The sequence below is a fragment of the Sorghum bicolor genome, chromosome 2, assembly GCF_000003195.3.
Source record: "Sorghum bicolor cultivar BTx623 chromosome 2, Sorghum_bicolor_NCBIv3, whole genome shotgun sequence".
Lineage (NCBI taxonomy): Eukaryota > Viridiplantae > Streptophyta > Magnoliopsida > Poales > Poaceae > Sorghum > Sorghum bicolor.
This window is the reverse complement of record NC_012871.2, coordinates 5,779,599-5,849,225: the sequence shown is the minus strand read 5'-3', so window position 1 is coordinate 5,849,225 and position 69,627 is coordinate 5,779,599. Positions and strand designations below refer to the sequence as shown.

General features: G+C 43.5%; 10 protein-coding genes and 1 pseudogene across 11 annotated transcripts in view; 8 read left to right on the top strand and 3 right to left on the bottom strand.

Annotated features, from left to right (window-relative positions):
• The window catches only part of LOC8075043 (SEC12-like protein 1), a 5,038-nt gene extending 947 nt beyond the window's left edge, over window positions 1–4,091 (bottom strand). Inside the window, exons 1-8 of the mRNA XM_002459417.2 lie at window positions 3,715–4,091; window positions 3,502–3,605; window positions 1,949–2,081; window positions 1,521–1,612; window positions 1,154–1,253; window positions 988–1,060; window positions 778–898; window positions 237–356 (exon numbers count right to left, since the gene is read on the bottom strand). Of these exons, the coding sequence (XP_002459462.1) occupies window positions 237–356; window positions 778–898; window positions 988–1,060; window positions 1,154–1,253; window positions 1,521–1,612; window positions 1,949–2,081; window positions 3,502–3,605; window positions 3,715–3,930 (959 nt within the window). The 5' untranslated portion in view covers window positions 3,931–4,091. The remainder of the gene's footprint in view (window positions 1–236; window positions 357–777; window positions 899–987; window positions 1,061–1,153; window positions 1,254–1,520; window positions 1,613–1,948; window positions 2,082–3,501; window positions 3,606–3,714) is intronic.
• Window positions 10,240–14,565, top strand: LOC8075042 (uncharacterized protein ycf45). The gene is made up of 9 exons (XM_002461546.2): window positions 10,240–10,856; window positions 11,170–11,384; window positions 11,549–11,699; window positions 11,818–12,009; window positions 12,413–12,575; window positions 12,719–13,020; window positions 13,270–13,446; window positions 13,544–13,702; window positions 14,031–14,565. The coding sequence occupies exons 1-9, from the start codon at window positions 10,437–10,439 to the stop codon at window positions 14,331–14,333; spliced, it is 2,082 nt and encodes a 693-aa protein (XP_002461591.2). The 5' UTR covers window positions 10,240–10,436; the 3' UTR covers window positions 14,334–14,565.
• LOC110432242 lies at window positions 20,504–26,011 on the top strand. The gene is made up of 2 exons (XM_021452249.1): window positions 20,504–24,228; window positions 24,324–26,011. Exon 2 carries the CDS (start codon window positions 24,339–24,341, stop codon window positions 25,767–25,769), a length of 1,431 nt encoding a protein of 476 aa, XP_021307924.1. The 5' UTR covers window positions 20,504–24,228; window positions 24,324–24,338; the 3' UTR covers window positions 25,770–26,011.
• On the top strand, window positions 31,318–32,985 carry LOC8075039. The gene is made up of 5 exons (XM_021453333.1): window positions 31,318–31,345; window positions 31,452–31,684; window positions 31,783–31,929; window positions 32,226–32,289; window positions 32,398–32,985. Exons 2-5 carry the CDS (start codon window positions 31,467–31,469, stop codon window positions 32,707–32,709), a joined length of 741 nt encoding a protein of 246 aa, XP_021309008.1. The 5' UTR covers window positions 31,318–31,345; window positions 31,452–31,466; the 3' UTR covers window positions 32,710–32,985.
• LOC110432294 (uncharacterized protein DDB_G0290685-like) lies at window positions 34,019–36,400 on the top strand. Of its 2 annotated transcripts, XM_021452401.1 has the most exons (3): window positions 34,019–34,184; window positions 34,286–34,405; window positions 34,529–36,400. In XM_021452401.1, the coding sequence occupies exons 2-3, from the start codon at window positions 34,332–34,334 to the stop codon at window positions 35,064–35,066; spliced, it is 612 nt and encodes a 203-aa protein (XP_021308076.1). In that variant the 5' UTR covers window positions 34,019–34,184; window positions 34,286–34,331; the 3' UTR covers window positions 35,067–36,400. The 2 variants fall into 2 exon arrangements, with proteins under 2 accessions (XP_021308076.1, XP_021308075.1); XM_021452400.1 differs by having other exon boundaries at window positions 34,286–36,400.
• On the top strand, window positions 38,964–40,474 carry LOC8075037. Its single transcript, XM_002461541.2, has 2 exons — window positions 38,964–39,077; window positions 39,164–40,474. Exon 2 carries the CDS (start codon window positions 39,179–39,181, stop codon window positions 40,430–40,432), a length of 1,254 nt encoding a protein of 417 aa, XP_002461586.1. The 5' UTR covers window positions 38,964–39,077; window positions 39,164–39,178; the 3' UTR covers window positions 40,433–40,474.
• On the bottom strand, window positions 45,006–46,829 carry LOC110433061. Its single transcript, XM_021454667.1, has 4 exons — window positions 46,545–46,829; window positions 46,368–46,461; window positions 45,885–45,952; window positions 45,006–45,805 (listed from the first exon to the last, which is right to left on the bottom strand). Exons 1-4 carry the CDS (start codon window positions 46,557–46,559, stop codon window positions 45,668–45,670), a joined length of 315 nt encoding a protein of 104 aa, XP_021310342.1. The 5' UTR covers window positions 46,560–46,829; the 3' UTR covers window positions 45,006–45,667.
• On the top strand, window positions 48,098–49,601 carry LOC110432585 (F-box protein At5g49610-like). Its single transcript, XM_021453331.1, has 2 exons — window positions 48,098–49,198; window positions 49,470–49,601. The coding sequence occupies exons 1-2, from the start codon at window positions 48,098–48,100 to the stop codon at window positions 49,599–49,601; spliced, it is 1,233 nt and encodes a 410-aa protein (XP_021309006.1).
• Window positions 53,698–55,015, top strand: LOC110432282 (F-box protein At2g23160-like). The gene is given in 5 exon segments (XM_021452375.1): window positions 53,698–53,754; window positions 53,756–53,908; window positions 53,910–54,058; window positions 54,060–54,414; window positions 54,416–55,015. Coding segments are annotated over 5 exon segments (1,200 nt in total). The 5' UTR covers window positions 53,698–53,700; the 3' UTR covers window positions 54,905–55,015.
• Window positions 61,245–62,291, top strand: LOC110432584 (annotated as a pseudogene).
• LOC110433129 lies at window positions 66,478–68,808 on the bottom strand. The gene is made up of 2 exons (XM_021454808.1): window positions 67,135–68,808; window positions 66,478–66,808 (listed from the first exon to the last, which is right to left on the bottom strand). The coding sequence occupies exons 1-2, from the start codon at window positions 68,246–68,248 to the stop codon at window positions 66,765–66,767; spliced, it is 1,158 nt and encodes a 385-aa protein (XP_021310483.1). The 5' UTR covers window positions 68,249–68,808; the 3' UTR covers window positions 66,478–66,764.

The following is a 69,627-nucleotide window of genomic DNA, read 5'->3' as shown; positions in this document are numbered from 1 at the left end:
GAGACAGGACTTTCAGATTCAAGCATCCATGGGCGTTTCCATCAGATGAATAATTACAGTAAGCATAACTAAGAGAGGATTAAAATCGTGACACTATAATATGCCATCTACCTAGTGATAAATAACTATATGATATATTAAACAAGCACGCCTCACTTAACCTCTGCAATAAGCAGTCAGGCAGAACTAAAAAGAAAAGTGTCCATTAAACTAATGCAGTGCCAAGCTATAGTTACCTTTCAGTAGGACAAAATCCAATGGAGGTGACTGGGGAACCAAGATGAACTTTCTTGCTCCAGTGAGAAACTTCCATTTTCTTTACATCAACAGCACAGAAGTCACCATCATGGCTTCCTCTGAAAGAAATACAGATCCATGTGAGCATGCTAAAAGCGAGGAAGTCCAAAGATTGTACAGCGCATAGTCAGAGTGATAATCATAACTAGTACGACTTCCTCTCCATTGTTAATTGCAACATAATGCCCTTACCAACAAGATTAAAGTGTTATCAGTTGTACAACTAATAATTGTTTAATAGACAACGACTGTCAAGTCAATATGTAATATTTGAGTTGAACACATAATCAGATATACAAGCAAGCAGAATCATACCGAAAAATAGGCTAAACTCTTGAATTAAAAAATATTAACTAGGAGATGCTGAAGTATGAAGCATGTTAATTCCAAAATTAGCAGATGTAGATGTTCCTAGAAATGCTAAATGGGCTCATACAACAGCAGTACTATGACACTAGCAGAAGTATTTTATCCACTCACAATGCCAGATACTTCCCATCCAAGCTAACTGAAAGTGTGGAGATAGGCTTTCCCAGAAGTCTTTTGTACCCAATTCTCTTCCAATCGCTTATGTTCCATACAGCAGTAACAACTTTGGAACCTGCTCCAGTGATGAACACAGATCTAGTCAAAATCAGCCTACCTTCAGTTCCGCATATGTATAATTCTCAAGATCAATTAAAAGCACACCTTTTGCAACAGTGCAAAACAGGAATGGTTTCATTCCATCCCTAGAAAAGCGGCAACACTCAATCTTCTCATCCTGTAGGCATACAAAGAAATGAGTTGAGAAAAGAAGTCAATTTCAACCACTTCAATAAGTAAATATAAATTAAAGAAATTTATCATAGCATACCGAGGATCGAGTCAAATTGACCAGTGGTGCACCCTCATCTATCTTCCATATTCTTGCAGATCCATCAGTGGATGTTGAAACTAAGAACTCTGAGTCTAAGCTACAAAATGAAATGACCAATGCTGTATCACTTGGTGATGATTGAAGTGACCACTCTGACCAGTAAAAAGAAACCACTAGAGAAGTTGAGATGTAGATTTGGAATTAACTATATGCTATACTATCAATGTTTTCTTTTCCAGTTCAAAAGACAACCTTAGTAAGTGTGTCCATTTTACATAAGCATTAAGCTAATCTAATTATGATATTTCTGGCATTCCTCTGTGAACAATAAGAAAAGAAAAGAAAGCTTTAAGCTTGTCCTGACCTGATATCCATGTCTCGGAAGGATTTATGAGCTTTGGGTTCGTCCAAAAGCACATTCATGCTTGGCCAATGGAATATTCTGAGATGCCCATCCTGCAGTGGTACAAAAGAACAAGTCAACTGGTATCAGGTTCAGCTAAAAATAGCATTGATATCAGACAAGTCACTGCATTGAACAATAGGACTAGACAACAAATGAAACATTTAGAATAAATAGTTTTCATAGCATGTAAGCAAGGGTTTTTGAATGCAAAAGAGTGGTTCAAAATATAGGATGTACAAAGGAAGGGTTTTAAATGTATAAACAGTTAAATATACTGCTGACAACTTTCTTCTTATAGCATGTACATTAGGAATGCAAAAAAAAAATGAAAAGAAAAAAACTTTGATCCCTCGGAATTCAGAAATTAATATAATACAAACCCATACCTCTCCACCAATGGCAAATTTGGCACCATCTGTGCTGAAAGCAAGACACTTTTGAGGTCCAGCAGATTCTAGTGGAGGAGCATCTCTTGGAATGATGCGTACTGTGAACTCTTCAAATATCAGTTTGAATAACCTATAGTTTGGAAAGATGATATGCTAATTAAGTCATGGACTTGATAAAGTATAATCAAAAGGACAAACAGATAAAATGGAACAAGGAAGGGAGAAGCTTTCAGGATTAATATAATACAATCAAAACTAAAAGGATTAAAATTAATGTGGAAATTTAAAAATGTAAATCGGTTAGATTAACAAGGAAACTTAGGAAGATTATTTCTATTGCATTTATGATATCCATGAGCAAAACTAAGTCTGCTTTAAATTGGCCAGATGATCATTTGTTGTGAAATTGATGAAAATGCAATTATATGCCACAAATATACAAACTGTGTATAGCTGTAAGTATAAATTGCAATGGTAACTTTTCATTTGTCTATAATTTTGTATCTCATAATCTCATAAATCTATAGGTGTTACTAATAAGAGTAGTCTTACTAAAACTTGAGAAATCCAGAGTGCAAGCATTACAAATATGTTGCAAATTACATGTCATCCATTTCTTACATAACTAAACTACCAGGAGGAGAAATCATTGTCATTACAAAATTGCTGCACATTTCAAAGGTCACGAAGATCTACTAACTTATATTCCCAAAAGAACTAGTACAAGTAATTCCACAAAATCCATTACTCAATTGTATAGCTCAGTCTATTTAAGACCTGTGACCATTTGGTACTATGGTGCCAAAGAAGAACGATAAGTAGAAGGAAATGTTAATTTTGTCAAAGCGCTTTCAAGGAGTGCTTGAATCAGTGTTTCCACTAGTATCCATATCATCTCGCCTTTGTCCAACATGTGGATCAAAATTTCCCGACTTATACCAGCAAAACTGTGCAATATCTATTTTTTTTTACTGAACTGGAGGGGCCAGAGCCCCTGCAGGAATTTATTAAAAAAAATAAGGACAAACAAGCAGGGGAGGAGTTACAGAGGGATTACAAAGGCAATAGCTAGTAATCAGCACAATCTGACCCAGTGCCCATAATAATGGTAAAGTACAAGTACATTTCAGCAATGTTAGTAGTTGGGCAGCATGGCAGCACCACTGGTTCATCCCAAGAGGAAAAACAGAAAGCATGATTTGTGATGAGTAATGAGAGGAGGCTCCAGGTTTCCAAAACGCCCTGATTGAGCCTCCCTAAAATAGCAAGTCAGCTGTCACTTGAGAAATTCAGCTGTTCATCGCCCTGCTGAATCCCACACTCAACAACTAATTAGTGCCACTGATGGGCGGGACAGACCAACGGTCCAACACTGCCCTCTAAACCACCCAAACGGACAAAAACCGGAAACTGCTGCGCGGGCAGGGGGGCAGACCCACCCAATCCACCGCCGAGAGAACGTCCTCGCCCCCACGCACCACTCTAAAATTTCACCACAGACACCAACACGAACAAGCAGGCAGTTTCCAGGGACGAGCAGAATGGCGCACCTGCAGCCCGTGGCGGTGGCGCAGACAAGCTCGTCGCCGGCGGGGTGCACCGCGATGCTGCGCGGCGCGTCGCCCGCGCCGCCCTCCCCGAGCACGGCCCTCGCCTGCAAGCGCAAAACCGATTCCGAGGTCAAACTCAGCCGACACGGAGCCAGGCAAACAAACCGAGGGCGAGGAGGAGGAGGTGGAGCCGGATGGGCCCCGCTTCCGCACCAGGGGCTCGGGGGAGAGGGAGCACTCCTTGGCGTCGAAGCCGAGCACCTCGAGCGCGGGCGGGGAGCCGGCCGCCCCCGCCCGGCCGTACGCCGCGAACACCCGCGCCACCGCCGCCGCCGCCTTCTCCTCCCGGCGCCGGATCCACGCCGCGCACGCCACCTTCCCGCCTCCCGCCGCCGAAGCCTCGCCGCTGCCGCTGCCGCCGCCGGCCATGGGTGGCGGCTGTGGTGGCTGCCTAGAGCGGCGGGGTTTAGAGAATTTTCAGAGGGCTTTGCAAGGGGGGGGAGCCCGCGAGTGGAGTTCGAGGCGAGCCGAATCGAGCGCTGGTGTTTGAGGAGAGGGAAGAGGGGAGGTGGGGATCAGACGGCGTCGGAAAACGACGACCAAATCATTTGGGGAGTGTTCAGTTGGGGATTGCGCGTGGGCCCCACCGCATATTCGTTCGTTATTCGCTGACTTGCTTCCGGTCAACGCCAGCTGAGGGGATTCCTTTTTTTTTGGGGGGGGGGGGGGGTTGGGGGGTCTGTCTCAACTTGATTTGCAGGCAAAAGGTGGGTGGTCCAGGGGTAATTCACATCCATGTTCGTGGTGGCATCGCGGTGGCAACATGTAATGATAGGTTATTAATTGGTTGACTTTGCTATCGAGATAAACAAGGCCTCGTTTAGTTCCCATCAAAATCAAAAAGTTTTTAAGATTCTCCATCACATCAAATCTTTTGGCACATGCATAAAACACTAAATATAGACGAAAACAAAAACTAATTACACAGTTTGTTATAAATCGCGAGACGAATCTTTTGATCCTAGTTAGTCTACGATTGGACAATATTTGTCACAAACAAACGAAAGTACTACGGTAGCGAAATCTAAAAAGTTTTCACATCTAAACAAGGCCCAAGTTCCATTCGCACGAAATGGATGAAGTTCGGGACGAAATATATTCGAGAGTTCTTTTTTCCTTTATTATCATCTCCTAGGCACTAGACAATCATACAATCATGAAATAGAGATAGATTTCAAGTGGCATTCTCTACATGTTGACGATAGATTTTTGTTGTTCTAGATTTGTGTTCAGATTTAAATTCAGGTGCAATCGTATGGGTTGCTAAAAAAGAGTTAGGATGAAAGAGGATAACAAAATGGATGAAGTGCACGAACCCATCGTCATTGTTGACCGTGTGGATGAAGGATAGGCGGTGGACAATATCGAAGACAGAGTAGGCACAAGCGAACCCCAACAAAGTATGGTTCATACCGTGGGGATGTGGGGTTAAACATAGTGGATAGGAGACCATCAAGATAAAGTACAAACAGCACATAAGAGTTATAGTTAATTGTATGTCGAAAGGAAGATACCTATAGAGTTGAAGACAAGCAAGACAATATCTTATCCGATGCCTAGTTGCTTAAAAATAAAGACATGAATGTAGACATATATAATATAGCATGTCCCTTTTCATTTTGTTAGTTTGGGTTACTGAATAGAAGATTATATGATTTGTATGTACGTAGATTATTGAACAACTTGGCTACTATGTGAACAGTACTTTAGCTACAAATAGTGGTTTGATCATGAACCACTCGATCTGACTTGTTCAACAAAAACCTATAACATACTTTAGTATCTTCTATTCTTTATGAAAATATATTTATATTATAATTTATGCACAAATTTTAATGTTTTAATATATATGATCTACTTGATAAAGTTATCCTTTAAACTTCATTATGACAAAAATTTGCTAGTAAAAAAAATAACCGAAGAATCTTCATAGATGAGAGCAAATAAATTGCTTTTGGTGTGGCCACGAGTATAGACCGCTGCCCCAGCATAGCGTGCTACCATGTTCCCCTTTCGGTCCTACTTCTCTTCCATCGTTGCTTTCTTCTCCTTCACCATCGGCTACTATTTGTATTAGATAATTAGGCATTTTTAATAGCAATTTAATCTAGAAAATAATAATCAAAATGTATATCATATATGTATATGTGTAAACTACACATAAACATCATATTGACACATGACCTTACTGGATGATGATGAAGAAACGAGACATAACCAGCGGCAGAGCCGGATACACTAGTCGACATAGTGAAGAACAGAGACATATCCAGCGGCAGAGCCGGATACACTAGTTGACATAGTAAAGAACAGAGACATACCTAGCGGTAGAGCCGGTTGTAGTGCAGAGAAGGAAGTAGTGGCGATCAGCACCGTGTTATCACACCAAGAAGAAGAGGATGAAGCGAGTGGTCGTGCCGCAATGACACTTCCCAAAAAATATGATTGTTGCCCTTCACCCGAGCAAGTGAACTCAAAGATGGCAGGAGGGAACCGGGACGGGGAGAACCAGCGAGCAGCAGAATATGAATATGTGGTTGTTCGGGAGTGAAGGAAGGAGAAAACTAATGGAGGATCATGGATCACGAGATATATTGATGTGGTGAAGGAAGCGGAGAGACTCATGAGAAGATCAAGAGACGATAATTGGTGAAACTCCCGTAATGAAGCCGCCTCCAACATATAAAAGAGAGAGTAACTCCCGTGATTATGTGGAATGAGTAGCAAAACCACTGCCATTCGTCCATCCGCTCGCCCACAGCCTCAACCGGCGGCAGCGGCAGTAGCTCATGCGCGCATGTGGCACACCTATGTTCTTTTCTCAGCTTCTCAATATAGACGGACAATTTCCAACCCAATTTCCAACCATATAAATGTAGTCAACAATCAATCAAAATCCCATATGGTATTAAACCATATATTATGCATTTGTTACATGCCATAGAGTTTTATTTGATTTATTAAATATTATATGGGCCAAGCCCATTATATATCCAACAATTTGTTCTCTACTTCAACACTAGCTATCTTCCCCTACTTTTCCTTCTCCACCAAAGCGGGAGGCGGCGACCTGACGACACAAAGGCATGGTCTCATCCAGCTTATGTGGCGGTGGTGTGACCTCGGTCGAGTGGTAGGGGCGTGACGAGCTCAGCGAGCCATTGAGCCCACCGCTTGGCATGGCTAAGTTAGTGTAGGGCCGTGTTAGAATGAATCCATCAATCCATGGCCAAACACGACACAAAACAACTATTAAGAGGGTTTTGCTGACCTAACCTCCAATCGGGCTATGCTTTAATAGACTTGATGACTAATGCAAGTCAGGTCGTGTTGCCAGTTTAGCCATCTATAGCCACGAGAGCAAAACTACCTTTTTCTAGACTCGATGGTCCATTGGTTTGTATATGTCTCTATTCGGTCTCCACAACACACTCTCTTTGTCAACTTTGTTGTTTTCTTCTCAATATTAATGGAACCGTGGCTCATCATGCCTTTGCTTATTAAAAGGGGGAAATTCAAACTCGTTGCACTCCGATCTCCCATTGTCCCATATGTAGTCCCCGTCCATTTCTCGCAGTGGATTTCAGCCCACAAGAATTCCCACTGTATATATCTATCTATACCAATAATATGTCAAGTCCCATATATACCATTGTCAAGTGGAGTTCCACATCATGGAGCGACGTCATGAATTTCGCATTCAGTCGCAGCCTCGCCGAGTGGAAGTGTGACCGTGCATGTGAAAGGCACCGCGAGCAACCAATAGAAGGAAAACAGGTCAGCAACCCTGATCGCATCGGACTCAGCTCTCCATGCATGCGTGGACAAAAAAATCCTGATCGATTTCATGCATAAATATGGAGAGTTTTCGTAAAATAGCTATAGTGATCTATGGCCCCGCGAGATTAACATCAATACATCATGCAAGTACTCTCCATATGCAATGTTTGAATCTATATATAGCTGATAGTTATATGCGTGGGATTGGTTCCGAGGCTCGAGTCGTGGATGAGCAGGGCTTTTTCTGGTTGGTTTTTACTTCACCGTGGCAACTAAACGTTGTTGCATGCATGCATGCATGAATTCAACTTAAAATGGTCACTGCTTAGTGTCATTAGTTTTATTGGTACTATCTGTAAAGCTGCCCCCTTACGCCTAAAAAAAGAGAATGGAGGAAGTAATGTCTTTTTACTAAAAATCAATCCACTTATTAATAAGTGACATGTTCGTATCACTTAGAATCTTGAGCTGTTTTTTAGATGAAAAGTTCCAGAGGTATCCAAACAAATTCTTAAAAAAAAAGAGAAAATGTTATGTTTTAACTAAACAGTGCACACGTGTCTAGTAAAAAATGGCCCACGTACGTGCTACACCGACCGTGTTTTACCACACAAACTCTTGCTTTTTATTCAAGACACGAGAAGAAAACCGTTTGTACAAACAGCACCACGCTGGCGCCCATGCAATTTCCACGCAAGAACGTGTACAGAGAGTGTAGGACGATGACTTGTCAAAACAAGGAGGGCCTCTAGTCTGTTGTGGACTCTGGAGATCGAGGAGATGAAGGTGTCGCGTTGGAACAGTAAACAAGCAAGAGAGGAGGAACCTTTGATTTTTCATTAACGAAGCGTGCCAAATGAGAAGCAGTGAGAAGACGACGACACAAGAGGCCAAAGGGAAGTCACAAAAAAAAAAAAAGAGGCCAAAGGGAGAGGTTGGCAGAGAGACTAATCCCCCCAAAAGCAACTCCTCCCCAGCTCTCCTCTCAGCCACAGAACGTTGATGCCTGGAGCCCTCCACATCTACCCCTCTTCATGACTTATATCTTCCCTGGACGTGGTCTATGGACCACGAGTTCTTGTTTTTCTTTTAAATAAAAAATAACTGACGGAACTCCTTAGTTAGTAGAAATAGTGTGATTTCACGCCAATTGCTCCATCAAGAGCTATTCAACGTGGATGTCATGACTAATATGAGTGCAAAAAATACGCATGATACCATGGAAACATTTTTATAGCTCGATCGGACTCAAGACAAACCGGCCAGTAAAAGAATAAAGAGCATGAGGCGCATTTGATCGTTGAACTACAAAAGGCCAAAACCAAACAAAAGGGACCATTTGCAATACTAATGCCCTACATTTTCCATCCTTGAGCTCATTTTTTAAGAAATACAATAAACACTCTTTCCTAAAAAATAAACTTTCTAAAAACAGCTTTGGTAGTCTACTCAACATAATTTGAAAAATAAAAGGAAAAGAGAAAGGTTGTGACTACACTCAACAATCTACACTAGACACTTCTTTCCCCATCTTCTGTCATTTATTTTTAGGGCAAAGTAAAACTTTAGCTGGGTGTTTGGATGTTCCTGCTAATAGACTCAGCTATATTTTAGCTGGTTTTAGGGGGTGTTTAGCTTGAGTTGCTAAAGCTTAATTGGCTAATTTTAGTCTCATTTAGTTACTTTTTCTCAAACACTATGATTAAATGGAACTAAATGACCTTTAGACCTCTCTAGTCACTTTGGAGTGACTAAATAGGACTAAACCATTTACTCGGGCCTTGTTTAGTTCCCACTCTAAATTTTTTTGTCCCATCACATCAAATGTTTGGATACATACATAGAGCATTTAATATATATTAAAAAACAAATAATTGCAGTTTGCATATATTTTACGAGATAAATCTTTTAAGCCTAATTAGTTCATGATCAGACACTAATTGTTATAGTTATGTGCTACAGTATCCAAAAACTTTTTTGTGAACTAAACAAGGCTTGACTAAACTTTAACGGGTTTAAACCAGACAGGAGTTGGGTTAAAATAGTTAAACCTAGTTAAACTTGGACCATTTGGATGCCTAGCAACTAAATTTAGCTAGCTAAAATTTACCTGGTGCATTTAGGCCTTGTTTAGTTCCAATAATTTTTGGAAAATCGACACTGTAGCACTTTCATTTGTATTTGACAAATATTGTCCAAACATAGACTAACTAGGCTTAAAAGATTCGTCTTGTAAATTCCGACCAAACTGTGTAATTAATTTTTATTTTCGTCTATATTTAATACTTCATGCATGCGGCTAAAGATTCGATGTGATGGAGAATCTGAAAAATTTTGCAAAGTTTTTTGGGAACTAAACAAGGCCTTAAACAGGCTCAATTAACTTCTACTCTTTCTTTGTTGAGAAGGTTGACATATCATATGATGTGGCCACATGGCCAAAACCACCATCAAACAAACCAAGGGGTGAAAAAATGGATAACATTAACGAATTAGATAACTTTTGTCTTAGTCTTGAAGTTGAAGGACCAAAATACAGTAGTTGGAGGGACTAAAATTATTTTTTCCTGTTTATCTTCTCATTAGATGCATAATAACCATGATCCTGTAAAACCAGGTTCCAAACCTCAATCCTTTGGCATACAACTGGTAGTGGCGGCATTTGCAGAACTGGCCAAATCCCATACAAAAGAGAAACAAAAATCATGTGAGCAAAATAGAGGCCTCCAATCTCCAAGAGACTAGGAACAGAAGTAGTGTGGTGGTGGTCCATCATAGGCCGCGCCTACGGCGGAGTGCGCGGTCGTTAACGGCCGAGAAGAGTCCCTCACGTCCCCGCCATTGGAACCTCTCTCTCTCTCTCAGCTCCGCTCGCGGCCGCAGCACTCCCCACCGAATCTTCCTTCCTCCGATTCCCTCTCGTCTTCCACACCTCCTCCCCCCGCGGCCCGTGCGCGCCACCTGTTCGACGAAATATCCCACCCCGGTACATACATATAACCCGCACGCGCCATTTCCCGCCTCCCCAAGCTACCCAGCTCCCTCCCTCCCCCCCTTCCCCTGCGCCGTCACTAGCCAGCCGGCGGTCCGGCGCCATGCTCCGGGCGCTCAACCCGTCCCCGTCCCCGACCCCGCTGCGCGCGCGCCCGGCGTGCCGCGCGTCGCCACGGCGGCGCCCGCGTGGGGCCTGGGCGCGCCCCCGCGCCTCGGCGCAGCCGCCCGTGCGCCGGCCTTCCGGGGACCGGCTGTGCGCGCCGTCACGGGGCGCCGCAGCCCAGCTGGCCGCGCCTGATGTCAGCGCGGCGGCGCCCGGGGCGCGGGGCGAGCTGGAGGCGTTCCTGGAGGTGGTGCCCGCTAGGATGCGGCGCGGGCTGGCGCTGCACCAGGAGGTGCGGCACCTCGTCGAGGTCGTCATGGACCTCGGCCGCCGCCCCATCGCACGGTTCCCGTCCGGGGACTGGGTCATCTCCGACCAGGTCGTCACCGCCGACGACCTCCTCCAGGCCGTCGCCAAGGTAGCTGCACGAGGCACGAGCTGATTTACTTGCAAACGGCGTTACACCATGGTACTCCTGCTTTTGCCGCCACCCCGGATCCCCCAAATAAACTACTAGATTTTCTCTGCTTGGCGGCGTTCTGTGCCTCTGGAGCATGGATCACAGGCATCTTCGAATGGACTAGTTGATTTCTTATTGGCTGAATGCTAGATCAGGATGCATGCTACTGCTATGACTAGCACGTATCTGCTCCAAGTAGCTTTAGGCCAACTTTTGTGGCCCTTGTTGAGGCTCTGTTTTGCTTATTCGGAAGATTGGTGTTGCTTTGCAGGTAGGTGACTTCTCCGAGGACAACCGATCTGGAATCAATCACTCATTGCACCGGATCAGCGCTATCCGGAACCGGAAAGCGCAAATCATAGGGCTCACTTGCCGTGTTGGTCGAGCTATATCTGGCAGTGCTGAGATGATCCGTGACCTAGTGGTGGGCGGTGGTTCAATACTGGTGATTGGACCTCCTGGAGTTGGGAAAACCACTCTGATCAGGTACAGCACCTAATATCCATGTTGCTTCTCCAGATCAGAAGATGGTTCCATGTAATGGCAGTCATATTCAATAATTTGGTATGATAATGTATAGATCAAAGATTGTTTGATGAGTACTGTAATGTGATGCTAATGGATAATGATGCTTTTTAAAAAAAATACAGGGAAATAGCTAGAATTTTGGCAGATGAAGGTAAGAAACGCGTGATCATAGTGGACACATCTAATGAAATAGGAGGTGATGGGGACGTACCTCACTCTGGCATTGGACGTGCTAGGAGAATGCAAGTTCCCAAAGTTACTATGCAGCACAACGTAGGTCCCCAGAGTTGTTCATTGATGTAATTCAATTATTTGCTGAGGAATTCTCATGCCTTTTGTTAAAACTTCACTCTCAAGTGTGGTGACACAAAGGAAACTTTGTTTTCTGCAGGTAATGATTGAAGCAGTTGAAAATCACATGCCGGAAGTAATTGTTATCGATGAGATTGGTACAGAACTCGAGGCAATGGCAGCTAGCACTATTGCTCAGAGAGGTGTTCAACTAGTTGGAACTGCTCATGGGGTGACAATCGAGAGCATAATTAAAAACCCTTGTTTGCAAATGCTCGTTGGTGGGATTGAGGTGCATTTACTTCCTCTATTACTCTTTACCCAATGCATTTGCATGCTGCTGCAAATTACTCCCTCCGTTCCAAATTATAAGACGTTTTGGCTTTCTAGATTCATAGCTTTTGCTACACACCTAGATATAAGTTAATGTCTTATAATTTGGAACAGAGGGAGTAGTGACCTTCTTAAGGGACATTAAAGTGCCACGGTCGATTACTTTGTTTTGAAGCTTTGCATGGCAGATTTTAGTTTGGTTTATATTCTAAGCAATGGTGATCCCAGTTTACCTACTTCATCATATTCTCTTTTTAAAATTGGATTTCAATTGTGGAGCCCTATTAGCATTTTACCTTATGTCAACACGATCTCTTCAATATTTTGTTTGTGGAAATATCAATCTTAAGTTTCTTATGTAGAGTGTGACTCTTGGTGATGAGGAAGCAAAAAAACGGAAAGTCCAGAAAACCATTCTTGAGAGAAAAGGACCCCCTACATTTTCATGCGCTGTTGAGATGATATCCAAAACTGAATGTCGAGTCCATCACAAGTTAGATGCCACAGTGGATGCTATTCTTGCAGGTAACTTCCCAACTATTTAGCAATTATAAATCTCATGGGTCAGCACCTCAATTATTAGGAGTCATTGACATCTTCAGGCTTCTGAAGATCTGAACTCTATTTCTGTTTCCTTCAACTCACTTTATTGATACTCTCTATTACAGGGAAGCCTCCTAAGTTTGAAGCTCGCAAGATGCATAATAAGTCTACAGAGTCAGAAATGCCGTTGGTGATACCTGATAGAGAGTATGAAATAGAATCACTGCCACTATATCAGGAAGATATGGTCACCAAGTCAATATCATTAGAAGGCAACTTAAGCGAGGATTTTGCTGCCTCCAGGCAAACAAAAATCAAGAGTATGCCATCGGATGATAATTTTGGTGATGATTTTGTTTATACAAGGAAAGCAAAAGGGAAGAAATCTGTGCCTGGAAAGGCTCTAGTCCGTGTATACACATACCAGGTAAATGAAGAGATGGAAAACTTGGAGTCTTGGTTTTACTTTTGGTTTAGTCCTCAGTTTAGTAACCTAACACATAAGCTGCCTTGTATTTTATCTATGATATATTTCTCAATAACAGAGAACACTGTTTTTTCAGTACTGATTTAACGATTCTATTCTCAAACAAGTCATGCAGTATTTTATTTCTGCCATTAATATAATGTAACGAAGAAATAAAATGCTCATGGCATTTCTATTTCCTGCTGCCAGATTTCAGAAGCTGATATATTGCAAGTAGCAACAGTGATGGGATTTGATGATGAACTAGATGTAACAGATGACATCGGAGCAGCCGACGTGATTCTTGCATCAAGTTCTGAAATGAAGCAGAATCCTTGGATTCACAATGTTGCCAAATACCACAAGCTTCCCATATTTGTTGTTAAGGTCATCACACGATACATTGATTTTGTGCTATTTACTGCTGAAGTGCTGATTGTGCTTGCATTAACATACTTCTTTTTTTATTGTAAATAAATGACAGACTAATACGATGGCTCAAATAGTTAAGGCTATCAGAATGATTGTTGGAAGAGACAACAGATCATCAAGTAAGCAACCTAAGGTTATGGAGGGCGAGATAGAGATTGAGGATGATGCCCCGATACGTAAGCCATCTTTGGAGGAAATTGATGCTTTGGAGGTAATCATTTTACCACATACTTGCCTCTGAAAGATAACTCAAATGATTTTATGTTTTAATTGCAAAATTGATAGTCTTTTGTTAGTAATATAATCTCTCTTCCTGATTGAACATTATTTTCTCATTTCATTTCCTTCAATCACTATAAAATGTTGACTACATGGGATCGATTCGATGTCCACGATGAGAATGGGTTTTTACGCTATCATCATACTATGACTTCTGATATTCTGCCAATACAGTAATATTGATGTCTGTGTATATCTGTTTCTAAACACCAAACTAGCGTTGTTACATAACAATTACATTGTACTCTGTACACATGCAGGAGGCTCGCCTTGCAATCGAGTACATTGTTATTCCAGGCGGGGAGCCAGTTGAGCTCCTCCCAAGATGTTCAGAAATAGTTGCTCGCCAGCTGGAGCTTGTAGAGAGCTATCAGCTACTTGCTGAAACCTTTGGAAGTGACTCCAATCCGAGGTTACAGATTCTCCCCGTGAAAATAACCAAGAAGGGCTCTAGTAAAGACAATGGAGTATCAAAGCCCACTAAGCAAACCGGATCAGATTTGATCGTCAGTGAGAATGGCGGCGGCTCAAGTTTTTCTCGGCTGCCCTTTCTGCCAAAGTGACCCGTCTAGATTCAGATTGACCTTCCGATCACCACTCTCGGAAATGTGCATCGTTCCTGCCCCTCATTGTTGCTCTTATTGTACAGCATTGTGCAGTGTTGTAAATAGTGTTGAATGTTGAAGAAGCGAAAGAGCAAAGCTAACTGGCATTGCCTTCCATTCTTTTGCTGGAATAAAACCCGTTCATTTCTGGCGTCTTAGCCAGGTCAGCTCACATGCTCATGTTGTGGCATTTGCTTCTTGTCTGAATCTATATGTTATTGGGTTTGTTTTGGTTTGGCATCCACTCTACTGCTTCCCAGCCAAGGGCAACTAAATACTCTTTGGGTCACAAATATAAGCAAATCTAGGTTTGTCTTAAGTCAAATCTTTTAAACTTTGAGTAGCAATATTTATAAAGTTATATATTATCTCAATTTCTAAAAAGTATATGGTTTTTCAAAGGAATATATTATTATTATTATAAGCTCAAATGAGCAGCAATAGTGTGACGATTCTGTGAAGATCATCTAATAACACCTTATTACCATTATTACAATAAGGTAGCGTTCATTGGCAGATCTTGGTTCTCCGGCGCCGGTGGACACTGAGGGTTGCACGCGGGGCATGCCGCCTTGCACTCCTCCCGCGTGTAGTAACAACGAGGATGCGGTAAATCCGTCAGGCAGCAGTAGCATGCCTTGTAATTACAATAATTGTCGGTGCAAAATTTCAGGTAGACCTTATTACTACTGTCATCTCTAGATGCGTCGTCTGAAGTTATTGTGCCGTTTGCGAAAAGACGACCTGCTCCGTTCCAACATTTTATATAAAATAATTTATCAGGCTTTGTCTGGGCGATAGTTGGATTCATATCAATCCATATGTATTAGGTGGACTCGGAACTAATCCACATCAACGCACATGAATTGTTACCAATCCGACTTCATCTAAACAAAGTCTCAAAAATTCCCACGTATATATAATGACAAGAAGGTTGGAAACACAAGAAAGATATGATGACATACGTACAGGCACACTTGGTAGGCATTGTTGTCCACCAGATGATGACGATGAATAGGATGGGCATCATCAGGTACGGCCGGACGCCGCCGCTGCCCTTCATCATGTTGAACGAGAAATGTTGGGAGAGAGAGAGATTGGAAGAAAGCGAATGCAGGGAGCTGCTTCTTCCGGGACTCATATTTATATATAGGGGTCTTTTATTTTTGCGATTATATTTATTATAGGGGTCAAAAAAAATTCCCCTGAATATGTCGAGTGCGCTTTTGGGGTATATTATTATATGAAAAAAGAGGTATAAAGATAGATTTTATATCCGATCCATGAATGCACTGTGAGAATACTACGATCTTTTTTGGGTAATATACATATGGAAAACAGTGTCAATCAAATAAATAAAAGATATGAAATTCATTTCAAGATATGTGCCTCATATCGTAGCAGAATATTTCTTCAGCCGAGAAAGCCCGTTGATTCAGATTTAAGCTTGGATATATATCGTACCGCAGCTGAATATATTTCCATTTATCTATGCATATATCAGCCTTTAATAAGTACTATATGATGCAACTATGATTACAGACAGACATATAAAAGAATATAACCTCTCTGAGCATTTCAATAGGATCAGAATGGAATAATATACTCTTTTTTCATGTACATATAAGCCCAAAAGGATAGAGTGTATTGCAATGAATTCTGAACATTGAAGCCCTTTGCTCACTGATTAGTTTTACTTTTCTATTATTTTTTTAGATAATGATTACTTTGCTCACTGATTAGGTAAACAAATACACATAGTTGCACCTGGGCCTGGGCCACATACTCTGCTTTGCACACAGGCCTTGTTAGTTCATCCAAAAATAAAAAAAATTAAGATTTTTCGTCACATCGAATCTTACAGCACATGCATGAAACATCAAATATAGATAAAAATAAAAACTAATTACACAGTGAGACGAATCTTTTAAGCCTAGTTACTCTTTGATTGGACAATGTTTGTCAAATAAAAACGAAAATGCTACAGTGTCAAAATTTAAAACCTTTTTGGATTTAATAAGGCAACAATTGCACTCCTGTGACCGCTATTCTCTCTCTCCACTAAAAAAGACTGTTATTCTCTCTCCAAAGCTGAATCTTGAGAATAATTCTATGACAGGTCCAAAAAGATCCGTTCCTTTGAAACACGGAATTGCCAAATCATTTGAAACTAGTTAAAGAGCAATTCTCTGATATATATATATATAATAATAATATAGTCAAATATCCATATGTCACAGTGACAGCTTCATGAATTAGTTAATTACGCGCCACCTCACGTTTAAATGCAACTGGATTCTGATGGGATGTGACGAGAATCGCTTCTCTATTTTACGCTCCGAGCTGATAAAGAACCCCACTCTCCGTCGCTTCCCACTACTCTCCATTTATTTGACACATGAATCACTTTAAAAATGTTTTTTATTTGCACCTTACATTCGGAGAATCAAAAGGTAAAGCTCAAGAACGAGGAATGAGTGTTCTACCAAATTGGCCCTCTTCTCGGGGATAAGGCCTTGTTCAGTTGGCAAAATTTTTAGATTTTGGATACTATATCAATTTCGTTTGTATTTGATAATATGTCCAATTATGGACTAATATGCTCAAAAGATTCATCTAATTATTACAAATAAACTGTGTAATTAATTTTATTATCTATATTTAATTCTCCATGCATGTGCTGCAAGATTCGATGTGATGAGGAATCTTGAAATTTTTTAGAACTAACTCTTTGAAACAACCTAGGCCTTGTTTAGTTTCGAAAACTTTTTGGTTTTCGGTATTATAGCACTTTTGTTTTTATTTGACAATTATGGACTAATTAGGCTCAAAAGATTTATCTTATGATTTACAGGTAAACTGTATAATTAATTTTTATTTTTATCTATATTTAATGCTCTATTTATATGTGCCGTAAGATTCGATGTGACGAGAAATATTAAAAAGTTTTTGGTTTTTAGTATGAACTAAACAAGGCCCTACTGGCTGTTGTTAGGCTGCACCAGGGGTAGCCCTAGGGACGGACTGGGCTAGGCTAGATCTAGACAAGTTGAGGAGGTGCAAGCCCTATCCTATCAACAGCCGTGACACAAGAGAACCCGTGATTTATTATTGGTCGAGTTCTCAATTGTGGACACTAACAATGTGAATGTGTGCTGACATCCAGAGCTGAATATTGAGTCCACTACATGTTAGAGAATAAGGGCACTCCAATGCTAGAAACTACATATAGTTTTTATACATATTAATTTTTATAGACACTATATATATAGAAACTATGGTTCCAATGGATAGTTTCTATAGAATATTTTTTAATCCAATCACATTCATTCTCTTTCTATTCTCAGCCAATCATATCACTTCATGTCTTGGATTTTGTGTAGACATGGTTTCTAATTTAGATCCAGTTTTTATGATTTTTATTCTCTGCTTCAATAACTATCTTGTCACATCAGCAAAATGCTTAGGTAGCATTACAATTAATGTCTATATTAACCATGATGGTTTCTGTATTGGGAGTACCCTAATAAACTGGATGATATTCTTGCAGGTAAACTAAAAAACTCACCCAGTCACCTCCCTTGTTTTTTAAGCACTGATTTTCAAAGCAGATATTTGAGCTATACAATATGTTAGCACTGAATTTATAGAATATAGTTTCATCTCTGACTTCCAAGACTGATACTACTACGAAAAATGATTTTACAAGACATTGCACAAACATTAACTAAGATGGTCACAAAATCCAACCATCTCGTAAAATACCTAAGGATTTTCGGAGGCGGACGTGTTCATTTATGGGTTGCCTCGTAAAATCGATTTATGGAGGCGAATATTTTATTTACAAACACGGTAAAAAATGGGTGCCTCATCACGGAGGCAGTAAAAAATGTTTGTCTCGTAAAATCGATTTACTGAGGTAGTAAAAAAAAGACCGTCTCCTTAAATCGATTTACGGAGATAGGTTACTTAGAGGTCATTTCTGAATGCGGACCCTTGACGAGGCTTGCCTGTGTTAATATGACCGAGGCCAAGAGATGCCCGTTAAACATGCGGCCCATTTTCTCTCTTATATATATATATATATATATATATATATATATATATATTGCCTTAGGGTTTCGAGTCACTCTTATCCTCTCCCAAATCACTCTTGTCCTCTCCCACCCTTCAAACAGCGGGGCCTGAGCTCCTCCTCCGTCCAAATAGACTGCAGCGGCGGCGCCTCTCCCCTACCCGACTAGGATCCATGCGGTGCCACTCCTCCACCCGAGCACGACGTGCCGCTCCTCCCCCACTCGAGCAGGCAACGATGGATCCGACAAACCCCACCCTCAAGTAGGCAGCGGTAGATCCGACGAGCCCTACTCTGGAGGGTGAATCCAGGGTGATGGAACCCCTTCCCCACACCCAAGCGTAGCATTTGGCGCGGTGGCACCCCTTCCCCAGCCCCAAGTGGTAGATTTGGTGTGGTGGCACGACTTCTCTATCCCTCGAGCAGCACACGGCCTCAAGTCAAGGCAGATCGGGCTTGGGATGGGACTGACCTCACCAATGGGCATAGAAATGGGCTTACCGGTAGGCTCATGGACTTCAAAAAAATCATTAACCCAAGCGGTCACTATATGTTGACAACTTTTTGTTAATGGATTAACCAAGGTGGGAAAATTTAAAAGATATTTATAGAAGTGACTTGAGCTATACAACTTTTTAGTACTGATACATGTAGAAATATAGCAGAGGAAAAGAGTATCTTTCTCTGTGGAATTTTTTAGTGTTTCTTTGCTCATTATCTTATTCTTAAAACACTTATTATATTGTTCTCGAGCCAATCTTCCTGTCACTTATTGGTAAGTTACTTGCAAATTGATTTTATTATAGAATTGCTACCCAACAACGGGGTGTTTTGAGAGCCTTCAAGAATCTGCTCCTTAGAGCAACTCCAAGACTACCCTATATGCACTTGGCAAATCCTAATTTTTGACAAAACATGGAAAAAGCTCCTCCAACACTACCCTATATGCACTTGGCAAAGTAGGATGCTTGGCAAAAAGAGAGCCAACTGGCTCAAATTTGGGAGCGTTGGGAGCGTTTGGCATCCTGCCTACGTGGTGGGGTCCACACATTCAGCATGCACGCTCCAGCACCACGCTCGCTCACGCATGCCTTAAATAGATTGTAACTTTTGCATAAAAGTCCCTCTGATTTTTTCACGAATCAAAAGATAGTCCAAATTTGCCAAAAAAATAGCTAACTGTTGGAGAAGCCTCTTTTTTTTACTTGGCATTTGAGTTTTACACTTGGCAAAATCTAAATCTAAGATCTGCCAAGTGAAGTTTAGGATAGTGTTGGAGTTGCTCTAACTCTCCACTCCCTCTCCCGCCACCCTCAGGCCACCACCGCCGCCCTGGAATGGGTGGACATGGACATCCCCGGTGGGCCATGGTCGCTGCCCCAATCCAGGCGCAAACGTCATCGGCCAGCATCCTCGGCGCGGGCAAGGTATAAGGTTGGGAGGGTGGATGCCATAGTGATTGGAATAATTTGTATTTTTTTCTAAAATTTGTGAATAATTATATATATATATATATATTGGCATGCATTTGTGTTATTCTCAAATTACATCACTCTAAAGAAATCATTGTAAATATAATAATAATAATAAGTCGGTTTAAATATAGTTATAATAAGACAGTGTAAGTGCATAGGAAATTCTTTCTGAATCCTAACAAAACATTGTCAAGATTTTACCTATTTTTCACAATCCTGCCAACCCGTTATTTACTAGTATAATATAAGATAGATATTGCGAGAGGCTAAAATAAAACAGTTATTACGAGAGGCTAAAACAACCTGTTATTAGCTAGACGGTTCCTTTTATTAATAATATATTTTACTGATTTTTCCTAATCTTAACAAAACATTGTCAAGATTCATTTGAAGAGAGAAGTGAACAAGATACACACTAGCCATCATGAAGAGAGACCATAAGCTAGGCACTGTTGGCCGAGCCCAGAAGTTCATTTTACAAAACGCAGCCCTTGAAGCCCAGACCGTTTTAGAAAGGCCCAGCCTCGAGCATACTCAAGTCCTCACCAGTGACCCCCCACGGCCCACGGCCCACCAACTGGATCGCTTGGTCTCTGCTCCGCTTCCTCGAGCTCGGCACCGTCCAGCGTCGCCGCCGTCGTCGGCCCCCGACCATCTCCGGTGCCGGTACGCCTCCCCGCTGCTGCGTCTCTCTCTCGTGCGCATACGGCATACCCCTGATTTCCCGTCACATCTCTCTGTCCATCCCCCGCTTTGCATCTTGGTCTTGGTGGAATGTACTGCACCAAGAGGATGTGCGACACGGAGGCGGCGGTCGCCGTGCTCCCTGACGACCCCCTCGTGGAGATCCTCTCCCGCGTCCCGGTCAAGTCCGTCTGCCGGTTCAAGTGCGTCTCCAAGGCATAGGCGCGACCTCATCGCCGATCCTCTCCACCGCAAGAAGCGACCCCAGACCCTAGAAGGGTTCTTCTTACGAAGAGCATCGTGATAGCGATAGCTGTGGCGATGACTGCGACAACGGCAACGGAGATGGCGAACATGGTGGCACGGATGACAGTGACGACAGGGAACCGCCTCGTCAATTCTATGGTTTCATCGATGTGCTGCAGAGATCCGTGCGTCCTGTGGACTTCTCCTATCTGACTGAGCTGCCTGGGCCTGGCATTCTTGAGGAAACCAGGCTCTTGCATTGCTGCAATGGCCTCCTCCTCTTTCCGGTTCACTACAATGGTTGTGACATTTCAGGGAGCTATATCATTTGCAACCCTGCCACTAAGCAATGTGTGGCTGTGGCCAGCTCTGGCTTGACATGGCATCAGATGATCTCTGAATCTATGGTCACCTCTTTGCTTTTGAACCCAGGCGTCCGTTGCCATTTCAACTTGGTCCAAGTTTTTGTGGAGGGAATTGAAACATCAGTGTGTGTCTACTCATCAGAAACTCAGGCATGGAGTCACAACACAATTGACAGGGGTTCCAATTGCATAGCACCTTATTCTCCTGGTGTCTATGTTAATGGCATGCTACATCTGCTCTCATATTGGGGAAAGAAGCTAACTTCAGTAGATTTGGAAGGGAACACACAGAAGATCTTCCCTGCACCATGTCAGGTAGGCAGGGACATGTAGCCAATGTCTGGTTATATTGGACAGTTCCAAGGGTGCTTGTACTACATCTGCAGTGAAAAGGAAATTATTTGTGATGGTTTTGGTCATACAGGATGGATCTGGGACAGATTATTAATCTGGGTTCTCCAGTACTATGACAGAAAACAATGGGTCCTGAAGGACAGTGTAAACTTAAAAGTTGTTTGCGAAAGAGAATTGCCATATCTACTACAATGTTGTTGGAATCTATCCAGATCACAGTTTGGTTTTTCTTGTTCAGCACTGGGACCAAAAGCTGATATCGTATAACATGGATAGTAAGGAAGCGTGTCATCTCTGCACTCTTGGACATGGCTATAAGCTCATCACTGCATATGTTCCACACTTCTTGGAATTTGGCACTTGAAAAATAAACAGTGAAATTGTTGCTTGTGGGCTACTTATTGGGATGTTAAACAGAAATGAGATCTTCTCCAAGTATGGAGTAGTTAACAACTGGGTACATCTAGTAGAATTAGGTGATACATTTTTCTGGGCCTTGGATGTGTCTTGTGTGTGGTCCAATTAACACTGCAAGCCTGGTGAGACGTGCTATGTAAGCTTGGTTTCGATCTAGTTATCTTGATGAATGCAGTTGCCCAACCATATGATGCTTTGCATTAAAGTCAAATGTGTCAAATGCTACCTTTGTATTTCCAGAATTATAAGTCTCTTTATGAATGGGATCCCCCCTGGCTTCTCTAGTGAGTTATTACTACCTGAGATTTTTCTTGTTTGCTCAGCCCATTACATGTTTACTTATACCGTAACTTTAATTCTTCCAAGGTGTTGCTAGCAACCCATGGTGATAAAATTAAACCTCTTCCACATTAACTTGTATATATAGATGCTGCTTGATTGTTTCCATGATACCAGGGCTATGGAAAATGATTGCCATGTTTAGCTATAGGCCTACTGATAGTTGAATAGTTGATATGTTACTTCTACAGCTACTTATCTTAACTTTAAAGTCAACTCTGCGTGAAGTATGATACTTGAGGTGTTCGAAGGCACTTCAACTGAAACTCAATGCAAATGCCAAAAGAACTCAATTTACTGCTATAAGTTTTGAACTGTGGATCCTCTCCATGTTAGTTTCTGATGACATGATGAAGGCTGAATATTGAGTCCATTACATGTTAGAATATAATAAAATAGATTTTGCATGTAAACTAGCAAACTCTCCCACTCATGTGCCTTTGTTTTTAAATGCTTACTTTCTAAGGCTGACATTTGAGCTACACAAATTTTTAATATTTTGAGTTTAGTAGGAATATGGCTGATGGAGAAAATGTAAAAGCCATTCTATTTCATGCATCCAGATTTTGTATAGCACAAATACTGTCATATCTCTCTTCTTGTTCCTGTTGCACAGACTTGTGTAGTGTTGTAGATAGTGCATAATGTTCACGTACGAATGGAAACAGCGAAGCTTAACTGCAATTGCCATCCATTCTTTTCCTTGCTAAATCTATCATTCCATTTCCGGTGTATTAAGCCAGGTCAGCTTACATGTTCAAGCTGCACTTCTCACTTCTGTTTCGATATGGTATTGTTGTATCAAGAAGAAAACGTCACATGGAACTATGGAAGAATTGTCTAAGTTACATATTTGGTTTCTTCATGCAAAATATTTAAAATAAAGAATATGTCCTCTGTTTTTTTGAGGGGAAAATATGTGCCCTATTAATATACAACAATTTTAATAAAAAGAATAGGGTCAGAGTGATGAGAGGATTGGAAGATCTGTGGGCCATCAGCTAAGGCGTTAGGCCCAGCTCAGAAATTCATTTTGCAAAGGAAAACTGTCTCCACTGTCCAGCGTCCATTCCCCTCACAACGGGGCAGCACAAGTGCGGGAGGTGATAGGGTTCTTAGAAGAGAGAATTCCTTATTTGGCCATGTATAGATACAAAATTCCTTATTTGGCCCTGTAAACATGGAAATTCCATATCTGACACTACTTGTATCTTTCGTACCTAAAATGTCACCGCCGTTAGTTTGGAGGTCTAACGGTGTTAAGCTAAAGGTAAAAAGACCAAAATGCCCCTCAATGGACTAAATGTATATGTACTATATATGATTGGATGTATATGGACAATACATATATATGTAATGTACAATATGACCTTGGCAATATTTTTTGACACACAACAACACAATGGACAGCCATAATGAATACAAATTCAAGCATTAGGATAGTGATTAAGAAGTATAAAAAAGATCGCATTAAGATATCATTAAGATTGCTATCTTAATGCTTGAATTTATATTTATTATGGCTGTCCACAATGTTGTTGTGTGTCAAAAGTATTGCCAAGGTCATATTATACATTACATATATATTGTCCATATACATCCAGTCCTATACAGTACACATACATTCAGTATATTGAGGGGCATTTTAGTCTTTTTTACCTTTAGTTTAACACCGTTAGACCTCCAAACTAACAGTGATCTCATTTTAGCACCAAAGATACAAGTAGTGTCAGATAGGAAATTTCCAAATTTAGAGGGCCAACTAAGGAATTATTTATGTTTACAGGGCCAAATAAGGAATTCTCTCTTCTTAGAAATTCTCCAAATCCTCGGTTGCTTTTGCTTCCTCGGCACCGGCCAGCTGCGCCGTCGTCAATTCCGACCATCTCCGGCGGCTGGTACGTTCCGCTTGCCTCCCCGATGCTGCATTTTTTCTCTCTTGCAAGCGCATACTCTTCATTCAAATTTCTTGTCTTGATCTGCCGGTTTGCAGATTGCTCGCGGCGGCATGGACTGCTCCAATAGGAGCGTGGCCGCGGCGGCCAGCGCCAGCCTTCCTGACGACCCCCTCGTGGAGATCCTCTCCCGTGTCCCTATCAAGTCCCTCTGCCGCTGCAAGTGCGTCTCCAAGGCTTGGCGCGACCTCATCACTGACCCCCTCAACCACAAGAAGCTACCCCAAACCCTAGAAGGGTTCTTCCTCATTGTCAACAGCTGCGTTGATGACTCCAATAGTGACGGTGGAGACATCGGCAGTGATGGAAGCAGCGATGACAGTGATGATGGAGACGGCGAAGACAGCGGTAGTGGTGGCAGCGGAAAAAATTCCGACAGTGATAACGGAGATGGTGAAGACAGCAACAGTGATGGAGGCTGCGACGATAGCCACAGTGCCAATGGAGATGGTGAAGACAGGAGTGGTGATGGAGGTAGCGACGACAGTGACAGTGATGATGGAGATAGTGAAGATAGCAGCCGTGATGGAGGTGACAGCAACAACTTCCGACGCCAAGTCTGTGTGCATTTCATCGACATGTTAGGGAGACCCCCGCGTCCTGTGGATCATTGCTTCCCGTTCCTGACTGAGCTGCCGGGCATTGTGAACATCTGTGTCTTGGATGACTGCAATGGCCTCCTCCTCTTTGACTTTTTCCAGGTATCAGGCGAATCACTTAGCAAGAGCTATATTGTGTCTAACCCTGCGACTGAGCAATGGGTCGTTGTGCCCGACCCTGACATGAAATGGCTGTCGTTAGCCTATTTGGTTTTCGATCCGGTTGCCTCTTCCCACTTCCATTTGGTCCAGATCAGGGCAGACAAAATTCCAGTGCACATCTACTCATCTAAATCTGGGGTGTGGAGTCCTGTCAGAAGTGACTGGGGTGAGCTTCGCATAGCACCTGGCTTAGGCATCGCATATGCTAATGGCATGCTGTATGCGGTCTTGTATGAGGGGAATCAGATAGCTGTGATGGACGTGGAAGGCAACACAAGGAAGGTCATCCCTATGCCCTTTCAGGAGGGCAATGAGTTCCGGACGTGTTCTGATTATGTTGGCCAGTCCCAAGGTCGTTTGCATTTGATTTACCATGCTGACCTGGGTCATGATGACATCTCCCCAGAACAGCAGAATAATGAATTGTTCATATGGGTTCTTGAGGACTATGATACAGAAGAATGGGTCCTGAAGGACACTGTAAGCTTTTTGAAGCTGTTTGGAAAGATAACTGGCCAAACGATTAATGGCTTCGAAGTGGTTGCAATTCATCCGGATCACAATTTGGTATTTCTTATTCATCACTTTAACCTAGAGCTGATATCATATAACATGGACAGCAAGGAAGTGTGTCAACTTTGTACTCTTGGAACTGGTTATCGGTCCATCACTCCATATGTTCCTTACTTCAAAGAGTTGTCAACACTTGAAAATAAGCACTGAAATTGTTGCTTGTGGGCTACTTACTGGGACGTTCCAGCCGAAATCAGAGTTTCCAGTTATGTCTTTTACTGATGCTGGTTATGTAGTAGGATTGGGCGCGATGCCTTTTACTAGTGCTGGTTATGTATGTGGTCCAATTAATACATCAACCTGTTCAGACGTATATGTAAGCTAACTGTACACCTAGTTGTCTCTATGTTTTGTGCTCCCAGAAACTCCTTACATATGACGCGTTATCTTTTTTTTTCTGTGGCTTTACTAGTGGGTGATTACTGTCTGCTGTTTTTCTTTTATTTTTTTCCTTAGCCCAGTACATGTTCGTTTATACTGAATTTTTCAAGGCAACGAAAGCAACAAAAAATGAAAGCTATGTGCCTCAAAATTTTGTTGTATTGCTTTGAGTGGATGACTGGTTTAAAGATTAATTATCACAAATCAGAAGTTCTAGTACTAGAGGCTGAAAGAAATGAACAGGAGAAAGTTACAAACATGCTTAATTGTTCAATTGGGAATCTACTATGATGTACCTTGGTATTCCCATATCTGACGCTCATCTGGGGATTAAGGCTCTAAGTGGGATAGTGGCCAAAATCAGGAAAGACTTTAACCCTGGAAAGGAAAGCACATGTCTTCAGGGGGTAGACTGATCCTAACCAATTCATCTTTGAGCAGCCTTCCTCTTTACATTATGGGGATGTACAACCTGAAAGCAGGAATACATCAACAATTAGACTCTATTAGGTCCTTAATTCTTCTGGCGGGTCGCCAATGATAAATTTAAGTACCACATGGTTAGATGGGAGAATATCTGCGTTCCAAAGGATTATGGGGGCTTAGGGGTGATAAGACACCAGGACTATGAATGAGGCTCTATTGGACAAGTGGTGAAGTGGGTACTTGGGCAGTTGATTACAAATAATGTATTGATTGCTTATGAGCTGACACATTACTTGCAAAATAAACGGAGTGGTGGGGATTAATTATTATGCAGCTCTGAAGCTAGATATGAGCAAAGCTTATGATCGTGTTGAATGGCACTTTCTTCAAAGGTTGATGAAAAAAATTGGGTTTCAATAATAGGTGGACTGTTCTAATAATGAAGTGTGTAACCACAGTTTCCTATAAGATTAAGGTGAATGGTGAACTGACAAATGAAATCATCCTTTCGCAAGGGTTACACCAAGGCGATCCTTTGTCTCCATATTTATTCCTCATTTGTGATGAAGGTTTTTCGGCGCTTCTTAATGCAGCAGAAAATGATGGAAAATTACAAGGAGTGACCATATGTGAATCTGCTCCAAGTATCACTCATTTGTTGTTTGCGGATGACTCTGTGCTTCTTCTAAAAGCAAATGAAGAGAATGCAAGTCACCTGCAACATGTACTGCAAGTGTATCAGGGCAGATAATCAATAAAGATAAATCATCAGTGCTTTTTAGCAAGAACTTTGGACAGTCTACAAAATCAGCTTTCCTATCTATTCTGGATTTATCCCATGAGGCGAGAAGTGAGAAGTACCTAGGGTTACCTGGTAGAACGTCGGGCTTTGGAGCGTAGAAAGTAGGGCGGAGAGATTGGAGCGTGAGCGCGAGAGACCTGGCGGCGAGTTGGTGCCATGATCGAAGGTCGATCACGAGCAGCAGCAGGGCAGACGGACAGGAAAGCACAGCCAGGCGCCCTTAGGGAGATATAAATCTCAATCCTGGGCTTAACCCTTCTCGTTAACCAATGGGGACTCTTATAGTCCTTACATGACTCCATAACGAGGACTTCCTAACAAACTAGATCTCCTAATAAATATAACTAACCAAATCTGATAAATATCCCTAACTATCCACTTGTCATAAACGACATGGACACCCCGTCGTGGTGACCGTGCACACACACGCCAACCCTGGTCAGCCACGATCCCGACGCTTATATGTTTTCCCGAACATAACATTACCAGTCCACATGGGGAGATCATGCTCAAAGATGTTTGCTTATTTGAAAGATAGGGTTTGGATACACATTCAGGGGTGGAAGGAGAAGTTGTTGTCCAAAGCTGGAAAGGAGGTTCTAATTAACAGCATAGGCTACACCGAGCTATGCGATGTCATGTTTTGATCTCACCAACTCTGTGATGAGATAAGCTCGATGATATGCAGGTATTGGTGGGCACAACAAGATAATGATAAGAAGCTACATTGGGTGTCATGGCAGAAATTAACTAGTCGAAAGGAGAAAGGGGGACTCGGGTATAGGGACCTCCACCTTTTTAACCTGGCCATGCTTTCATGACAAATTTAGAGAGATTAATTCAAACACCTGACTCAATATGTGCTCGACTATTGAGAGCCAAGTATTGATCTGATGGTAATATAATGGAGGCAAAAGAAGGTCCTGGGATTTCATATACGTGGAGAAGTATGCCGCGGATTGAAAGCTTGGAGGATAGGGAATGGGCAAAATGTGAGAATTTGGTAAGATCCTTGGATTCCAGCAGGCATCACCAGAAGACCAAGAACCCCCCGAGGTTCGATCCTACTATCCAAAGTTTCGGAATTGATTGATCCTCACACTGGTCTCTGGGAGTAGCTCATTAAGGATTTATTTTGGGAAGAAGATGTGACCAATATTCTGGTAATACCAGTCCAATGCGACCTTGATGATTTTGTCGCTTGGCACTTTGATCCAAAGGGCATGTTCTCAGTCAAATCGGCATACCGCGTTCTTGAAAATAGAGAAGAAATGCTGATGACACGTCAAACAGGAGAGAGCTCCGCACCCCGAAACAATAATGAAGGAAGCAATATCTGGAGACTACCGGCCACTCCCAAAATCAAACAATTTTCCTATGACGAGTGGCTCATAACAGTCTGGCTTTCAAAGAAGAAGGGGAATTCTGTTGGATACTAGATGTCCGGTGTGCTTCAGATATGATGAGGATGGGGGCCACTGCTTTCTTAAATGCAAGCCGACTAGGCACTGTTGGCGGGAACTCCAGCTGGAGGCCGAGCGAGCAAGTTTGCTGCAGGCTGTCTCTTCTAAAGATTTTGTTTTCAGGGTGCTGAATATGAGGCATGATATTTGCCTTCGGGTGGCAGTGTTGCTTTGGAAATGGTGAACAAGGTGAATGCTGGAGAACTCATGCCGATATACCAGGCGATGGCGTGCGCTGTAGTCTCAGTGGTGGCGGATATTCAGAGCATGAACACAGAACACCCACCATGAAAGGCTGCCTTCAGTCCAACTGCTGGGATGGAGACCACCTGCTTAGGGATACCTGAAGATCAATGTGGACGGCTCATTCATACAGGACACGAAGGACGGGGCTTGGGGCTTCATCGTGACGAACCATGAAGGCCAACCGGTCCTAGCTGGGGCTGGACGCCTAGACATGATACATGATGCATTGATGGCAGAAACAATAGCCTGCAAACAGGCGCATGCTGGAGGCAGCTGAATGTTTCGGCATTATTCAGATAGAGGTGGAAACCGACTCCTGCCATTTGAAGGAAGCCCAGCGTCGCAGGCCAGAGATTTAGCGTTTGGTGGTAAAATATCTTCAGAGACCTTTGTGCTTATCTATTTAGTCATTTTTTTTGATTAGATACAATTTAGATGCACACAACTCACACACACCACATTCGCATCACACTAGGATTTAGATCCTAGTGGGTAGCGTTTCACTGGACTGACCTACCATTGACCATAGGTCTATTCGCCTATTTAATCATTTTATTAGATGTCTCAAAATTTGTAATGTTCCAAGGTCTTGTAACTCGTCTACACACGAGCCGACGTTAGGAAAGAGCTGAGTTGGGACCCGGGTCAATCCAATATGTGGACAGATCCCCTCCTAGAGTTTTGTACTTGGTTTGGCTGCTTGCGATTATGCTGAACGAGAGTCCCTTAATATAAGGCCGTAGAGCCGAGTTGGATATAAAAAAATCTCTGCACGTTGGGCCTATCAAATACATTGTACTCTTAATCTACACAAGCAGCCATGCAGGAGGCCCATCTTTCCATCAAAGTCCATTTTTACAGATTTTTGGGAATCCTGACAAAACATTATGAAGTTTCTTTGATAAAGAGAAGAAGAAGCGGAGAGACCATACGCTGGCCGTCTGTTGGCCCAGCCCAGAATCTCATTTCACAAAACACAGCCCTTGAAGCCCAAACCAAATAGGGTGTGTTTGGTTTGTTTCCTAGACAAGCCTAGCTAGCAAAATTAAGACAAGCTAGCCTTAGCCTGCTCTAACTAAGCCAATTCACAGTTGTTTGGTTGTTTGCATTGTGTTAGCCTGGCTATAGACAAGTTTGTTTGGTTGGATGGCTTGCTTTGTATAGAGTCACCTTTTCTTTGGGAGGGTGAGTTCACCACTTTTTGAGGTATTGTGTCGAACAGTCGGTGAGCATGAACCTCACTGCTGTCCTCCTCGCCGAGCACCCCATCCACGGCCTTGTGGTGCTCGCCCTCTGGCCCCTCGCCATGGCTACATTCGCAGCTCCTCCATCCCATGGTCGTAGTGCTTATCTCCATCTCCATGGCCCTTGCAGTGCTCCTCCTCCGCCCCGCCGTACTCGTCGTCGGTGGCCTCCAGCACGAAGTTGTGCTCCAGTGCCGTCCACCAGTGCTACTGCGGCTGCTGCTAGTGGCCGTGGCCTTCGGCGCCGCCGCTCGTCTCATCCGACCAGTTGGCGATACCCAGCAGGTCGGCCGCCTAGTCGGTCCAGAAGAGCTTCTTGCGCGCCGCCGACCGCACCCCGCTCAGCATCCAGCTGATGGAGTGGGAGTAGGACACGCTCACCCTACAGTCTGGACGAAGGACGATTGGTGAGGCCGCTGAAGCGAGAGACCAATCCGGAAACAATCTGGTCACGTGTGCTGCTGCTGCTTGCCATGGAGTGGCGTGGATCTGGATCGGAGCGGGGCTTGTCGGGGCTAGGGCTGCGCCATCCTGGGATGGAGCTCGCTGGCGCGCCCGTAGGGGGATCTCCTCCCTCGCGCCGCCCTCCCCGGCCAGTAGGGCACGCACGGGTGAGGAGCCACCGTCGCTGCAGCTAGGAGATCGACCTGCAGACAGAGCCATGGCGCGGCGACGGAACCATGGCGCGGCGGACAGAGCAATGCGTGCGCGCGGACGAGGGAAGAAGGAGACGACCGGAGGAGGAGGAGATTCGCGAATGAGGGGGTGAGCGTACTCACGCTCGAGCCTAGCGCAAGCTTGGCTCTGCGGAGACGGCCGAATCGGGCGTTCCCAGGAAGCCAGGAAAACCGTATAAACTGGGCTTCCGTAAGCCTGGCTAGGAGGCCGACTAGAGAACCAAAGGCGCAACCTGCACTGTGGAAGCCTGGCTAGGGGGTTATGCAGGGAACCAAACACACTCATACTCGCTTGCTTGGTCTGCTCCCCTGCCCGTTTTTGGGGAGGAGCTCGTTTTTGAGCCCCTGAGCTCTCTGCCGGAGAGCAATGGCGACTGCTGGAGGTGCTAGGGTTTAGAAATTCCTCAATTGCTCAGTCGATTCCGCTTCCTCGACACCGTCCAGCGCCGCCGTCTTTAGCCGCGGCCATCTCCGACGTCCGGCGTCGGTACGCTTCCCCGATGCTGCGTCTCTCTCTCTCTGTCGCGCATGCGCATGCGGCATACCTGATTTCCCCGTCACATCTCTCTCTCCCTCGACCCCCCGCTTTGCAGCTGGCTCTCGGTGGAATGGACTGCCCCAAGAGGATGTGCGACGCGGAGGCGGCGGTCGCCGTGCTCCCCGACGACCCCCTCGTGGAGATCCTCTCCCGCGTCCCCGTCAAGTCCGTCTACCGGTTCAAGTGCGTCTCCAAGGCCTTTTGCCACCTCATCGCCGATCCCCTCCACCACAAGAAGCTACCCCAGACCCTAGAAGGGTTCTTCTTTCGGGACAAAGGGCATCGTGGGTGATAGTGACTATGGGGATGGCGTACACGGTGACACTGATGACAGCGACGACAAGGAATCGCTTAGCCATCTGTATGGTTTCTTTGATGTGCTGCAGAGATATGTGCGTACTGTGGACTTCTCCTATCTGTTTGAGGTGCCTGGGCCTGGCATTCTTGAGGAACAAAGGCTCTTGCATTGCTGCAATGGCCTCCTCCTCTTTGCAGTTCACTACAATAGCTGTGACATTTCAGAGAGCTATATCGTTTGCAACCCTGCCACTAAGCAATGTGTGGCTGTGCCCAACTCTGGCTTGACAAGGGAGCACATGATGTTCGGTGGATTTGCGTTCACCTATTTGCTTTTCGACCCAGGTGTCTGCTGCCACTTCAACTTGGTCCAGTTTTTTATGGAGGAATACAAAACATCAGTGCACGTCTACTCATCAAAAACTCAGGCATGGAGTCACAACAAAAGTGACTGGGGTGGCTATCACATAGCACCTAACTCTCCTGGTCTCTATTTTAATGGCATGCTACATCTGCTCTCATATTTGGGAAGGGGTGAGCTAACTGTGGTAGATGTAGAAGGGAACATACAGAAGATCATCGCTGCACCATGTCAGGTAGGCAGGAAAATCTGGTCGTTGTCTGGTTATATTGGACAGTCCCAAGGGTGCTTGTACTACAATCTGCCAGTACCCTGAACAAAAAGTTATTTGTGATGGTTTTGGTTGTACAAAGCAGAGATATGGGAAAGATTATTAATCTGGGTTCTCCAGGACTATGACAGACAACAATGGGTCCTGAAGGACAGTGTAAGATTATCAGAGTTGTTTGGGGAAAGGAATCACCATATGGACACTAACTACAATGTTGTTGGAATTCATCCAGATCACAGTTTGGTTTTTCTTGTTCAGCACTGGGACCTAAAGCTGATATTGTATAACATGGATAGTAAAGAAGTGCGTGATCTCTGCACTCTTGGACATGACTATATGTGCATTGCTCCATATGTTCCCTACTTCTCGGAGTTTGGCGCTTGAAAAATAAGCAGTGAAATTGTTGCTTGTGGGCTACTTATTGGGATGTTAAACAGAAATTAGATCTTTTCCAAGTATGTAGTAGTTAGCAGCTGGGTACATCTAGTAGAATTAGGTGATACATTTTTCTGGGGCTTGGATGTGTCAAGTTTGTGGTCCAATTAACAAGTATGTTGAGACATGCTAAAGCTTGGTTTACATGTAGTAATCTCGATGAATGCAGTTCCCCAACCTATGATGCTTTTCATTAAAGTCAAATGTGTCACGTGTTACCTTTGTGTCAGAATTATAAGTTTCTTTATAGAATGGTTATTTTCTCCCTTGGCTTCTCTAGTGAGTTACTGTAAGTTTAATTCTTCCAAGGTGTTGCCAACAACTCATGGTGATAAAATCGAAGCTCGACCACATTAACTTGTTTATATTGATGCTGCTTGATTGTTTCCATGATATCAGGGCTGTCGAAAATGGTCATGTTTAGCTATAAGCCTACTGATAGTTGATATGGTACTGCTACAGCTACTTAATTTAACTTTAAAGTGAACTCTGTGTGAAGTACTGGATTGTGATACTTGAGATGTTCCAAGGCACTTCAGCTGAAACTGATTGCAAATGCCAAAATAATTCAATGTACTGCCATAAATTCTGAATTGTGAATACTCTGCATGTGAATTTCTTATGACAGTGATGAAGGTTAAATATTATTGAGTCCATCACATGGTACAATATTAATAAAAATTGATGTTGTATTTAAACTAGCAAACTCTCCCACTCATCTGCCTGCGTTTTTAAATGCTGACTTTATAAGGCTGACATTTGAGTTACACAAAATTTAGTATTTTGTGTTTAGTAGAAATATACGGCAGATGAGGAAAAAATGTAAAAGTCATTCTATTTTAAGCATCCAGATTTTGTGTAGCTCAAATATCATTCCACTCTCTTGTTGTTTCTATTGCACGGCCTTGTGCAGTGCTGCAAATAGTGCTGAATGTTCACGAAGGGAAACAGCAAATCTAACTGCAATTGCCATCCATTCCATTTCTCTCTGGAACATAATCCATCATTCCATTTCCAGTGCCTCAAGCTGCTCTTCTAACTTCTGTTTCGATACAGTATTTTGTATCAAGGAGAAAACGTCACATGGAAGAATTGTATATGTTACATATTTGGTTTCTTCATGCAAAATATTTACAATAAAGAATGTGTGCTCTAGTATAGATTTAGAGTGACGAGAGAGGATTGCAAGATCTGCGGCCCATCAGTTAAGGCGTTAGGCCCAAGCCCAAAAGTTCATTTCCCAAAGGAAAGCTACCCACTTGCTTGTTCGGTGTCCCTCGAGAGGCCTCCACTGTCCGGCGTCCCTTCCAATCCACGGGAAGCGCTACGCTAGGGTTTAGAAATTCCCCAAATCCTCGGTCGCTTTTGCTTCTTCGGCACCGGCCAGCTGCGCCGTCGACGATTCCGACCATCTACGGTGGCTGGTAAGTTCCGCTTGCCTCCCCGACGCTGCATTTTTTCTCTCTCTCGCGAGTCGTAAGTGCATTTTCATTCAAATTTTCCGTCTCGATCCGCTGGTTCGCAGATTGTTCGCGGTGGTGGCATGAACTGCTAAGAGGACCGCGAGCGCGATGGCCAGCCTACCTGACGAAATTCTGGTGGAGATCCTCTCCCGCGTCCCGTTTAAGTCCCTCTGCCGGTTCAAGTGCGTCTCGAAGGCTTGGCGCGACCTCATCACTGACCCCCTCAACAGCACGAGGCTACCCCAGGCCCAGGCACTAGAAGGGTTCTTCTTCGTCGCTGACAACTTGATCGATTACTTCGACAGTGACGATGGAGATGACGAGGACATCAGCAATGATAGAGGCAGCAACGATACTAACGGTGATGATGGAGATGATAAAGACAGCGGCAGTAATGGAGACAGCTATGACTTGGGCAGTGACGATGGAGATTGTGAAGACGCCGAGAGTGATGATGGAGATGGCGAAGACAGCAGCAGTGATGGAGGCGGCGAAAACTCCGACATGGACGATGGAGATGGCGAAGACATTAGCAGTGATGGAGGCAGCAAAAACTCTGACATGGATGATGGAGATGGCGAAGACAGCGATGGAGACGACAAAAACTCTGACATGGATGACGAAGATGGCGAATACAGCAGCAGTGATGGAGGTGGCGGAAACTCCGACATGGACGAGGGAGATGGTGAAGATAGTGGCAGTGATGGAGGCGGTGAAAACTCCGACATTGATGACGAAGGTGGTGAAGAAAGCGGCAGTGATGGAGGCAGCGAAAACTACGGCATGGACAACGAATATGGTGAATATAGCGGCAGTGATGGAGGTGGCTATGACTCACAGTGACGATGGAGGTGGAGATGGTGAAGATGGTGAAGGCAGCAGCAGTGATAGCGGCGATGATAGCCACAGTGATGATGGAGATGGTGAAGACAGGAGCAGTGATGGAGGTGGCGACAACAGTGACAGTGATGATGGAGATGGTGAAGACAGCAGTAGTGATGGAGGCAACAGTGACAACTTGCTATGCCAAATCCGTGTGCATTTCGTCGACATGTTTGGGAGACCCCTGCGTCCTGTGGACCATTGCTTCCCCTTCCTGACTGAACTGCCAGGCATTGAGAACATCTTGCTCTTGAATGACTGCAATGGTCTCCTCTTTGGCTATATCCAGGAATCCGGCAAATCACTTAGCAGGAGCTATATCGAGTCCAACCCTGTGACTGAGCAATGGGTTGCTGTGCCAGTCTCTCATAGGAAATGCACCTCTTTGGTTTTCAATCCGCCTGCCTCTTCCCACTTCCATTTGGTCCATATCAAGAAAAGGGACATGATACCAGTGCACATCTACTCGTCTAAATCTGGGGTGTGGAGTCCTGTCAGATGTGACTGGGGTGACCTTCGCATAGCACCTGGCTTAGGCAGCGCATATGCTAATGGCATGCTGTATGTGGTCTTGTACGAGGGGGATCAGATAGCTGTGATGGACGTGGAAGGCAACACAAGGAAGATCATCCCTGTGCCCTTTCAGGAGGGCGGTGAGTTCCAGCCATGTTCGTTGGCCAGTCCCAACTCCCAAGGGCATTTGCATTTGATTTACCATGCTGACCTGGGTCATGGTGAAATCCTCCCAGAACAGCAGAGTAATGAATTGTTCATATGGGTTCTTGAGGACTATGATATACTGATATAGAAGAATGGGTCCTGAAGGACACTGTAAGCTTTTTGAAGTTGGTTGGAAAGATGACTGGCCAAACGATCAATGGCTTCAAAGTGGTTGCAATTCATCCAGATCACAGTTTGGTATTTCTTATTCAGCACTTTAACCGGGATCTGATATCATATAACATGGACAAGAAGTGTCTCGTCTCTGCACTGGCTATCAGTCCATCACTCCATATGTTCCACTTCAAAAGAGTTGTCAACATTTGAAAATAAGGACTGAAATTTTTGCTTGTGGGCTACTTACTGGGACATTCCAGCCGAAATCAGAGTTTCCAGTTATGTCTTTTTAATGTTGCTGGCTATGTAGTAGGATTGGGCACGATGCCTTTTACTGGTGCTGGTTATGTATGTGGTCCAATTAATACAGCAACCTGTTCAGACGTATATGTAAGCTAACTGTACACCTAGCTGTCTCTATGCTTTGTGCTTCCAGAATTATAGAACTCCTTACATATGACGCATTCTCTTTTTTTTTCTGTGGCTTTACTAGTGGGTGATTACTGTCTGCTGTTTTTCTTTTATTTCTGCCTTAGCCCAGTACATGTTCGTTTATCCTGAAGCTTTCATGGCATTGAAAGCAACACATGGTAACAAAACATTAAAAACGAAAACTCTGCCACATTAACCTCAAAACTGTATAGTGATGAAAAGTACATGACTGAGCATAGCTTTTTATATATATATGTCTGCTTGATTGTGCCTCAAAATTTTTATTGTATTGCTTTGAGTGGACGACTGGTTTAAAGATTAATTATCACAAATCAGAAGTTCTGAAAGAAATGAACAGGAGTGAGTTGCAAACATGCTTAATTGCTCAATTGGAAATCTACCTATGGTTTACCTTGGTATTCCCATGTATGATGCTCATCTGGGGATTAAGGCTCTAAGTGGGATAGTGGCCAAAACCAGGAGAAGACTTCGACCCTGGAAAGGAAAGCCCATGTCTTGGGGTAGACTGATCCTAACCATTTCATGTTTGAGCAGCCTTCCTCGTACAGCCTGAAAGAAGGAATACATGAGCAATTAGACTCTATTAGGTCCAAATGCTTCTGGCATGGCGCCAATGATAAATTTAAGTACCACATTGTTAGATGGGAGAATATCTGCATTCCAAAGGATTTTTTTGGGTGTATTCTAGCTAGATCAATTTGGGCTTGCTTTTAAAGAAGCCTTGGGGTGGGACAGAGCACCCTGTAGCCTACAAGATTTCTTTGATAACTTGCTGCCTTTGAATAGTAAACAATATCATTATATCATGTTAAGTTCTTTGCATTTTCTGTTGTTCTGTGGTTGTAAGGTGTGAGAAGCCTAGTCAAGAACTCGAATGTCCAGTTCTTTCTCAAAATTCTGGTTGTGTGGTGTTTGATGCAGGCTTTTGTATGCGTGGCTTTGGATAGCCTGGTTCAGTTCCCTCTAGGCTTCTTTCGCAAACTGGAATCCCCAGTCTTTATATTCTGTGTGTGTCGTCCTTTTGTTTTTAGTTTTTTTCTTGTATCGCTGACAAACAGCAACTTGTGAGCTTTCTATAAAAGCTGGGTATTTTCCTCTGTCAAAAGAAATTGTGCCTGTGATATCAGAGCTTGCTTCCCTCTAGGCCTGTTCTATACTGCTGCAACTAAGACCTTGTTTAGTTCACCCCAAAATCCCAAATTTTTTTCAAGATTCTCCTTTACATCGAATCTTTAGACACATGTATGGAGCATTAAATATAGATTAAAAAAATAATTAATTGCACAATTTGCCTGTAATTTGCGAGACAATCTTTTGAGCCTATAGTTCATAATTAGACAATAATTGTCAAATACAAATTAAAGTGCTACAATAGCCAAAACCAAAATTTTTTCCCACCTAAACAAGGCCTAATAGTTGCTATGGTTCTTTAGCAGCTACTTTAATTTAACTGTACACGTTAGCTGTACATGATACTTGAAATATTCCATGACGCTTCTGTACTGCAGCTTAAATGGCAAACGAACTTTTTTTTTTTTTGCTAAAAGTTGTGACCGGTGGATGCTGTCCTTGTGACGAAGTTGTATCAGGAAACAGTGCCAAAGTTCCAGAAGCAATTAGAGGAAAGGGCTCTCAGCATTTTCCATGTGATTCTGTGTTGAAATCCACACCATTTCCCAGCTAGGAGGCAACTAAATAGGCCCTTGCTCGGTTGTAACTCCTAAAAGTACCGCAGCAATGATTTTAATTGACACATTGCAAATAACGTAGTGTTCTTTTGCCCATTATTGTAGTGTTCTCGGGCAAAAAACCATCTATTAGGACACTCATAATACAAGACTCTATCACAGAATTCAAGATAATTAATTATATATTATTTATGGTATTTTGCTGATGTGGCAGTATATTTATTGAAGAAAGAGGTAGAAAAAAATAAGACTTCAAGTCTTATTTAGACTCTAAGTCCACGTTGTTTGAGGTAATAAATAACTTTAGACTCTATGATAGAGTCTGCATTGTGAGTGTCCTTATGGCACTCCCAATGCAGAAACCACAGTAGTTTCTATAGACATTAATTATGGTGCCACCTAAGCATTTTGCTGATGTGGCAAAGTAGTTATTGAAGAGAGAGAGCAAAAATCATAGAAACTGGGTCTAAGTTAGAAACCATGTCTACACGAAATCCAAGACATGAAGTGATATGGTTGGTTGAGAATTGAGAGAGAATGAATGTGATTGGATAAAAAATTATTGTATAGAAACTATCCGTTGAGACCATAGTTTCTATACATAGTGTTTATAAAAATTAATATCTATAGAATGGGAGTGCCTCTGAAAATTGATTTTGTTGATAGCACATTTTTACAGGTTTGGGGAAATCTGATAAAACATTCTCAAGATTCACCTTCGTAGAGAAAAGTGAAGAAGATCGTCATACACTAGACATTCGTTTTTATTTATTTATTTTATTAACACTATTCATCTTTTTTTAGGAACATTAACACTAGCCATTTGTTGAACGGTCATACAGACCAGACACTAGTCATGTGTTGGCCCAGTAGCGCAGGCGACAGGCCCAGCCCACTGCTCTTAGCTAGTTGTTTTGCCCAATTCCTCAGCCGATTTCGCTTCCTCGGCACCGTCCAGCGCCGCCACCGTCGGCCCCGATCGTCTCCGGCGCCGGTACGCTTCCCTGCTGGCTGCTGCTGCATCTCTCTCTCGCATGCCTGATTCCCCCCGCATCGTTCGCTCGGTCCCCCGCTTTGCAGTTTGCTCTCGGTGGAATGGACTGCCCCAAGACGCGCGAGGCGGAGGCGGTCGCGGGGCTCCCCGACGACCCCCTCGTGGAGATCCTCTCCCGTGTCCCCGTCAAGTCCCTCTGCTGCTGCAAGTGCGTCTCCAAGGCCTGGCGCGACCTCATCGCTGACCCCCTCAACCGCAAGAAGCTACCCCAGACCCTAGAAGGGTTCTTCTTCGTTGTCGACGGCTGCGACGACAACTCCGATAGTGACGATAGAGATGGCAAAGGCATCGGCAGTGATGATGGGGATGGTGAAAACAGGAGTGATGGAGGCGACAGCCGGATCTCTGTGCATTTCATCGACGTGTTTGGGAGACCCCCGCGTCCTGTGGACCATTACTTCCCCTTCCTGACTGAGCTGCCTGGGACTGAGGAAATCATGCTCTTGGATGGCTGCAATGGCCTCCTCCTCTTTGGATGTAGGCATGGATCAGGCAAACCATCTAACATGAGCTTTATTGTCTGCAACCCTGCGACTGAGCAATGGATCGCTGTGCCCAAACCTGACAAGGAGTGGCCTTACTCGTCCGTGCATTTGGTTTTTGATCCAGCTTCCTCTTCTCACTTCCATTTGGTCGAAATCGAAAACATGGTTTTGTTTGAGACAGTGCGCATCTACTCGTCTAACTCGGAGGTGTGGAGTCCTGTCAAAACAGACTTTGGTGACCTTCACATCAGATATGACTTGCACAGGAGCGCGTATGCTAATGGCATGGTGTATGTGGTCTCGTATGATGGAATGAATCAGATACTTGTGATGGATGTGGAAGGCAACACAAGGAAGACCATCCGTGCTCCCTTACAGAAGGGCAATGGGTTCAGGCTATGTTATGATTATGTCGGCCAATCCCAAGGGCGTTTGCATTTGATTTGCCATCATGTGGACCTTGACCTGGGTTATGATGAAATCCCCCCAGAAAATCAGAGTTATGAATTGTTAATATGTGTTCTTGAGGATTATGATAGAGAAGAATGGGTCCTGAAGGACACTGTAAGCACTTTGAAGCTGTTTGGATCAATAAGTCCTGGAATGACCAATGACTTCGAAGTGGTTACAATTCATCCAGATTACAGTTTGGTATTTCTTATTGATCAGCACTATAAAGATGAGGTTTTAGTATCATATAACATGGACAGCAAGGAAGTGTGCCGTCTCTGCACTCTTGGAACTGGTATGTCCATCTTTCCATATGTGCCCTACTTCTCAGAGTTGCCAGCACTTGAAAATAAGCACTGAAATTGTTGCTTGTGGGCTACTTATTGGGACATTCAGCTGAAATCAGATCTTCCTGTTATGGTGTACCTGGCAGCTTGGGTAATTGTAGTAGGATTGGGTGATACCTTTGGTGCTTCCATTGGCTATGTATGTGGTTCAGTTAATACTGCAACCTGTTCAGACGTACTTCCTCCATACCTATAAAGAAAGTCATTTTGGACAAGGTTTGGGTCAAACATTAGGAATATAAATCATGAATAACTTTTAAGTTGTTGACTTTGAAAATGTGAAAACCATATGAGTAGATTTGTCTTGAAAAATACTTTCATAAAAATATACATATACCGCATTTTGATAAATATTTATATAAAAATAAAGAGTCAAAGTTAGGCTTTGGAGACCGTATCGTTGTCCTAAACGACTTTCTTTATGGGTATGGAGGGAGTATATGTAAGCTGGCCTTACATCTGGTTGTCTCAATGAATGTTCTAAATGCTACCTTTGAGCTTCTAGAATTATAAATCTCCTTATATATGATGCGTTCTTTTTTTCCGTGGCTTTACTAGTGAGTACTATCTGGTGTTTATACTGAATCTTTCGAGGCATTGCAAACAACACATGGTAACAGGAAATTTAAGACGAAAGCTCTGTCTCATTAACCTCAAAACTTTCTAGTCACGAAAACTGAAAAGTACATAACTGAGCACATATTTTTTTTATATATGCTGCTTGACTGTGTCGATTATGTCAGAGCTTGCTTAGCTATAAGCCTGTTCTATATTGCTGCAGCTAATAGTTGTTATGGTACCTTTGCAAGCACTTAATTTAACTGTACAAGTTAGCTTTGTGTAAGTATAATACTTGAGAAATTCCAAGACACTTTTCAACTGAAAGTCAAATGCCAAAAGAACTCATAATTTATTGCTAAAAGTTCTGAGCTGTGGATGTTCTCCTTGTGATATCTTTTTCCTCTAAAAAAAGTTGTATCAGGAAATAGTGTGCCAAAGTTTTACGAGTTAGCTTAGATGATGAGGTGAAGTGCCAAAGTTCAGGAAGCAATTATAGGAAACGGCCCCCAGGCATTTTCATGTGAATTTGTGATGAAATCAGGGCCTGTTAATAATGCATTTGATGAGATATTCTTGCTGGTAAACTAGCAAACTCTCCCTGGATGTTTAAACGATGACTTTCAACTTTCAAGACAAATGTTTAAGCTATACAATACTTTTAGCATTGAATTCTGCAGAAATATAGCAGAGGAAAGGCTATGGTGTTTCTGTTCCCTGCATCCAGATTTCAGAAGATGGTGATGTCTTGCAAGTATGCAACAGTGATGGGCTTTTGTGTTGAACGAGATGTAATCATGTAACAGATGGCATTGGAGTTTCAATGTGATTCTTGGGGTAAAGTTTATTTTGCCCTTGAGGGCATATGCCCTCACTCCCCCACCCATTGAATTTGCTTTGAGAAGTGTGCAAATATACATCTCAATGCAAAACTACTTTGAGATGTGTGTTTGCACATTTCTCAAAGCGAATCCAATGGGTAGGAGAGTGAAGGCATGTGCCCTTAGGGGTAAAAAAACCGCATTCTGATTCTTGGTTCTTGCATCAAGTTCTAAATTGAAACAGAATCCTGGGATTCACAGCATTGTTAAATGAGACAAGCTTTCTATTTGTCGTTGAGGTCACTGCATTTATCAATTTTTTTTATTTACATATATCGAATTCTGGCATCATTATGCTTGTATTAAGGTGCTTATATTTAAGGTATTGTAGATATAGTAGATAAATGCAGTTGATCGGATAGTAAAGGCTGATAAACTGTTGCTATCAGTGGGGAACCAACTGAATTACAGTCCTCCGAAGATGTTAAGCACTTTTTTTTTTGAAATGTGAAGATGTTAATTAAGAACTACGTACGGTGAAACCTTTCATCAAACAAACTCTAATTTGAGGTTACAAGCAGACTCTTCATGTGAAAATAACTGGACTCGATTAAAGACAATCAAGGATGGAAGGACACCAACTAAGCGATCTCCACTGCCTAAAATGCACAGCCATTTTTATTTATTCCGTTCTGTAATGTGGTATACTTTCTTCAAAAAAAAGGTTGCTCCATCGTAGCATCTAGCTAGTCCCTCCCTCAGCTCCTGATCACTCGGGGCAGAAGAACCCTACACTTTTGCATGGGAGCCGGACCTTTTTCCTAGACAATCGATTTCTCCTACCTCGAATCCCTTCTACCTGTAGAACCTTTTGCACACCCCTTGTTGTAAACCGTTTGGAGCACTTGAACATTGAGGAACACGTACTCGTAGTCTCCGGCACTAGATGTTAGGCTTCATCTCGAACCAATATAAATTTCTCGTGTCGTTAGTGCTAGCCATCAATTCTCTCTTAGGCAGCGATGTGCTAAAGTTACTCATCGGTTCTCAAAACAACGACAATTCTAAACAAATTAAGTTACACTAAAAACATAAAAAATGTTTGTTTTGCGAGCGGATGCTAGACTAGCTAGCCACCCTGCATCGCACCCTAGCGACCTGGGTTCGAGCCGCATGTGGCACATTTCACTTAGCAGAGGCATAAAAAAATCTCCTCGTCTACTCCACACCAAAGCATAGGTCTAAATTTAGCCTAGTCTCACGGGAGTTACAGTGCCACTGTGTATAGGTGGGATAGAGGGTAAGAAGTTTTCTCGACTTGTGTAAGAAGGTCTTCTTCTTAAGTATAATTTCTCTAGGGCTGCCATAACCCCCTTGGATCAAGTTTTGTTTTTAAAATATTGTTTTAACTTTTTGCCACGGTTAGATGCAGTACATGCATGAACATCTCTGAGCAGGGGCGGAGCCAGGATTTGAACATAGGGGGGGCCGTACAAACCAAGAACAATCATGTGTGTCAAAATATTACATGACAAAGTTGTACATAGCACCAAAATAAACGTTTGCATTGCAATGCAAAAAAAGCAGAAAAAATAAAAAAAATAAAAGAGAAATTTAACTAGTCTCAGGCCTCTAACCTTCACCTGATCATTCTATTTCTTTGCCTAGGAAAAGAATCACAATAAAAACAAGTAGTTAAACGGGGGCAAAATTAATTAATACTAGATCCTAACATCAAATGACAAACAATCAGTTACATATCATTTAGTTTTAGACAAAATGATCACTTAAACAGGTAAAATGGTCATTTAAATAGAAGGTTAAACAGAAACACCATACCACTGTTAGTGTTTAAAAGTTGAGTACAACGGGCTAAATGACCGTTTAGAGTTTAGACGAATAATGATAGAAGCATAGGAGATAAGAAAGATAATAGGAAGACTAATGCTAAATAATATAGATCCCATTGTTGGAGATCATTCAGAAGGATTAAACAAGGAAAACGCTGATTTTCAATTAACTAGCTAATTAGAGTGTGTGGTAGGGGACAAACTGATATTTGATAGGCAATAATAAAAATAAAAGATATGAAGAAAATATTAGAAAGATCTAGATTCTATTTTTATAAGAAACTATTAGAGATTAATATGAAATAAGAATAAAAATTTTAGTAAAGATAATATCATTAACTAGCTAATTAGATAATTAAACATCTAATCTATGAGGTGTATTAAGAGAGTTATGGGAAGGTTGGGGGGTGCCAGGCCCCTCTCAGCCCCCCTTTTCCTCCGCCACTGTCTCTGAGCTGACAGATCTCAGAATTGATGAAGTAACCACAAGACATCTCACTCTTAACATTACGTGTCTACCACTGGAAGAACAATGCTATTAGTTTCATTAATAAATTTAGAATAATACGAGCACCCAATCAAGGACTCAAATTTAGGTGAACAGGTTCCAAGAAATATTGTACTAAGATACCAAAATACATTTCTTAGAAAATTCAAAACAATAACGCGCCATTTTTTCAAAAGAAAAAGCTCTAAATTTCATTGTTGAGCTCTATACATAACAAAATGGAAAAAATAAAACCTTGCTAGCGATAGGCTCCACGTACAATAAAAAGATACTCCCTCCTTCCATTTTAAGTGTCACCTAGATTTTCTGACTAGTTAAACTTTTAAAATTTGACTAAATTTGTGAAAATATTAGAAATATTTATATCTCTAAATAAATATATTATAAACATATATTCAATGATTAATATAATGATATTTATTAGGTATCATAAATATTATTAATACACTGTATATATTTAACCAAAGTTGAGTACATTATGTGACACTATTGTAATGCCCTTACTAACACTATGGTTTTTTTTTTTAATTTGAGAATGTCTCTTAAAACAACAAAATTGTTTTTGCATAGTCTAATTTTTATACAATTGTGTTTGAGTGTATATATAATTCAAAGATAGTTTTGCATATAAGAATGCATAGTAAAGTTATTTCTAATATTATAACCATCTAAGTTACATTCTATTTAACTTCTTAATCATGTATTAGAGATCTTCAGGGAGGTTGTCGAAACATTCGTTTGCACGACTCGTCAAAACAAATTTCATCCTGAGTGAAGTTGAGAGCTGCGCATGGTATAGATAATATTATAATAATAAGTTATTATTTTTCTATGTAGTATACAAATATATAGCTAGAGACTATATATGCTTACAATGTTAATCGATGGTAATCTTTCGCCGTCCCACAACTTCATGAAATTATATACAAGAAAGCCTCCCAGTTTTCTAGATAAGATCAATTGTTTATTTGATATACATAAATGAAAGAGTAAAATACACTGGCGGCCCTTTAACTTGTCGCCCCGTGCCACTTTGGTCCATGAACTTGCAAATGCGAAAAAGTGCCCACTGAACTTGTCGATCCGTGCCACTTTGATCCATGAACATGCAAATACGAGAATAACACCGGCTGCATGTCACTGTTCTGCCACATGGCCGCCTCTGGTAGGCCATGCATGGCACCGTTTATGGTGATGATGTCAGCACTTCTTTTTAAATTTATGAAATTGATATATTTTTTTTCGTAGCGCCAAATATATCAATTTAATCACCTCGTCGAGCTCTTTCTAATGGTGTACTCCGTTTTGTTGTTTGAGATAGTTTTATTTAAACATTTTGTACAGGTTGATATCATCATAAAACATCTATAAATCAATTTTCATAATTTTTCAATATTTATTTTGGCCTACAAAAAATCATAAAAGTTGCATTATTAATTAAAAGAGATAATTTTAAAACAAGCAAAAATTATTCGTTTTCTAGGTTTCATATTTTTTCTAGGCAGAGTACATCATGAAAAGACTACACAAAACATTTCATGAAACCTAGAAAGCTTCATAGTAATGTGCCAAAACTGGAAAATAAATGTTACAAAAATAACAGCAGAAGGAAGGCCTAGCATAAGATAATCTGACATGCGAAATGCCACCTGCATATTGTCATGATTTGAAAATTAAAACTGCCATCCAAAAGTTCCATCTCGAAGTCCACTTAAGCAAAGGCCTTACAGTTTTGCAGAGAGGAAAAGAAGTTGTCCATATATGACACCAATATTCACCAAGACCACCAAGCCAACCTTGTCATTGATTAACAGATAACCCAACACATAAAATCAGTCTACAAGAACCTGAAGAATCACCAAACTAAAACATTTCTATGCACTTGGTTAAATTTGCAAATAAAATTAGTTGCAGTCTACATTAAGTCTGAAAGCAACGAAATTCTCATTTATACAATTCATGTAATCGATTCTTGTGGAGGCAACCACAAAAACCAGGAAAAGAAAATATATGATATATTCTATACATTTGATTAAGAAATATGCATTCGTGGAAAATAATTTCCCAAACTCTAAGAAACATTTTATCAAACACACATGGAGTGCGGATTATAATTGATCTATTTCAAATCATTTTTATGAACTTGTATGCACGTGATTGATCATTAACCAATCTTGAAAAACAAGAAGAGGAGGGGAGGCAAGACGTGACCTTGTATATGTTCAGAGGTGAACTGGTGTTGTGTCCTTCGGCGTACCTGTACATTCAAACACTTGCTGCCATGCTCGAGTGGATCTTCAGCCACCTGCAGGCAACCATGTAAAAATTATGGCTTATTAATTAAAACCATTGAATCATCCATATGCAAATTGAGGGAAGGATCAATACCTCATGGACACTCATGGTTGAAGGGAAGATGTAGGCAATGGACAAGACGACGCCGATGGGAAGCCAGGCAGGGTCAGGACACGCACGCTGTCAACAAGGACTCCTGGTGCCGGTAGAGTTATACCTGCAAGGGGGGCGGTTCGGTGCGCTCCAATCCCTGAACCTCTGCTCCATCTGCTGCAGGACAGGTTCACGGATCGAACCTGATCCATGCCATGCCTGACCCGCATGAACCACGGTTACCCAGGGATCGAACCGTGACTAGCCTACGTACGTATATGTTGCTCCAGCAGTCCAGCTATACCTGCAAGGGGGGTATGTCAGGACGCTATACCCCCCTTGCAGGTATAGCTGGACTGCTGGAGCAACATATACGTACGTAGGCTAGTCACGGTTCGATCCCTGGGTAACCGTGGTTCATGCGGGTCAGGCATGGCATGGATCAGGTTCGATCCGTGAACCTGTCCTGCAGCAGATGGAGCAGAGGTTCAGGGATTGGAGCGCACCGAACCGCCCCCCTTGCAGGTATAGCCATGCCGCTTCCCCCCGCGCCGCGGTTTGCTGGCACATTTGAGCGAAGCCGCGTCCGTCGCATCATCCGCGAGCACGAGTGGCGTTGCAGCTCCTCTGTGCGGGGCGCCGCGGGCCTGGTCCTTAAACGTGGTGACCATGGCCAGGTGCCGCTGCAGCTCCTCTGTGCAGGGCGTCGGCGGGTGCGGTCCGGTGACCACGGCCTGGTGGCGCTGCAGATCCTCTGCGTGGGCTGCCAGGAACGCCTCACAATCACATCGAGTCCTCCAGCGGCGTGCCGTACGAGCTGGCCAACCCCACGGCGGCAGCCATCAGGTCGGAGCAGCACGGCGTCCGCGGCCACGGTAGTCGGAGCAGCGCCAAGAGCGGAGGTCCGAGGCATGTCAACGTGGGCACGGCGAGGCGACGGGTCCGCGGGCGGGCTCGGTCTCGCGAAGGAGACACGGACTTGATGTTCGTATACATTCCTGTAGAATACGTGACTGACAGTGGCCCCTTGTACGCTGCAGGTGTAGAGAATGGTATAGATATGGGGTAGAATGGAAATTAATGGCAGATATCCAAATTGACGAATTGTAATGGCGTTTTTCCAAACTCGAAAAATTGTAATGGCCTCAATTAAAAAAACCCTTGATTTTAATGAAGATGATTTCGTGTGTATATTTTTCTAGGTGCACATTTTGCAGAAAAAGTTTTATTAGGTGGACCTAGTATAATTTGAAGTGTTTAATTATAGTAGAGACGAAGATTCGGAATACACGGAAAGGGCTACCCTGTAATTTCTATCAAAGTTCCCTCCTGTAATCCCCATTCCCCGTTTGCTTCCGCGAGGCACGAGCCACGGAGGAACGAACCACCCCGGCCGGCGCCGCCATCGTCCGTCCATCCCAAGTGCAGATTCGCTGCCCTCTTCTCCTCACATTCCTCTCCGGCATCGCATCCACTGACATCGCTGCGGCGCTGCGCTTCGCAGCTTGCTCCCCCTCCTTTCCCACCGGCGGGCTGCGGCGGCGGGCGGCGGCATGGACTACCCCAACCTCAAGCGGAGCGCGGTGGCCGGCGACCTCCCCGAAGACCCCTTGGCGGAGATCCTCGCGCGCGTTCCCATCAGGTCCCTCTGCCGCTCCAAGTGCGTTGCGAAGACCTGGCGCGACCTCATCGAAGATCCCTTCCACCGCAAGAAGCTCCCCCAAACCCTACAAGGGTACTTCCTCATTACACGGGACACCTGCGGGCCGCATATCGGTTACGCCAGCCTGCTTGCGAGACCTGCGCGTCGCCAAATCGACCCTAGCCTCTCCTTCCTGACGAAATTGCCCGGGTTTGAGAGCCTCACCTTCTTGGATTCCTGCAACGGGCTCCTCATCTTCGAGCACATGGAGAAGTCATTGGGCTACGTCGTGTGCAATCCCACCACAAAGCAATGGGGGGCGGTTCCCAGATATGCCCCTCCACCTTGTTCTTCTTCTTCTTTGATGTATGATACACCTATGTATTTGGTATTTGATCTAGCTGTCTCATCTCACTTCCACCTGGTCCAGTTTGTGTGGGGATGGGAGGAGCTCGAGGAGCGGTTTGTGGTGGATGAGGAGTTGTCTACATCAGTGAATGTCTACTCATCTGAAAGTGGTCAGTGGATTCACATCGAAAGTGGCTGGTTCACACATGGTTTGCAAAAATGGCATCACCTGGGCTCCTGTTGTGCTGTTCTCAATGGCATGCTGTATTTCATAGTCTATGGCAATTACAAAGCTGATCAGATTGCTGCTGTTGATGTACAAGAAGTGACACGAAAGATCATCCCAGTGCCTATTATGGCTGGGACGAAGCGTTGGCCAAAGCGTGGTTGTGTTGCTCAATCCCAAGGGTGCCTTCATTACATCAATAAAGCAGCTGATGCTCAACTGTCCATCTGGGTTCTTGAGGACTATGATACACAAAAATGGGTCTTGAAGCACAGTGTGAGCTTTATGGAGCTGTTCGCAAAATTGAGTCATCAGCAGAGCCACAGAGGCCGCAAAAAGGACTACAGTGTGGTGGCCATGCATCCAGATGCAAATGTGATTTTTATTGTTCAAGACTGGAACCAAAAACTGATATCATACGACATGGACCACAAGCTAGTGAGTGTTATCAGGACTTTAGAAAATGATACTTCAACTATGCATGTTGTACCTTATGTTCCATGTTTCTTGGAGTCACCTGCACTCACAAATAAGCACTGAATGTACTGGACCTCTCTATGGAGACATCTAGTACAAATAGATGATGAATTCTTCCCATGCATGCTTGGAGATATTCTTCCCCAAATGGTCTAAGTGATACTAAGGCAGCTCACACATTCATGTAAGGTTGCTTTTTTATGCTAGATATGATTGACTATTACTGTTGCAGAACTTGGATTGCAGTTTCAATGTTCAAGTGTTTAATGCTTCAAATGTTGTGTTCTGTGTCAAGAATGATAATTATGTTACAAACTGCCTTGCTTTTTATGGCCTTGTTAGTGAGAAGTTACTGATCGACTGACTTTTTGTTTCATCAGATGTGCATGTTTTGAGGAGACGTTAGTCCTGTGTATGTTTGTATATTGTGTATGGACAAATGTATTATGTATCTTTTATATATTGCCTTATAGCAAATGGTGTATGTGATGGAAATGTTAAAAACTGAAGGCTTTAACATCAAAGGTTGCTTAGTGATCTCTTCAGAAGGGTAATAGGTTCCTAGATGATGTTTATTATATGATATATTTATTAGTTTCTACACCAATTTTAATTTTCTCATGCATATGCTGCTTACAAAAAAAAAACTAGAGCCATGTAATAAGAGGATTTGAATAAAGCAGAGCTTACTTTATATTATGATACTTATTGTTTGGGTCTAGCCTAGCAGAGCTGTAGAAGATGACTACATTTTTTTCACTAACACCAATGCCATATCAAAAGGTACAAAGCGATTGTTAACACGTACACCAGTCTAAAGTTCTAGGGTGTGGTACTAGTCATCATCACACTATAAAAGAGCGAGTTTTTTGAGGGAGCGCTCTCTCTCTAGTAACCGTTCGATCTAAACGTTGGCCTATATGAGCCATCCGTCACCCATGATCTTATATGATGTAAGATGTAAGACTCCTACTAAATTAAGATTCCTCTTAGACTCCATTTGGTCCATACTTGCGTATCAGAGTTCAACCCCAACTCACATGTATAGCTTTTTGATTTTTTTAGGTCCAATTCGTTAGCACTACAACACGCCCTGTACGAGAATAGTAATAATAAATAAATTAATTGAAAAAGAAAGAAAATATGGATGCACCCACGCTTGTCGCGGATTGTTCGTAAAAAATAAACATCAAGATGCATGCATGCAACTAATAAATAGATTAATTAGAAAAAGAAAAATATGAATGCATGCATGCAACTATAATAAATAAACTATTTGAGAAAAGTAGAATAATATGAAGGCACATCAATATAAATGCATGCAAGTGTATGTATTAGCAATTAAAAAGAAAATAATAAAATTTAAACAAACATGATTTTATTTATTATGACAGACAACGAACAAAAAAACTAGCAAATATCTTACATTACTTATAGTACCATATTTTAAATGAACAACAACTGTAATGTAAAGTGGAAATAAAATCAAAGAACATCCAACAATATAAATACGTGCGTGTCACACGTGCATATTTGCTAGTATAAATAACGCTCAAGTATGTTCAAAAAAAATAATGCTCAAGTCTACTGTTCTGAGCATCTGACGCCAAACCTATCTGTCTTGAATCTTGTTAAAACACGTCTTTTGTGTCTATCTATCTTCATGATGCAACGCTCCTTTGTGTCTTTTTTTGTTATATATGTTTGCATAGGTCTTTCTGCCCCAGTTCTTCAAGCTCCAGAGCCTAATCATCAAGCATCCGGCTCTAGTGGCTCTATCTATGTCAAGATATTGTAGCTTTAACTTCAGTATGGAGAGGGTACTTCCCTGTAGTTCTTCGAGTATTTTCTCAAGGGATATATAGTATCATGATGACCCAGCTGCAGGGGCAGAGACAAGGGTAAGGTTGCTTAGTACTCCTATATAATATGATTTCTTATTAGTTGTTTTAATTTAGAAGATTATAGGTAAAAATAAGAAGTGTTCCCAAGACCAATATTAGAAATAAAATACATCTTCATAGTATGTTTTTCTCAAGGTATATCTCTTGATTGTATAATTCTTCATGGCTAGATAAAAATAAATATGATGTAGACTGTTGGTTTTATTAACAATGTCCCTTTTATCTTTAATTTAGACAATTAAAACTTGTTTGATGAAGAAAAAAAGAAAATGATTAGAGATAATTTATAGTAAGCCAACATTAAGTTCATTATTTTTTAAGCTGATATTAATGTCTGACACTGAAATCTTATAAAAAATTGTCAATACTTGGTGAACTAGTCCCCCTTATATCTAATTATATCTAAATCCTGATTCCGCCCCTGCACAAACTGGGTTTGCTTGAAGAATCGCATATCGACTGTCAGCCTACAGTTACATGCATGTGTCTTGCTTGATTGTATCAAGGATCTTTGTATCAAGGCTCTTTTTATTTTTCGTCTGTTGGGGGGAGGGTCACATTTAATTTTGATCTAATAGCATATACACAATGTGAAGAAAAAGGAACACATTAATCAGCTGAGTAGAGGTTAGCAATTTTTCAGGTGATGCTTTGTCTCAAACCAAAGCGCATAGCAGTATTAGAGGCCACGGAGAGCCTTTCGTATTGGAAGGAACTGGCCAAATCAACCATTGGCTGAACTTTAGTACAGGATCTGTAGATAGTCCGGCACCAGAGATAACATGTCCGAGATAAGTAATAGGGCGTTAGAGATATTTTTTCAGTTTCCAGGCCATGTGGAGGGTGGCAGGCCGGTGGGTGTTGGCAGGCTGAGTAGCCAGGGCTTCTACCTCCCCTTCCTAGTTCCCTCCTCCTCCCCATCATCCCCCTTCTTCCCTGATGTTGGGTAGTCTGGCTTGCTATTGGCTGGCTTTGGCTAGTCCTAGCAGTGGGCATTCTCTTTGGCAGCTTGGCGTGGTGCTTCTCTTGGCTGGCTGGTGGCTGCTGCTACCTGTCATCCTTCCTCAGGGCGGTAGTCGTGCCTTCTTGCAGCGGCGGGTAGCCCCTTTGGCTCTCTGTGTCCCATCTCCTTGATGGTTCGAGGACATCGTCATGCGGCTGCTCTTGCTACGAGGATGCTCGCGGTCCGCATGGTGGCATCGAGTGTCAATAGGGACACTTGTGTTCGTCACTAGCGCTTTCCTTCATGATTGTCCCACTTTGGGGTGGGCTTTGGTAGGATGCGGTGGGTGGGTGTAAGAGGTCTTGGTGAAAGCCTGGACAACGACATTCGCGAATGTCGTGTCCTCCTTGGAGGCATCCTTCTGGTACCTCTCCTCCTACCTAGTTGTGATTTACGGGTGAAAACCCTCCCATGGTGGGCTTTTGATGTTGTTACCTTGGTGTCGTTTCCTTCTTGAAAGCGTTGCGAGGCTTTTTAGCTCCACTTCGCTGCTCCTTTCCTACTACCTGGCCATGGTGGTGCTTCAAGCTGTCTCGCTGGTGGTGCTCGGCATCAATGCTTTGGGTTTGTTGCGTTTATGCTAGTTGTTTTTAGCTTATAGTGGCATCCTAAGTTGCTTTAGTATGGAGTTGCTAGTTGAGTCGTCTTTGATCAACTTGGCTCGGAGCATACCGTGATGTGAAGTTATTAGTGGTCCGGTTGGAGTACCAAGTTGTATGGGAGGAGTGACATCATGTCCTCACTTGTGTGGTTTTCAGGCTCGGTTTCCACTAAAAAACTAGGCCAACACTTGTTTTTCTTTTTCATCCTTTAATAAAAATAGCCACAAAGCTTTTGCGGCCCTTTCTACAAAAAAATATAGAGATATATAGGTATGGTAGGGTAATATGGATTTCATATAGGGTGACATGATTTTTATTTTTATTTTTATTGCAAATCAACACAATGAATATACCTAGCAAGACATGGACATATCCTCCATATCCTGATTTTGCCTTATATCCTCGGACAAGAACAATTAATTATGTCATGATGTTTTTTATTGTTCCCATTACAACCCATGGAGAATGACCTAGTGATTTTAATATTAAGCAGGGGACCGAAGTTCAGTTTTACTATGAAGGAGATCGGATTTGGAGCATTTTTTTTGAAACATTTCGAGCATATTAATTGGTGTTAAATTTGGACCTTGCATTGCTCCATGACTCAGCTGTTGTATGGATGACGGACGATGATCGGACTCTCGCCAGGCCCACCCAGCCCAAAATTAAAATAAATCTACAATATACTGTACGACGCAGGACGCACACCGTGAAGTCCACCGCTGATTGGCTCGATCTCTCGCTCATCAAGCGAAGGCGTTGCTAGGGTTTAGAAATCACGGCCGCGGGCGCCATCGATCCGAGCCGGCCAGCTCCGGTATGTGCGTGTGGCTGGTAAGCGCCCCCTCCTTTCGCCTCACCATTGCTGCAGCTTTCTCTCGCGTGCGCATCCCCTCACATCGATCTCCATCTCGATCGATCCCCTGCTTTCACAGATCGTTCTGGATCGGTGCCATGGAGGACTGCTCCAAGAGGAGCGCGGGCGCGGTGGCCGCCCTCCCCGACGATCGATCTCCTCGTCGAGATCCTCTCCCGCGTCCCTGCCATGTCCGTCTGCCGGTTCAAGTGCGTGTCCAAGGCATGGCGCGACCTCATTGCTGATCCCGGCCACCGCAAGAAGCTCCGCCAAGCCATGAAAGGACTCTTCTTCATGACTATAGAGGAAGGGCCGCTTCAGTTTCAGTTTGATGGATCTGACAGCAAGATCCATGCCTTTGGACGTTGACTCTGCCTTCTCCTTCTTGACGGAACGGCCTGGGAACCATAACCTCATCTTACTGGATTCTTGCAACGGCCTTTTGCTCTTTGGGCACCAGGGAGCCGCCGTACAGTAAAGAAGCATCGGGCTATATTGTGTGCAATCCAACCACAAAGCAATGGGAAGCCGTGCCCTCTTGCGGCTCTCCTCGAGGAGTAAACCACACCTATTTGGCTTTCGATCCGGCAGTATCCTCACACTTCCACTTGGTCCAATTCCAAGAGACTGGCAGCATGGACTTGAAGTTAACATCGGTGCAGGCTTACTCATCTGAAACTGGGAGCTGGAGTCATCACAGCCAAACTGAGGAAGAAAAAGAGCAAGGACAATTGGAAGGATGGTGGAATCATGTCCAACTATCTATGAACAATCGGCGCGCCTTTGTTAATGGCTTCCTGCATTTGATAGTTTTGCGGCTTGAATACACGACAAATAGCTGTTGTAGATGTACAAGGAAGGGCAAGAAGGATGATCAGACTGCCACATGTGGTTGTTGGTTATTGGTGGAGACGGAAATGTATTTATTTTGGTCAATCCCAAGGGTATCTGCATTGCATTACTAAAGAAAAAGTATTTAATTCTCATGAAAAGGGACACAAACTCTCCATCTGGGTTCTTCTGGATTATGAAGCACAAGAATGGGTGCTCAAGGACACTGTTAGCTCTCTCCAGCTCTTTGGAGAAAAGTGTCACAGAAACATCCTGGTGAACAGCGAGGTGGCTGACATTCATCTGGATTGCAATGTGATTTTCTTTTTTTCACCCTGTGAACATAAATTCATAGCATATGACATGGACAGCAAGAAAGTGAGTGTTTTTGCCACTTCCAAATGTATAAGTAGGCTCAAGGTTGGTCGCTATGTTCCCCATTTCTCTGAATCACCGGCGCCTCTCAAGTAAGCTTTGAAAGTGCCTGCTCTAAGTATGAGCTGCTTGCGACTTGGTTAAATCGTAGTAACCTCAGGTGAAGTGTTCTACCGGTGCTTGGACACATTATTCTCATGAAGCCTGTTGAGACGTTTATATTGTGTACCTTTATAGATGCTAGTTAAATTAATGGATGCAGTTGCCCAAGTTGCGTAATTTGGATCTTTGTCTATATATAAGTATATGATTCATATGCTTCCTTTTTTCTTGTCCGTACTAAAGAGCAGCTATTTAGGGTGAATTTTGTTTATTGGTCTTGTGTATTTATTTATGTTGAATGGGTAAAATTATCTTCCGTATCTTACAAATTGTTCGTGTTATGGAGGGATTGTTTTCAAAAATCTTGTAGAATAATAATAGGGAATTATTGATGTACAACGGGCGTCTGGACGGAACGAACGCACCCGCGCCAAACCAACCGACACACCTAAACCCACCACTCCCGGTCCTTATCCTCTCAACCGCTCACTCCAGAGTCCCGCAACGCTCACGTCGCTCTCTCCATTCTGTTGCAGCATGCCGCGTGCTCGCAGGGAAACGCCGCGTGCCACCTCGTCGCACCCGCTAGCACTCCCTCCCTTCCTCCCTCCCTCCCCCTCTGCGAGCTCCATGGACCTCCCTCTCCCTCTACGAGCTCCATGGGACTCCATGCCAGCCCCGCAACCCAACTCCCGTGCCCTCCCAATGGACAGGAGGGCGACGACGGTGGGTTCCGAGTTCTTCCGACGAGGTAGGTGGATCCCTGTTTGGATCTGAGCTCTCCTCCTCCTCCTCCTCCTCCTCCTCTGGTCTGAGCTCTCCTCGTGCTCCTCCTTCTCCTCTGGATCTAGATCTAGATTTGAGGGATGTAGCGGTGGCTAGGGTTCCAGTGAACTCCGTTTGCAGTAGGCTTTTTGTTGTTGTAGTAGTAGCATCGTCTTGTTGTTGCACAAGTATTTTATTTCTGTTGTTGCATTAGTTTTTTTCTTTTATTTCTGTTGTTGCAGTAGCTTTGGTTTGTTATTGTAGCAAGTTATGTTTTCTGTTGTTGTACTTATTTTAGTTTGTTGCAGTATATATCTTTTGAATGTTGCAGTGCGTGTTTTTTAATGTTGCACTACATATTTTTTTAGTGTTGTCGTAGATAATTTTTGAATGTTGCAGTGCATGTGTTTCATTATTGCACTATATTTTTTTTCAATATTGCAGTATTTACAACCCATTGTTGTACTCCATAGTTTTTTCATATGTTTTTTTTGCAATATTGCAGTTGAAGTGTTACATGTTTTTTTGGGATACAGGTACGGTGGGGGGACTAGGTGCGTTGGGGAACGGGGGATAGGAGCACATTGAGGAGCAGAAGACAGTGCAGGGTTCCATGAGTGTAGGGCGCGACGAGGTTGTCAGGGGCGGGCGAACTCCCTTTCTTTTTTTGGCTGGGACGGGCGGGGTTAGGTAAAGCACCAGCGTCCGGAAACACTCGCGCGCCGGACGTTCGGGCGCTAGAACCTCCGATAATAATAACATTGAAGAGTTAGGATCAAAAAAAAAAACTTGCGTAGATCACAAAAAAACGATGTACTTGAGGTGAACTCTCAGAAAACAAACAATTTCAGACCTGCAACCAAAAAGAAAGAAAGTTTCGTGCGACATTTGATTGGGTCGTCTTTGTGTCTACAACGTGCAATCCCACGAGTGGAAGCTGCGATAAGTCACGCCGCCAGGTGGGCCCTTATCCCAATGGCATTGATCACGGATCCTCCTAGAAGGAAACAACACCGCGCGACGCCTGCTCCCTTGCTCGTGCGATCTGTGGCCCTCGCTGATCCAACCGCCGGCGGCATGGTGTGGACGCGGGGGCACGATGGCACCACGGTGGGGACATGGCAGACGTGCTTTGTCTCTGAGCTCTGAGCAAGGTCGCCGCCACCGAGGAAGGTGAGGCCACAAGGCGTCGTATGGCGGGGATGCGACAAGGCTGATGAGGCGCGCTGCCGCTAGGCAAGGCTACATGACTGGCCGCTTGCTTGCCCTTCTCCGCCCGCTGATGGTCGTTGTAGTCATGCGGGTGGCGGCAGCTGTGGCCTCTCAGGCTGTGGTCCCTCATGTTTGTTGCATCCGGTGGAGACGGCTCCGAGTTCCTCGCGGTGGCACGTGGCGGATGCGGGAGCTCCAGGGTGTGGTCGCAGCCCACAACACAGCGGTGGCCGTGCTGGCACCTATGGCGGCTGCCGCAGCCCCAATGCCCACCACCACATGTGCGACATACACCACTGTGGCCACGACGTTCGCCATCCTGGCTTCATAGTGCCCTGGCCGTCCACCCCTATCCACCTGGCAGGGCAGCCCTACGCTTTTGTTGTGCAAACAGGTGGTTGCGCACCTCCGCAGCTATGGGCGGCCCCTACACACGTCTACCTTTGGGCCATGGCTGCACCTTGCGCGTTGCCGCACACATGCTTCTATGGCTGTGGATGGCCCCTGTGCACAGCCAGCTGCGGGACATGGCCTGCACCTTGCACGCTGCCCCTGCATGCGGTAGGCTGCCAACTGTGGCTATGCCTGATGACCAGCACATGGTCACGAACTAGGAGAGCAGGCGAGCAACTGCCTCTAGGCCAAGGTGCAAGATGATCCACCATGCCTTGCCTGCACATTAGGTATTTGTGTTTATGCCCCACTAGCCACTATCCCCTGTTGCTTCTACTAGTTTTTTCGTGGAACGTGCCACGTTTGAGAGACCTTGATCATAACCAGAATTTTCTACTTCTCCTAGTGAGGTGCTGATGGACCACTTTAATTGCTTGAACTCTAACTAACACAGCATCTAACTCCTATTTACCACTTTGATCGGTTAGCTACAATTTAAACTGCCTTGAAGTTGAGAAGCCACAGACTCACTGACAAAGGTGTTAGAGCTTCCAGAATCCACCAGAAATTACCCTGAAATTGCCCCACAAACTACATAGGACTATGTAGTCCTACAAGGCAATGTTGTTGAAGAGAGAGTCAAGAACAGCTGTGAGATTCAGTATCCTCCTCCGCAGAACACTCCTACTCATCACTTTCATCACAGCTAGTGGTAGAGATCCCCAACCTCTTGCATTGAAGGACATGCAGTTGAATTTGCTTTGGACAACAATGATTGCGAGACCATTTCTCACCGCAGCGGACGTAGAGCCCTCGAACATGGGAGTAGTTGCGTAGTGTGTCTAACTTGTCCTCCATGCCATGCACATGCCAATCATCACTAGTACCAGCTGGCCCAGGCCGCTCCACCTTATCAGGACGAGCAGGTGAAGCTAGAAGTGGTAGTAGACCCCATAGAGTGGCTTGGTCCATATGAATGACTCCGGTCAGCGTGACTCTATCTAGTGTAGAAGGGGCGTTGCATATGGACTACACTATGGATACCATCACACAACCCATCAACAAATACCATGGCATAATAGATAGGATTAGTATTTTGCCATAAGCTAACAATCCATCAATGATAGCCGTGAATTTATCAACATACTCCTACACCAAACCAGTCTGCCTGATATGAAATAACTAGCGAATGATTAATACGTGCTTTGCCGAAGCGCTCTAACATGAGTGCACATAATGTTGGCCACAACATCGCGATGACTTGCTACTCTACTACGGGGAACCAATGTGCGACAGCCCCAGACAGATGCATCGTGGAAACTTTGATCCAACAACGCGGGGCGATATCATACATATCAAATAGTCATTGCATTGGTGGATCTAGAGACGTGGACTTTCATCATCAAAACAAGGGAACATCAGCTTAGGCAACTTACCGTTTGAGACATGGGGATCCCACAGTGGATCCTACACACCCTATGGCATGTCAGGACACCTGTGTTCAACATAGAACTCAAAAATTACTTGCTCAAGGTGAAGGAAGGGGGATAGGCTTGTTGTAGCGTACCCTTGACCAGGAGCAGAGTCCAGGACTCAGGCCCCCGATGAGGTTGAGCAATCTTGTGGGCAACACATGGGGCAATGAATGGGTGCCTGGTGGATGTAGTCGTCGTAGTCACCACTGGTTGTGGCAAGATGCTAGACGCCACATACAAGACGGATTTGAGCATCATGTGGCTCACTATCTTGCACAATGTTGTCATCTCCTCACGAATCTTCTCAATGGCATCCTCTTTTTTGTGGATCTTGTCCATCTCAACATGTAGCTCCCTCATGAACATGTCCATGGTAGGCTTCCAGGCGTCAAACACCTTGGCTACATCCTCAAGATGACCTAATCAATTGGCGAGAGTGCGATGACGCTAATCCAAGACTCGACCACACCGATGCTGCCTTTGGGAGGTCTTCATGGATTTCATATCATCGAGGAGCAACTTGAAGTAGGGCTCTACGGCTCTGAGTTCTCAGCAGAAATGGGTGAAGTGACTGTTGTTGATTTGGTGAGGCTCTACAGTGGACTGTTGTTGATTTGGTGAGGCTCTAGAGTGGAATTCACTACTACAAAAAAAATTTGGGGAGACATTTTGGTTTGGACCATAGAGACGGGCGGGATGGCAGCCTGCCTCAGTTAATTTGGGCTAGGCTGCCGGGTTTATACGCTCAATACAGAGGCTCTAGACATATTGCACTAGTGAACATCACTTCACCGACCAAACCAACCTCGACACGGACCTACGGGTTTATATGCTCAATGCCGGGGCAGAAAGCGGCGATCAACCTACCATTAAGGATTATGATCTTAGATCAAGGTGAAGGTGCAAATAGATCAGCTGAGGATAGAAGGCTCTGAGTACCACTTGTTAGCAGCATCGTAGCAAGGAAAAGGGAAGAATCAGAGTTGGGGAAGGAAGCAGAGCACAGAGACGACAAATAGAGGAATCTCGATTACTTGGAAAAGGGTTCTTTATAGTGTCCATAGCCTTATCTGTTTCTCACCTACACCTACTTATGTGCCATGTAGGGCTACAAGCTGTCGCACTCACACACAGTCCCATTGTGGGCCGAAGTAGTGCACACTCTTGGTCTTGGGCCTAGCTCCTAGCATACCTTTGCATCAGCTCCACTTGCCTCTTGAACGCCTTCCTTGTCAATCGCCATTGTTGGACAGAGAGTAGGGCCGGTGCTCACACCTCTCTCCCCTAAACCCCCTTGCACGCCTAGATGTCCCTAGATCAAAGCATATGGAAAGGGTCAACGAAGACCATCGAGCTCCTCCTAGGTTGCAAAGGACTCAAGAAGATGAGACCATTTGATCAATCCCTACATAATAGATGAAGTACCTCAGCGTAGAAGATGAGGTTGTAGAATGCGCTCTGGCACACTCCACATTGATGATTCAGAAGGAGGTATTGTTGTGAAAGTATGATGAGCACCCACCGCTTTTTTCAGTTGGGAGACATGGAACACAAGATGTATAGTCGATGAAGGCGGGAGCTCCAAAATTGATACGCCACTGAGCCAACCTTGGCGATGATGTGGTATGGCCCAAAGAAACGCTAGCTTGTGACGAGAACGGCAACTTGAGGTAAACCTAGTCATATGGCAGGGAAATTTGAGTTTCCAGTAGTGCATGAAGCTCAAACTGGCGCTCCGATCGGTGGAGATCTGCTAGCCTCCTTGAGTCCTTGGTCCTAGCTGGTTAGAAAACATAGGGTTTAAGAGATTCTCGGGAAGTCACCAAAGTGAGTCGGCTCCAACGATTTGAAGTAGATTCACCCTTGGATCTAGCAATAGTGCAACACATGGACATTACCTCCATATATTGATTTTGCCTTATTATATCCCTAGACAATAACAATTATCTTGTGATTTTTTTATTGTTCCTATTTAAGGCTAGGCGAAAAAATTGAAGCTCATTTGGGTTTACTAGGAAAACCTAGTGATTTAAATGTTAAGATGAAGTTTGGTTTTACTAGGGAGGAGATCAAACTTCGAGCATAGTCAATGGGGTCAAATAAGTTTGCATGCACGCTGTTTAGGCAGACGTCGATTGTGGATGATGGACAATGAATGTTGAACAGACTCTCAGGCACCAGACCCAACCAGAGTCATATATATCTATATACATTATATATGACACAAAACAGATACCGCGAAGTCCACCGCTGATTTGCTCTCTCAAGCCTGGGCGTTGCTAGGGTTTAGAAATAACGCCCGTCGAGGCGTACGTCGATGGTCGATCCAGGCCATTTGCAGCCGGTACACGGCTGCAGGTAAGCCTGCAGCCAAGCCCCTTTTGCTTCCTCCTCATTGCTGCAGCTTTCTCTTGCGCGCTCATGTGTGCATCCCCTCACATCTCCATCTCGATCAATCCTGCTTTCACTGATCGTTCTCGACCGGTGCCATGCAAGGACTCTTCTTCATGACTCCAGAGAAGGACGGCCACTTCAGTTTCAGTTTGATGGATCTGGGAGCAAGATCCATGCCTTTGGACATTGACTCTGCCTTCTCCTTCCTGACGGAACAGAATGGGAATCATAACCTGATCTTATTGGATTCCTGCAATGGTCTTTTGCTCTTTGGACACCAGAGGAAGCTGTGGTACCATGAACAAGCATCGGGCTATATTGTTTGCAACCCGACCACAAAGCAATGGGAAGCCGTGCCCCCTTGCGGCTCTCCTCAAGGATTAATCCACACCTATTTGGCTTTCAATCCGGTAGTATCCTCCCACTTTCACTTGGTCCAGTTCCAAAAGGCTAGCGTGTACTTGGAGTCGATGTCGGTGCACACTTACTCATCCAAAACGGGGACTTGGAGCTGCAACCAAACTGAGGAAGAAGAAGAAGAAGAGCAAGGACAATCAGAAGTATGGCAGAATCATGTCCACCTGTCTATCAATCGGTGCGCCTTTGTTAATGGCTTAATTCCTGCATTTCATAGTTCGGGACTCGTATGAACAACAACAGGTAGTTGTTGTAGATGTACACGGAAGGACAAGAAGGATGATCAGATTGCCAAATGTGATTGCAAACCATGGGAGATGCTGGTGTATTTATTTTGGTCAATCCCAAGGGTATCTGCATTGCATTACTAAAGAAGAATTGTTTTATTGTAATGAAGAGAGATACAAACTGTCCATTTGGGTTCTTCAGGATTATGATATATGCAGAAGAATGGGTGTTAAAGGACACTGTGAGCTCTGTCCAGCTCTTTGGAGAAAAGTATCACAAAAGAAGTGACATGTTGGACAGCGACTCAGCGAGGTGGTTGATATGCATCTGGATTACAATGTGGTTTTCCTTTTTTCACCCTGTGAACATAAATTCATAGCATATATGACATGGACCGCAAGAAAGTGAGTGTTTTTGGCACTTCCAAATGTATAACCAGGCTCAAGGTTGGTCGCTATGTTCGCTGTTTCTCCGAAACACCGGTGTCTGCAAAATAATCAAGCACTGAAAGTTCATGCTCTAATATAAGTAGTGCTGCTACCAACTTGGTTAGATTATAGTAAGCTCAGGTGAAGTATTCTGGCCGTGCTTAGATTATAGTTGCATAATTTGGATTTTTGGCTATAAGTTATATATGATTCATATGCTTCCTTTTTCTTGGCCGTACTAACGAGCAGCTGTTTTTAGTGAATTTTGTTTATTTGGTCTTGTGTTTATTTACGTTGAGCAGGTAAAATTATCTTCCGTATCTCGCAAATTGTGTGTGTTGAGGGACCGGTTTCAAATTGAAATCTTGCAGTATAGCATAAAAAAACCAGGACTACAAAAAAAACTTTTTTTTGCTGCTGTACAAAAAACGGTGTGCTTCAATCTCAAGTTTTTTTTAAAAAAAAACAGTTCCAGATATTGCTATATGCAGAAAAGTATTAGAAAAGGTGGCGCGCTTCAGGTGGCGCCTACCATCGCTTTTCAATTCAGATGGTGAAGAAATAGTATAAAGGAGTATTTGACAGACACATTAGTATCGATAATTGAGGGCAGCAGCCCATGGTGATCTATTATTCATAGACTACATGCAAGACCATTTGTAGTTTACAATATTGGTCTAAATTTCCATCCGATACACTAGCACAGTTCATAATGGTGATATGAAAAAAAAGCACACAGTTTACAGCATGCAGCTTGCTCGTCACCCAAACATCTAGTGGAGTACAATATAGTAGCGGCTTTGGTAAACGCCTAGTGGCAAGTGAATGTAACGCAATTCATGCTTGGTAATTTTCACCAATTGCAAGCCAATTTGCCGACCTCTATCTGTCGAAGGGAGCACTGCATCAGCTATTAAACCTGTCTTTTAGTGGAACCTAAACCAGATAATTAAATATCAAGAGATTTCATAGCTCCCAAAAAAATCAGGAGATTCCAAAACTAATGTCCAATTATTAATAGTATTAGCATGTAAATAAGGTCTACACAAAAAAAGGAATTTGCATGACATTATCATTTTATCTTTAAGAAAATTGGTAGCGTGGCTTCTTTGTAATTTTTTAAACTAATGGTAGGAGCTCTACCTTTCAATTAGGAAAAAAGATAGAGTAGTTTCATGTACAAGAAGGGCTAGCCAAACACATGACACACAATGCGGTGAAGCACAACCATGAGTCATGGTTACCAAGCATGACTGTAGAGCAGCCAGCAGCTCCGACTTCCCATGGTAGACCCAAATGACCCACACTAACAATGCTAGGCGGACATGCCAGAAGCACGAGGCCACTACAGGTCATCATTTGCCAAGCTCAGTGTAGATGTTTGGGGAATTTTCTGGAGTCACCCTCTATCTCTTGAGTCTGAGTACATATACATATACATATACATATATGGGCCTCTTGGGCCTAATCCAATAACTTACAAATCATATACAGCCCAACACTCCCCCTCAAGATGGGCGATAGATATCAATCATCCCCATCTTGTTACATGCTAACATACATTCATTAACTCCTAAACCTTTTGTTAAACAATCAGCTACTTGCTCACTTGAAGCTACATGACTCAGTTTAAGTGTTCCATCATCTAGCCGCTCCTTGATAAAGAAGCGATCAATCTCCACATGCTTAGTTCTATCATGCTGAACTGGGTTATTAGCAATGTTGATCGCTGCCTTGTTATCACACCAGAGCTTTAGATAAACTCCCCCTAGTTTCAACTCAGATAATAAATTCTTTAACCATAACATCTCACTTAAACACACGGACATGGCTCTATATTCTGCCTCCGCAGTTGAGCGAGACACTACTGGTTGTTTTTTGCTCCTCCATGATACTAAATTTCCTCCAACAAATGCACAATAGCCAGATGTTGACCTTCTATCATCCAAACAGCTTGCCCAATCCGCATCACAGTAACCTTCAATATTTAGGTGATCATTTCTCTTGAACCATAGTCCTTTTCCAGGATTACTCTTCAGATATCGCAAGATTCTGCAGACTGCATCCATATGCCCACTCCTAGGATCATGCATGTATCGACTCACCACACTTACGGCATATGTTATATCAGGCCTTGTATGACATAAATAAATCAAATGTCCTACAAGTCTTTGATATTTCTCTTTATCCACTGGATCTCCAGACTGAGCACATAATTTGTGGTTCTGCTCGATAGGTGTAGAAGCTGTGCGACATCCAAGCATACCTGTCTCATTTAGCAAATCCAATACATACTTCCGTTGTGAAAGAACAATCCCTTTAGGAGATCTTGCTATTTCGATACCCAAAAAATATCTAAGTTGTCCAAGATCCTTGACTTCAAACTCTTTGCTTAGATTCTTTTTCAGCCGAGCTATTTCTAAAGTGTCATCTCCAGTAATAATTATATCGTCCACATAGACTGCAAGAATAGTTACTCGATTATTAGAGTGATGATAAAATACAGTGTGGTCCCCATTGCATTGCCTGTATCCCATCTTACACATCGCCCGCCTAAAGCGATCAAACCATGCCCTTGGCGATTGCTTTAGACCATACAAAGATTTCTTTAGTTTCAATGCCTTTCCCTTAGTTTGAGCGGTATCAAATCCAGGTGGAATTTCCATATAAACTTCTTCCTGAAGATCTCCATGCAAGAATGCATTCTTAACATCCAACTGATATAGTGGCCATTCAAAGTTAGCAGCACAGGAGATCAATGTTCTAACAGTGCTCATCTTTGCAACAGGGGCAAATGTCTCATCATAATCAATGCCATATGTTTGACTATATCCTTTTGCTACCAATCTTGCTTTGTATCTCTCTATCTTACCATTGGGATTTTGCTTTACTGTATATACCCATTTGCAACTAACCACCTTCTTTCCCACCGGAAAAGGTACAAGATCCCAAGTTTTGTTCTTTTCAAGTGCTGCTAGCTCCTCTAGCATGGCTTCCTTCCACTTAGGATCTCGCTTTGCCTCTTTCCAGTCTCTTGGAATTGCCACAGATTGCAATGATGCTACAAAAGCTTTGTAGGTAGAAGATAGGGATTCATATGAGACATAATTAGCTATATCATTCTTGTCCTCAATGCCATCTTCAAAGCCATATCTCTCTGGAGGTTTTCCTGCTGTACTTCTCATTCCTTTTCTTGTAGCAATAGGGAGATCGATAGAAGAGTTGATATTTTCACTTGAAGGTGCTGATGGATTATCAACCTCATTATCAATTGGAAGTTGTTCTTGCTGCACCAACTGTGGTTGCTCCACCTGGGTACCATCTTCATCATTAACAGGTGAAGGTTGTACAGAAGGATTTCTCCTCCTCCTCGTGTACACCTGCAGATTTCTTTCAGTGTGTGATGTTCTCTCCGTCTCCACATTTGTTGCTTCACTTACAACCACTGGACATGGGATTAGACCAGTAATCACTTTACTCCTCCTCGATTCCTCAACATCCTTAGTCACTAATGGTCCATTCTCCTCATCACCAACCTCACACGTATTAGAAGAATCAAGATCAAGAAAAAGATCACTCAAATCTGTTTTCTCCCCATAGAAAGGAATAGTTTCCCTAAAAGTAACATCCATACTCACAAATGTACGATGTTCTGATGGGCTCCAACATTTGTACCCCTTTTGCCCAGATGAGTAGCCAATAAAAATGCACTTAACAGCTTGAGGATCTAATTTCCCAACAGATGGTCTATGATCCCTAACAAAGCATGTGCATCCAAACACCTTTGGTGGAACAATAAACTCATTTTTTCCAAAAAACATTTCACATGGAGTTTTCATACCAAGCACTCTCGATGGCATACGATTAATAAGATGAGTAGCGGTCATAACTGCCTCACTCCAAAAGAACTTAGGCACGTTCATAGTATACATGAGTGAACGAGCCACCTCCAAGAGATGTCTATTCTTCCTTTCTGCCACTCCATTTTGTGCAGGTGTATCAGGACAAGAGGTTTGATGTAATATTCCCTCAGTAGATAGATAACTTCTAAATTCATTGTTCACATACTCTGACCCATTATCAGTTCTAATAATATGAACATGAGCATTGAATTGGTTTCTTATGCATGCACAAAAGTCCTTAAAGCAGTTAAGCACCTCACTTTTATGTTTCATGAGATATAACCATGTCATTCGAGAGTAACAATCAATGAAGGTCACATAATATTTCATTCCACTCAGAGAAACAACTGGAGAAGTCCACACATCAGAGTGAATTAATATAAAAGGTGACACACTTCGCAATCCCCTACTCACATATGAAGTTCTTGTGTGTTTCCCAAACTCACATGCATCACATAGTAACTTACTTTTGTCTACCTTACACATTTGTTCAGGAAATATCCTACTCATAATATCAAAAGATATATGTCCCAACCGACAATGCAAAAGCATTACCTTAGCCTCATCTTCATTTGCAATGGCTGATAAAGCAAGACATATCGCTTTATTTGTCTTCCTTCTGTCAAGATACCATAGCCCATTATGACGAACCCCAGTCCCAAGACGCTTTCCAGTCTTCCTTTCCTGAATTAAACAATTTTCACGATCAAGGAAAACTTGACAGTCCATCTGATCAACCAACGAGCTTATTGAAACCAAATTAACTAGAAATGATGGAACATATAATACTGATGACAATGTTATAGATGGAGTGCATTGCACTGTACCAACACCTCTAATTGGTCGAGATGTTCCATCAGCAGTCTGGATTGTGTCTTTATGAGAGTATGAATATGGCGTATATGATGTAAACTCACTTGACATGCCTGTGACATGTCTGGATGCACCCGAATCTAATATCCAACTTGAATTAGAATTTTCTATGGACAATAAAGCTTGTTTTTTCATACCTGCGTCACAATGGATAAAATTGGCAACATTATCTGTTGAAGTTGACACTACTCCCTGATCATCTGATTTTGAGTTGTTCTTATTTTCCTTCAGCTTTCTCAACTCTTCTAATTCTGTAGCTGAAATTGTGACTAAGTCTGAAGCACCTTCCTCAGACATAGCAAAATTGGCTCTAAGGTCTCTTCTTCCACCATGACCTCTACCTCCTCTCGGTGCACCCCTATCATTGCCTCTTCCTCTTCCGCGATAAGTCTTTTGTGGTTGACTGCAGTCCCGACTCAGATGACCCTTATCACCACAATTATAGCATATTCTAGTCTCTTGAGATCTTGTTACAACATATGCTGGACGGGATGGGGCTGGAACATTTCCTTTCATTACCTTTAGCCTAGTTTCCTCTTGTGCCATAGCAGCAATAGCTTCTTCTATACTAGGCAGGCTGGATTGATGAAACAGAGAGGCACGCCTTCCCTCAAATTCTGAATTGAGGCCTCTCAAGAATTGGAGAACTCGTTTTTTCTCAACCCATTTCTTCACCCACGCCACACAATCAGGGTGTGGCAACTCAATTGGATCATAGTGGTCCAAATCAGCCCATAACCGCTTTAGCTCTGCAACATACTCCATCAGAGATAGCTCCCCCTGTTTCAGATGATAGAGCCTATCATCTGTATCAACAAACAACATCACATTCCCTACACCAGAGTATGTCTTCGATAGTGATTCCCAAATACCATATGCAGTCATAATTGTATCTACTGATCCAGCAATAGGTGGCACCATTGAGCTCAACAACCAGGCAACTATCAAAGAGTTAGTAGCATCCCAGGCTTTCCATTCATCACTTGATTTATCCTTGGGTTCAGTTACCTTTCCATTAACGAAACTTTCAAGTTTCTTTGCCTTTAACAACAATAATGCCCTCCTGGACCAAGCTAAATAATTCTTTACGCCTTCCAGTTTGATATCATTCGGTGTGAGTTCCAATTTCTGAACTGCATCTGTATATAATGGCACACCCACTTTGCTCGAAGATGGAGCCTCATTCTTCTTCTCAGTAAGCAAATCGACTAGCTTGCCCAATATCTGCTCAATCCCCTGATTATCTCCCATTTCTGCTGAAATCTACAGCCTGCCGTAGATACTTCCACAAATACTGTTGTGTACCAACTAGTAGTCTAAACAACCCAAATAACCAGCACCTCTTAGCTCCCTTTCACTAACACGTACAAGCCTCCAGCAGCAAGCAGCACCAAATCCTCCCTATTTTGCAGCTTCTGATTGTAGATCAGCTCCTCACCTTTTCCTTGACGTCTGCAGTTCCCGTCAGAGGTCCTGCCAGCCTTTGTGCTGCCACTGCGTTGCAGGCCAGCAACCACACGATGTTGACCTGCTTCTACCTGCCACCACAAGCTCCTCTGATGCGGCTTCAGGAGCTCTATTCTCCAATCCACGCACCACCACAAGCTCCTAAGTTGCTTCCTCTGCACACCCAGCCACAAATCCTCTCCTACGAACTGGGTGCCTCCGTTGTCCTTTCCGTTGCAGCTAGATGCCTCCAGAGCGAACCTCTCCTCCTGCAGCTCTCGAGATGGCCTCACCACCGGCAGCTGCCACAGGTCGCCGCCGCCATCGCCACAGTCGGCTCTGACACCATGTAGATGTTTGGGGAATTTTCTGGAGTCACCCTCTATCTCTTGAGTCTGAGTACATATACATATACATATACATATACATATACATATATGGGCCTCTTGGGCCTAATCCAATAACTTACAAATCATATACAGCCCAACACTCAGGCGCAAGAGCAGCATCGGCTTCCTATCTTGAACCAAAGCCCGTTCCCTTGCCACCAAACTTTGCACATAGAAAACCCCAAGAATTAACGAGGAAAGACTGCCTCGTGTTACCGTTGCTCCGCATCCCCTGACGCAGCAACTATGACTTCACTCTGCAAGACCAAAGTCCACACATCAAGCAGGCGTCGAGAAGTGAGGGGCAGAACTAGCACTGCTGCACTGGCGGTAGTAGGTATCCACTGTCTGTAAGGGGAAAAAAGAGATCACTGCAGTACTGTGGGAACATCGAACATACACTGCGTGTGTTTTGAAAGTTACTCAAATGCACTGAGCTGAGCGCCGCCGCCACCCCGCGCGCCGGTGGCCACCCCGGCCCCGCCGCCCACCTCGCGCCAGTGCGCCGTCTGCTGGCTCCGCGTCGGCTGCCACCCCGGCACCGCCGCCCACTGAAACCCTCGCGTCTGCTGCCACCCCGGCACCGCCGCCCGCTTCCCATGGCACGCCACCGCTCTTCCTAGGCCGCCGAGGCCGAAGGTTCGGACTCCTACGCCGCTGCCGTGGCTTCTCCGCTGCCGCCGCTGGCCGCTGCTGCTCACGCCTCCCTTGTGCTTCGGGCGAGCTCCCTCGACCCCGACGCCGCGCCTTTCGTTGGTTCTCCCTGCTGCTCCGGGGGGAAAGTCTGCCTCACCG

Excerpts from the sequence above, each read along its gene's own strand:
- LOC8075042 (XM_002461546.2), top strand. The coding sequence starts at position 10,437 with ATGCTCCGGGCGCTCAACCCGTCCCCGTCCCCGACCCCGCTGCGCGCG. Across the intron at positions 12,576-12,718 it reads AGTGGATGCTATTCTTGCAG|GGAAGCCTCCTAAGTTTGAA; the intron begins GTAACTTCCCAA and ends TCTCTATTACAG. Across the intron at positions 13,021-13,269 it reads TCCGTGTATACACATACCAG|ATTTCAGAAGCTGATATATT; the intron begins GTAAATGAAGAG and ends TCCTGCTGCCAG.
- LOC110432242 (XM_021452249.1), top strand. The coding sequence starts at position 24,339 with ATGGACTGCTCCAATAGGAGCGTGGCCGCGGCGGCCAGCGCCAGCCTT.
- LOC8075039 (XM_021453333.1), top strand. The coding sequence starts at position 31,467 with ATGGACTGCCCCAAGAGGATGTGCGACGCGGAGGCGGCGGTCGCCGTG. Across the intron at positions 31,685-31,782 it reads CGGGACAAAGGGCATCGTGG|AGATATGTGCGTACTGTGGA; the intron begins GTGATAGTGACT and ends GATGTGCTGCAG. Across the intron at positions 32,290-32,397 it reads TCATCGCTGCACCATGTCAG|TTGTACAAAGCAGAGATATG; the intron begins GTAGGCAGGAAA and ends TGATGGTTTTGG.
- LOC110432294 (XM_021452400.1), top strand. The coding sequence starts at position 34,332 with ATGGCCAGCCTACCTGACGAAATTCTGGTGGAGATCCTCTCCCGCGTC.
- LOC8075037 (XM_002461541.2), top strand. The coding sequence starts at position 39,179 with ATGGACTGCCCCAAGACGCGCGAGGCGGAGGCGGTCGCGGGGCTCCCC.
- LOC110433061 (XM_021454667.1), bottom strand. Across the intron at positions 45,953-46,367 it reads CACCTCTGAACATATACAAG|GTTGGCTTGGTGGTCTTGGT; the intron begins GTCACGTCTTGC and ends ATCAATGACAAG. Across the intron at positions 45,806-45,884 it reads CTTTTCCTCTCTGCAAAACT|GTGGCATTTCGCATGTCAGA; the intron begins GTAAGGCCTTTG and ends GACAATATGCAG.
- LOC110432585 (XM_021453331.1), top strand. The coding sequence starts at position 48,098 with ATGGACTACCCCAACCTCAAGCGGAGCGCGGTGGCCGGCGACCTCCCC. Across the intron at positions 49,199-49,469 it reads ACGACATGGACCACAAGCTA|AACTTGGATTGCAGTTTCAA; the intron begins GTGAGTGTTATC and ends TTACTGTTGCAG.
- LOC110433129 (XM_021454808.1), bottom strand. The coding sequence starts at position 68,248 with ATGGGAGATAATCAGGGGATTGAGCAGATATTGGGCAAGCTAGTCGAT. Across the intron at positions 66,809-67,134 it reads TTTTATCCATTGTGACGCAG|GAAAGGAAGACTGGAAAGCG; the intron begins GTATGAAAAAAC and ends TGTTTAATTCAG.